Source organism: Lepidochelys olivacea (genome assembly GCF_965140295.1).
Source record: "Lepidochelys olivacea isolate rLepOli2 genome assembly, chromosome: 3".
NCBI lineage: Eukaryota > Metazoa > Chordata > Testudines > Cheloniidae > Lepidochelys > Lepidochelys olivacea.
The window spans coordinates 23,873,179-23,945,267 of NC_140413.1; the positions used below are offsets into that span (position 1 = coordinate 23,873,179).

Sequence of the window (72,089 nt, forward strand, 5' to 3'; positions counted from 1 at the left end):
GGTTCTAGGTGCAATGGTAATGGGACTCCACAGGTTGGTCCAGGTGAAGGTGGTTGGAGCTCAGTGGGAGAGGGGGCTCTGGGTGTGGCGGGTATAGAGCTCAGCAGGGAGGCTTGGTGGGGGGATACAGCTTGTCAGGGGGGTCTGGGTGTGGGGGCGTTACTGGGGCATCCAGATACTGAGGGAGTGGGGCTCAGTGGAGTGGGGATCCAGGTGCAGGATCCAGGAGACTCATCAGGGTGGTCCAGGTGCAGGGGCAGTGGGGCTCAGCAGGGGAGGTTCTGGATGGTGGTGAGGCTCGGCTGGAGGGTCTGGGTCTGAGGGGTCTGAATGCACGGGGGTTGAGCAGATGGTGCAGCAGCTCCCCATACAGTGATTCCTCCACCTGCAGTTGAGGAGCAATAGGTGCAGGAAGTGGGGGGAGTTTGCAGGGCTTCCTACAGCTGGGGGAGAAATCTGGGAGTGGGTCTGACACAGCCCTGGATGCTGTGCAGGGGAAGAAGAAGTACTATCCTCCCCAGCCCAGGCAGGACTAGCAGCTGAGCCCGGCGCAGAATAGGAGCCACCAGCCGGGTCTTCCCCAGTCCCGCCCCCTGCTCCACCATGATTTACCTCTCTGGTGGCTGCCTTAGGCACCCAGAACATACTGCTGGGGAGGGTCACATGACCGCTCTTGCGGCTTCCCTTTGCTTCCCCATCAGAAAGTTATTTTTCTGCAGGGAAACAAAGAAATCTGCGTGGGAAATAAATTCTGCCCAAGAGCAGTGGCACAGAATTCCCCCAGGAGTAATAGGCTCAGAAGTGGCTGCTGAGTCTAGTTTAGCAAAGACCAATCATTCTGTAGAAGCAACATAGGATGCTGGCAGGTGCTTGTTCAATCCTACTCTAATAGTTAAACTAAGGACCAATATCAATGGCAGTTGTTCATATTGCTATCTTTGCCAGACGAGTGGATGTTTAGTGTGGAGGAAAGTGCTATATGACTGAATGAAATATGGGGATTAAAAAATGAGAATAAAAAAGATGGGGAAAATTGGTAACTCCCATTCAGGAAAAAACTCTTTTCCTCAGCTTCAAGCTCTCCAGTACAATCTGTACAGTACAGTCCATTAATTAAATAGCTAATAAGCACAGGAAAACGAGTACCTGCTCTTCCCTCATCTCTAACTGTTCAAGCACAATGCAAAATGGTCCAGACCCTCTGTATAAATTAAAAGATTGATACAAATTATTCCTTTGAGGTTAGTCCCTTTTAAAAGACATGCTCAAAGTCATACCGGAAGTCTGTGGCACTAAAACACAGCAAGGGGGAACCTCAGAGTACCTCAGGTTTTGCATACCTTGCGAACTACTTTTTGAGTTCATAGTTTTACAGGGTTCATGATCCATCACCGCAGTGTGGATCTGGGCAAAGATTCAGACCTGTTCTAAGTATATCGGGGTGGGGGGACATTTTGCCTCTTCCTATGTTGCTAAACTTTTGACAAATGCTTATGATCTGTTGCAATAATGATTTTTTTCTTAGTGAGGAGTCAGTGCATCATTCCACCCATCACTTATAGTGTGCGACTAGAACAGCCAAACTGATTTTCATCAAACCTTTATGGCTGTAAATCTCAGGGGCCAGTTCCTCAGCTGATGTTTGATTTCAATGGAGTGGCACTGATTTATGCCAGCTTCACATCTGGTCCAAGGTCTTTTAACAGGAATGATAATTTCTGAATAAGAGAGATGCAGGAGTTGAAAAATTTGCTTCACACATGGGGCCAAGTTATAGCCCGGTAAAACTCTCAAGTACTAAGAGAAGGAGAGTTACAGTGTGGGAAAGGAGATGTTATGGTAGAATAAGTCACAGGGCCTCCTGGATGCTGGGGGGGGATGTGTTGCCAATGCTGGCATACTGTAAAATGTAACATCACCATTGCCCTCAAGCGCTGCCCAGTATGCAAGGGGGTGCTGTGCCATGACCGCCCCCCTTTCCTTTTCCTACACTTCCCTTCTAGGATGGTTAGCACAGCTAGTAGCTCTAGCCGACCCCGTGCACTCCTGACTGGTTCTTGTGCAACTGTACAAGAAGCCAGTGATAATTTAGCCATTTACCTGTGGGTTATAACTCACATGTGATTTCTGAGAGGGGATGGCTGGGAGGGAGAAGTGCAAAGTACACGACATTATAAATATTCTTAAAGGTTCAGGCTAACCAGTGCTAAGGAGGAATGGGGGAGTGGAGTTGAAGAGCAGCAATCTATGCTTGTCTCAGCTCGGAGGCATTTGGTATATCTTACTCTCAGATGTATATGTAAGAGGTGTTACTGTTGTACCAAGAAAATAAAAACCAGCAGGATCTTATTAAAGGGAAAAAGGCAAAATACCACATTTATTGTGAATACAGAAAGAATCATAGTAAGCAGTTAATTATAGCTATAACATTCCATTCAATCTCATATTTATTCACACATTCATTCATACAAACACACACACACACACACACACAGGTTCTGCAAGGTTGTTATCATAGTTACCAGCCTTAGAGTTGCTCATGCCAAGCCACTGGCCAGGTGGCCTGGACATGAGGAGGGAGCAGGGCCTTGTCAGATGCTCATCTGATGCTCCTGGAAGTTGGTTTGCAGAATCAGACCCCCAAAGTTCTCACTTTTTAGAGTCTATTTTTATAGGAATTTCTTCCTATGCCAGTCTATGGGAATTGCTTCATCATGCTGTTGCTGAATCAATCAGCAGATAGCACATTCCTGACGGCTCCAAGATGTTATCTTGTTCTTTGGTTCTCCCATCCTTGAGGCTGTTGGGTGGATTCCAGTCTGCCCTCCGGGGGGGTCGTCTGGTTATTTCCACTTGACGCCTTCTTCAGCCGATGGACACTGGATTCTTAGGCTGGCACCTCCCTGATCATTCAGTTATTATCCACACCAAGCATCCATCCACATACATCCTCTATCTCTATTTTAATCACAATTGTTAATACAACAAAAGGGTGGGGAGTCTCTGGGTGCTGTTTCTGTTGTTAGAGTATTGCTTTGAGTCTCTCTCTCTTGTGAATTGCTTTGAGAATAGACTCTGTCTTAGAATGTACTAACATAATTAGCAGCTTGCAAGTTTCACACATAGAGGGAGAGAAACAGTACCAAAAACCAAGAGACCTCTTAATTAGTAATACCCTGGAATTTAAACTCTGGGGAATCAAACTCATTTGTGATTTTAATACAGAACTTCTTTAATATGATCCAACACAATAATCACAGACAAAGACTTCGGGGCTATCAGCTTTGATCATTTGAGGCTGATCAAATGATCTGCAGTATGTCTTTGCTAGTGGATTTGATTTTTGTAAACTACTAATTATTAAAAAGTGTTTTGATTTGAACACCACTAATAGCATTTACGTTAACGATTGCACCATGGTCATGGCAGATCTGGTAAGTTACTAGATAGTATTTCAAAAAGCAAAGGAAGATTTTCAATTTTATTTTCACTTGAATTATATTGTGGATGTTTTACGGTTCAAATGAATGGATTATTTGACCTCAATTTTCAGTAGTATAATGTTGTTATTTCTGGAATTAATAATTGCCATAGTTGCAGCAAACCAGATAAAACCTTGCTTGCATTATTGACAGAGGTAACTTTAAATTGTCTTTAGAAAGTTTTTTTTCATAACCTAGGTTACAATGACGATTATTATTTATCATTTAACTTTTGGTAGCACCAGTAATGTATTAGGGTCCATCTCTATACACAGAAAGAGGCACTTCCTGCCCCAAACAATTTACTATTTGAGAAGGCCAGCACAACAGAAAATGTGGATCAGAAGGATACACTTAAAATATGCACATTTTTATACACATTGTAGCTCAGATTAATTTAACTCGGATCGACAGGCTGTCCATGGTGCATTGATTTCTTGTGACATGACTGGTTATTTAGTTTAAATGGTGTTTAAAAGACAGATGTAACTTCAAAGAGCAACTGCTCCTTGAGGGACTTTTCCAGTTTCCATTGGGAGTCTTTCTGCTGATGTTTGGCATTGTGTCAGGCCCTACATAATCCTTTTCCTTTTGTACCAACTTTCACCCAATATCCCACAGTGTTTTGCAAACATTAATTAATTACACCTCACAATACCACTGTAAGGAAGGCATTATTGTACCCATTGTACAAATGGGTAAACAGAGGGAACAATTTGCTCATAGTCAGGTAACAAGCGAGCAGCAGAGCCAGGAATAAAACCAAGGACACCTGCTTCCTTGTCTTGAACTCTGACTCTCTTTCCGACTGTTTACAGTTTGTGTGCCTCATCAGTCTGTCTTTTACTTATTTGTTTCTTTGGATTTATGCAAATTAGATTCTCACGCTGACTTCCTTACCATGTGCAGTACAATGACCCCCTTCTGCACACGCAGCCTCTCTGAGACTGCTGCAATTCAGAATACTGTGCATGACAAAGATGACATTAATGTCAGACATTTCAGGCACTCCACAAGATGTGCACGTGCCTAAACAGAGCCACCATGTCATCCTATGAGTGTAACCCTTCTCTCCCCTTTTCCTTCTATTATTTGACCCCTCTCTTTGTGTATGTCTACAAATAAGCTCGTTGGTCAGTAACCTCCTCACTGTGTACGTTTCTGTGAAGCATCAAACACATTTTTGTGATACAGTAAAAATAATTAGAATTAATAATTGCCCACTCTGTGTCAACTCAGAAATGTACAAATACTGCTGTGAGTGAACACTGGACCTTAGCAGTTAATGATCTCCCTGTTTCCATCCCAGTGACTTCAGTGGGGTTGCACTTGAGAGCAGCATTTTGCCCTTTGATGTCAGACTCAAACACCAAACATCATTAATTCTTAATACTACATTAAATTCTGTGCTGCCTTGTTACCCGGGGTTCTTTCAACCCAAAGCTCTTGGTAACTTGTACTCTGTGCGAGGTGGTGTCAGGAAATAAATCAGGGGAGACACGGCCGGCCGATAGATGGCTGGTACAAATAGGACAACCCCAAAGTGCTTTCACTTAAAGCTAAACTTTACTTAGTGTCAAGCACTTACACACATTCGCAAAAGGTTAGTAAAACACCCCTAACCCTTGATAATCACCAAAGCTGAGTGTGGCTCTCGAGTGGCACAGCAGCAGGCTTCCAGTGGCCAAATCTTCTGTCTGACGGTGAGGACTGCAAGATGTATCCAGAGGGAGAGTCCAAAAAGAGTCCAACTACCTCAAACTTTTTCCTTATTTATACGTTAGTAATACAATGACATGTCCCTTAAAGAAAACTTGTTAAGTAAGCAGTTTCAATAGTCAAGCAAGAGATTCCTTCTGACTATCGATTAACCAGGTGTGGGTTTTTCCAGAGTTTGTAGCCTTGAGGCCCCAATAGACATTCTGGGGCACATCCTGCTCTTCTAAGCTGCATGTATCAGCAACTTCAACACAATTCTTATCAGGAAGGACACGGGGTCAAGCTGCCCTCTCTGTGGCACCCAACCCCCCCCCCCCCTCCTGCCTTGGTTAAGCTAAGCCTGCTGACTTGGCTGCTTTTAGCAATAAACCATAGTGGTTTCAGGCACTTTACTGGTTTGCCAAAGTCTCCCAGTACAGGCTTATACACAGTCCTGCTACAAGTCAATGACTTAGAGCTCCATGCATGGGATAGACACAGTTTGCAGGGTCCCTTTTTTTACAAGACAATATGCAGGAGATGCTAAAATTCTAGGATATTTCTGGGATTAGCTGTTTCCAATTGTATAGTGTTATGTATGTATTTCATTGCTACAGACATGGTTTATCACTTAGTCCTGAGTTATATGTGGTTTTCAAGCATACATTATAGCTGCGACATTGCACCCCATCATGCAATATGCTTGTGAAAGTAAATACGACATAACTGGAATATGTATTATGCTAGATAGGCCATGTAACATATCTCTGCAAAGGTTATGATCTACTGAATATATTCATCCTATTTGTATGCATGTATCATTTTTGTACTCGAAGTTATGAATATTGGCTGTGTAGTTGTTTATATTTTAAGTAGCCTTAGTAAGGTATTTGGACAGCTTCTTTAGAAAGGAATTTGCAAGTTAAGTGCCCAATCAAGAAACACTTAACAGACAATGGATCTTGGAAGACTCCAATCCACATAAGAAGTCTACCTGAGGATGTTCAAGGTAGCATGAGAACAATGGCTGCTACCTGCAAGTTCTGAGTCATGCATGGACATGTGACTTGCCCATGTGACTCCAAAACTCCATTTTGTAGCTGGATTCTACACAGGGGGAGGGAGGGGTGTCCACCCACAAGAGAAAGTCTATTTAAACCCCTGGGAGATCCCCTCCATTTGGTCTTCAGCTGTCTCTCCACCCTCAAAGGGTACCTGAAAGAAACAGGAACAAAGGACAGTAACCACGGGAGTGTGAGTGATTGCTGGACCCAGAATAGAAGGAGGCTAGTCTGTAAAAAGAAGCTTACTGGAACATCTCTAAGGGTGAGGTTTCATCTGTAATCACTTTCTTACTGTATTAGGCATAGGCTTGCATGGTTTTTTTTTTATTTTGCTTTGTAATTCACTTTGTTCTGTCTGTTATTACTTGGAACCACTTAAATCCTACTTTTTGTATTTAATAAAATCACTTTTTACTTATCAGTTAACCCAGAGTATGTATTAATACTGGGGAGGGGAGCAAACAGCTGTGCATATCTCTCTATCAGTGTTATAGAGGGTGAACAATTTATGAATTTACCCTGTATAAGGTTTATATAGGGTAAAACAGATTTATTTGGAGTTTGGACCCTATTGGGAGTTGGGCATCTGAGTGTTGGAGACAGGAACACTTCTTAAGCTATTTTCAGTTAAACCTGCAGCTTTTGGGGGACGTTGTTCAGACCTCGGTCTGGGTTTGTAGCAGGCAAGCGTGTCTGGCTCAAACAATGCAGGGCACTGACCCCCAAGCTGGCAGGGCAAACGGGTTAGAAGTAGTCTCAGCACATCAGTTGGCAGTTCCCCAGGGGGTTTCTGTGACCTAACCCGTCACAATAGTGTAGCAGCTTCATAGGAGAAATGAATTCTCTGCTAAAAAGGTAAAGGTAAATTTCACTTGCAGTCCATCACTTTGGGTCACTTTGCAGTACTTGATGTAAGGATCTGAACTATCACTTTTGTATAGTATTTTTATTCTCTACAAATCATTAGTACAGAGTGTTACAGTGTGACAGAGAATAATGAACTCCTTGAAAGCAGATAGAAAAATAACTTCTCTCTTCCTTTTTGAGTTGTGTACTCCACAGTCTGTGTATAAATAGTCACCACCAGCAAAAGACCTCACAATACAGTTCACAGGGGACAAAAAGTGGCTTATAGCTAAGCTTGGCAGAATTTGATTTTTATTTTTTATTTATAATTTCAATGGACAATGTCAATGTTTATTTAAGCTTCTTTTTGTTTTTATCAATTTAAATTTTCAAATGTGTGAAATTATGAGTTGTAAGCTTTTTAAATGTTTTTAATCGATTTAAATTTTCACAGTTGCAGGAAATTAGGGGGAGAGGGATTAGACAATAATTATTAATGGCAGTTTAAACTTTTTGAATCTTAGCATCTACTCCCTTAATGGTGTCTGTTGTCCAGCTTCACTAACACAAGCATCACAACACATTTGAAGGGTGGGACTCCAATAAGGTCTCAAGCAGCATTTTTCTTACTTGTCTATCTGTAAATTTTGATTATTATTGATGGAAATATTTTGTCAGTTTGTGTGTGTACAGTGAAATCCAATATTTACTGATGTTCACTGATAAAAAATTGAATCCTTCCAAATCTACTTATAACAGCCCATTGTTTTAATTTACCATTTCTAAAATAGTTTCCAAAGACAACTGGAAAGTGTGTTACACTTTAACCTTCCTAATTAACTTACTGTGCCATCTGCTGAATAATGATGTGATCCTTTAATTAAATTGGAACATTGTGGGAAAGTGGAACTATTTCATGGAGGGCACTGTAGGATCAATGCAGGGGATGTTTGTACATATATCACTGTGTCTGTCCATCTACCTAGGCAATCACCACCTTATGATGGTGGTGATTGATTCCATAGGTTAACTATTCCCTAGCAGATATAGACATAAAAATATAAATATGAACAGAATTACATTCAGTATGAAAGGGATGGGAAAAGTCACTGTAAATAGGTACTTGGTGAAAGAACATAAGAATGGCCATACTAGGTCAGACCAAAGGTCCATCTAGCCCAGTATCCTGTCGTCCAACAGTGGCCAATGGCAGGTGCTTCAGAAGAAATAAACAGAACAGGTAATCATCAAGTGATCCATCCCATGTCGCCCTTTCCCAGCTTCTGGCAAACTAGGGTGACCAGATGTTCCGACTTTATAGGGACAGTCACTATATTTGGAGCTTTGTCTTATATGGGCATCTATTACCCCTCATCCCTTGTCCCGATTTTTCACACTTGCTATCTGGTCACCCTTTGGCAAACAGAGGCTAGGGACACCATCCATGCCTATCCTGGCTAATACCCATTGATGGACCTATCCTCCATGAATTTATGTAATTCTTTTTTGAACTCTGTCATAGTCTTGGCCTTCACAACATCCTCTGGCAAGCTGGCAACTCTGGCTGAGTTCCATGGGTTGACTGTGAGTTGTCTGAAGAAATACTTCCTTTTGTTTGTTTTAAACCTGCTGTCTATTAATTTCATTTGGTGACCCCTAGTTCTTGTGTTATGTGAAGGGGTAAATAACCCTTCCTTATATACTTTCTCCATCCCTGTCATGATTTTATAGGCCTCAGTCCATATCCCCCCTTAGTTGTCTTTTTTCCAAGCTGAAAAGTCCCAGTTTTATTAATCTCTCCTCATAAGGATTTCTTCTTCAAAGTAAAGGAAACATATAGTTAATGATTTAGTACAACAGTGTTTCTGTTAGATAAATGACCAGAGCCTCAGTTGGCATAAATCACCATTCTCTATCAAAATCAATGCATCTACACGGAATTATACCAGCTGCGGGTTTGGCCCATATTTCAACACCACATTACAAACCAGCCATCAGTATCATGAAATAGTCAATGTACAATTTGTCTGTATCTTGTAAAGCCAGGATGGTTCAATGTGTCCTGGTGTTTCTATATCCTGAAAGTAGACAAGGCAATCACAAACTGGGGAGTAAATTTGAAGATTTTCAGCAGCCTGTGTATGGCCATTCTGAACAATCCCCCATGCTTAAAAGCAAGGATATTGGTGCAGTGTTTCTGCTTTGTAGACAAATGAAGAATAGCTGATATAGTTTTCCTTTTATCAGCTGTTGTTTCTCTAAAGAGATATAAATACAGATTGCCCCACACACTAATATAAAATATGATACAAGAGGCTCTCCCTACTAAAACAACAAGGAGTCTTGGCACCTTAAAGACTAACAGATTTATTTGGGCATAAGCTTTCGTGGGTAAAACACCACTTCTTCAGATGCATGGAGTGAAAATTATAGATGCAGGCATTATATAAAGACACATGAAGGGAAGGGAGTTACCTCACAAGTGAAGAACCAATGTTGACAGGGCCAATTTGATCAGGGTGGATGCAGTCCACTCCCAATAATAGATGAGAAGGTGTCAATTCCCTTCTAAGAAGCACAAAGGCATCATATAGCAGTTTAAATGGCCTCCTGAGGGTTTTCCCTGCCTAGGGGAATTCCATCATGGAGGGTACAAAATCACTATAGCACCACTTTGCTGTACTGTCTCCTGGTATTGCATTAGTCCCTAAAACCTCTTGTCAGGGGTCTGGGCCCCATTGTGCTAGACAGTGTATGCACCCTGTATTACAGCATAATAGACATTCCCAGAAGAAAGGGAAAGTGATCAGGCCTTCCTTGTAATCCAGTGATCCCCAGCTACTGGGATGGCCATTCAGGCAATAGACAGCTGGGCACAAATTAGAGCAGTCTTGAGGCTGCCCCAAGTTCTGTGAGTGCCAAAGCAGACTCTGCCTGGCCTCCAGGTAGGGAAATGTAAATCAGGTGTAAATTAGGACTCAGTCCTGGACCAGAGGATAAGGGCCATTCACTAAAATTCAATCTTATTAAAGAACATTTGTACTTTTGACATTTTCAAACTGAACACTAATAAAGCAAATGTACAAAAATGATGGTTTCATAGGAAATGTGTCTGTTTTTCTATAATGTACTTCTATATTTTGATTTCCAGTCTGACTAATATTGTACGGTCATTTCAGTGAAAGCAGTGTAAAAGGCAGACACCAAAGGGCAAATTATGGCTGCACAGATTTACTGCAGGAGGAGAGGGGCCATATTTGGGCTGCAGGTGCAGGGGGGAAGGGATCACAGCACGGGGGGCTAGCACAGCGGGAAGCACTGGAACCTCCCGGGGGGAGCTTTGGGTTGGGCTTTGCTCCTGCTTTCTGCTCAAAGGGCTGTACTTTTCAGCAGCACTAAATTCACTTGAAACCTGTGTGTACGTTAGCCATATATAGGTATAGATATCAATTAGTCTTTTCCATACTGGAACTCTCACTCAGGTTGCTTGAATTAATGGGACACACTGTAGGCTAGCAAAAGACTTCAGCTTTTCAACTCTTTTTTCAGTCAAGTTGTCAGTGTTTACTGATATCTTGCCATTTTACGTCCAGGGCTTCATGGGCAAAGCTTTTGACACAGTCTCACACAGTATTCTTTCAAGCAAGTTAAAGAAATATGGGCTGGATGAATGGACTATAAGGTGGATAGAAAGCAGGCTAGATTGTCAGGCTCAATGGGTTTTGTTCAATATCTTCATTAATGATCTGGAGGATGGTGTGGATTGCACCCTCAGCAAGTTTGCAGATGACACTAAACTGGAAGGAGAGGTAGATACGCTGGAGGGTAGGAATAGGATACAGAGGGACCTAGACAAATTAGAGGATTGGGCCAAAAGAAATCTGATGAGATTCAACAAGGATAAGTGCAGAGTCCTGCACTTAGGACAGAAGAATCCCATGCACCGCTACAGACTAGGGACCGAGTGGCTAGGCAGCAGTTCTGCAGAAAAGGACCTAGGGGTTACAATGGACAAGAAGCTGGATATGAGTCAGCAGTGTGCCCTTGTTGCCAAGAAGGCCAATGGCATTTTGGGATGTATAAGTAGGGGCATTGTCAGCAGATCGGGGGACGTGATCGTTCCCCTCTATTCGACATTGGTGAGGCCTCATCTGGAGTACTGTGTCCAGTTTTTGGCCCCCACACTACAAGAAGGATGTGGAAAAATTGGAAAGAGTCCAGCGGAGGGCAACAAAAATGATTAGGGAACTGGAACACATGACTTATGAGAAGAGGCTGAGGGAACTGGGATTGTTTAGTCTGCAGAAGAGAAGAATGAGGGGGGATTTGATAACTGCTTTCAGCTACCTGAAAGGGGGTTCCAAAGAGGATGGATCTAGACTATTCTCAGTGGTAGCAGATGACAGAATGAGGAGTAATGGACTCAAGTTGCAGTGGGGGAGGTTTAGGTTGGATATTAGGAAAAACTTTTTCACTAGGAGGATGGTGAAGCACTGGAATGCGTTACCTAGGGAGGTGGTGGAATTTCCTTCCTTAGACGTTTTTAAGGACAGGCCTGACAAAGCCATGGCTGGGATGACTTAGTTGGGGATTGGTCCTGCTTTGAGCAGGGGGTTGGACTAGATGACCTCCTGAGGTCCCTTCCAACCCTGATATTCTATGATTCTATGATCTATTAATTGCCATCCATTTTCTCTCCATTACAGTGTTGCCTCCTGTTGTCACTTGACTGATAAATGAAAAGGCATTACCTGGCTAAATAAAGTTATTGTGCTGTTTAGCTATCAGCATTTTGTTACAAAGCATCTAAGAGTCTGGCATGAAAAATTCAGCCAGTTCATAGTACAGTGAGGATAGAAGCATGCCTGCTTCCCTTTCTATAGCATATCTCTGGGGTTTGTTATTCTCACTTCTTGCTATTTGTATTGCAGCAGTGCATAGAAGCACCAGTTGTGAATGAAGACCTCTTTTTAATCATAACTCACAACTAAAAGATGGTCCCTGTCCCAAAGAGTTTGCAATCTAAGTCCTGGTGCCACCCCTTCCACCTAGCTGTGCTCAGCATAGCAGAAAGCCCTACTCCTAGAAATGTCAGTGAAAATTGCCTGTTATGAGAAGGTACTATAGCTCATGTGAACTGAAGCATATTCCATGAAACAGCATCGCACCAGAATTTACCTGGGGAATTATAGACAACTCACACTAACTTAAATACCTGAAAAGACACTGGCGCAAATTATTAAACAATCAATTTATAACCACCTGGAGGATAATAGGGATAGTCAGTATGGATTTGTCTAGTACAAATCATGCCAAACCAACCTAATTTCTTTCTTTGACAGTGTTATTGGCCTAGTGGATAAGGGAGAAGCAATAGATGTGATGTATCTTGATTTTAGTAAGGGTTTTGACACAATCCGGCATGACATTCTCATAAGTAAAACTAGGGAATTGTGGTCTTGATGAAATTACTGTAAGGTAGCTACACAAATGGTTGAAAGTCCATACTCAAACAGTAGTTATTAACAGTTCACTGTCAAATTGGGAGGGTGTAACTAGAGGGGACCCTGGAGGTCAGTCCTGGCTCTGGGAGTATTCAATATGTTCATTAATGACTTGGATAATGGAGAGGAGAGAATGCTTATAAAATTTGCAGATGACACCAAGCAGGGAGGGGTTGCTAGCACTTTGGAGGATGGGATTAGAATTCAAACCAAGCTTGACAAATTGGAGAATTGGTCTGAATTCAACAAGATGAACTTCAAGAAAGACAAGTGCAAAGTACTTCTCTTAGGAAGGAAAAATCAAATGCACAACTACAAAATGGGAAATAACTGTCTAGGTGGTAGTACTGCTGAAAAAGATCTTGGGGTCATAGTGAATCACAAATTGAATGAGTCAATAATGTGACGCAGCTACAAAAAAGGCTAATATCCTTCTGGGGCGTACTGACAGGAGTGTGGTATGTCAGACATGGGAGGTAATTGTCTAGCTCAATTCAGCACTTGTAAGACCTCAGCTAGAGTATTGTGTCCAATTCTGCGTGTAGGGTGACCACATGTCCCAATTTTATCCCAAAATTTGGAGCTTTGTCTTATATACCCCACCCCATCCCGATTTTTCACACTTGCTATCTGGTCACCCTATCTGGGTGCCATACTTTAGGAAAGCTGTGGATAAATTAGAGCGATTCCAGAGGAAAGCAACAAAAATTATAAAAGGTTTAGAAAACCTGACCTATGAGGAAAAGTTAAAAAACTAGGCATGTTTAGTTTTAAGAAGAGAAGACTGAGTGGGGACCTGATAACAACCTTAAAATATGTTAAGGGCTGTTCTAAAGAGAAAGGTGATCAATTGTTCTCCATGTCCACTAAAGGTAGGACAAGGAGCAATGGGTTTATTCTCTAGTAAGGAAGATTGGGTTTGATATTATGAAAATCTTTCTAACTATAAGGGTAGTTCAGCTCAGGAATAGCCTTCCAAAGGAGGTTGTGACAGGTTTCAGAGTGGTAGCCGTGTTAGTCTGTATCAACAAAAAGAACGAGGAGTACTTGTGGCACCTTAGAGACTAACAAATTTATTTGAGCATGAGCTTTCGTGGGCTAAAATGAACTTCATCTGATGCAGGCAGTGGAAAATACAGTAGGAAGATATATATATATACACACACAGAGAACATGAAAAAATGGGTGTTGCCATACACACTATAATGAGAGTGATCGATTAAGGTGGGCTATTATCAGCAGGAGAAAAAAACCTTTTGTAGTGATAATAAGGATGGCCCATTTTCAACAGTTGACAAGAAGGTGAGAGTACTCTGAAGAGAGGTACTGAATCTAAAGAAGATAACACTGCCTCTGACACAACAAGGTTGAGGGAATGGCAGCCACAAGGCATGAAGAAAGCTCTTGGAGTCAGCACTGTTTCTTCACTTCATGTTCATGCTGTTGTCGTACCCTTGGCCATGGAAGTCCTGAAGCTTTATTTTATTCTCATTCAAAATGTTCATAAGCATTTCTGTTAGTCCTTCTCCAGTAGAGTCATCCACAGACCAGAAACAAATAATGTCTTCCTTTACTTGGATACAGCCATCCTCCTCATCAACAAATCTTACTGTAAATGACATCTTTTCACTGTGACTAATGTTGGGAGTGCAGTTCATTATTCACAAAAAGAAAAGGAGGACTTGTGGCACCTTAGAGACTAACCAATTTATTAGAGCATAAGCTTTCGTGAGCTACAGCTCACTTCCTCAGATGCATATCGTGGAAACTGCAGCAGGCTTTATATATACACAGAGAATATGAAACAATACCTATTCCCACCCCACTGTCCTGCTGGTTACCAGCTGGTTACCAGCAGGACAGTGGGGTGGGAATAGGTATTGTTTCATATTCTCTGTGTATATATAAAGCCTGCTGCAGTTTCCACGATATGCATCTGAGGAAGTGAGCTGTAGCTCACGAAAGCTTATGCTCTAATAAATTGGTTAGTCTCTAAGGTGCCACAAGTCCTCCTTTTCTTTTTGCGAATACAGACTAACACGGCTGTTACTCTGAAACAGTTCATTATTATGGCACTTTGCCAAGCTGCAACAATATGTTATCAAACACCCTCCTTGCCATAAGGTCAATCAATTTGTTTTGTATTGTTTTTCTTCAGCAATGGGCCATAGTTTCTTTATGAACTACTTGACATAGGTGCTCACAATGGCATCATCGTATTTCCCAAGGAGCTCTACTAAACCAAGGAAATTACTGTTATGTTCAGTGAACAACTTATCCAACAAGCCCCAGAAAGCCAAATTATTCTTTGAAAGGAAGACTGTAATTGAGATCAGACACTAGAGCACATTCCTCCAATGCTGGGTTTCTACCTTAATAACGTGCAGATTTTCTGCCTCTGTGTATTTATTCAACTTTTGGAATAGGCAGTAAAAAGGCCAGTGACTTTTCATGTTGCTTCAGAATATCAGCTAGTTAGGCCAATAATTGTATCTGGAGAGTGCAAGCAGTGATTTGGCATTTTGTCAAATATTCTGCAACAAAAACAGAACACTTGGTCAGTTGATTTTGAGTAAACTAGCCAACACCAATTCAGTTTCTCATCATTCTCGAGCACTCTTTCATAGTGTGACTTTGAGAAGTGTCACTTCTGCTCATTTACTGGACACATCATATGCTTGATTTTGCCTGGCCCGTTCAAAATTGTATGGTTAATATTGGCAGAGTTTAGGATCACAGCCATAAAGCAGGATCTGATGTATCGATTTGTGGTGTGCAATTTTTCTCACTGATGTTTCTGTCATGATGCAAGGCTGATACTTCTTTATCGTTTCTCTTCTTTTCATGTAAACCAAATTTTTCTTTATCATCACTCTCCTTTTCATGTGAGCCACATTCTTCTTTATCATCACTCTCCTTTACGCTGCCAGGAAAACTGGACGATTCTCCATCACTTTCCTCACATTTCCATTCCTTATCTTTAGGTAAATCTGCTAATTCTTTAGGAATGCTAATTCCATCATTTATGCTTCAATCCTCAATTTCTTCTGCACTGGGATGATCCCTACTGCCTAAATCCCGGTCTATTGTTCTGTTTCAGATATTTTCCCATCAAATTTGCCCCTTGCTGCAAACTAGATTGCAATTGAACTTTTCACTTCCTATACTGAGCCCCTGAAGGTTTTTTTAGGGGCATCTTTTATTTTCTACAGGGGAAAACAGACAGTATTAGGGAGAGCAAAAGTCTATGCTCTGCAGTCTTAGAAAGTCATCAAACATTATGTGTTAAGCATGGCAAAAGAAATAACAGTATTTCTTTTATATTTTTGTGTAGATAGGGATTCAATAGATATCTCTGGTTTCTCACTAAATATGTCCTTTATGAGTAGCTACTTATACTCTTCAGGTTTTAAAACACAAGTACACTTTCACAATTACACAATAAAACAAGGTTCACAATATTGCAGCTGGGTTCTCACTTCACTTCAGTTTGTTCTTGTATCTCACCGACTGACTGGCTCCTTATAAACCCGCGAGGGCATGACTGACAACATTCTAGGAGGTTTGAGGAAAATGTAGTTCTCCGAAAGTCTGGAAGGTTCCACAAGATTCTACAAAGGTCCAGAACATTCTAGGAGGTTAGTGAAAAATGAATCCACATAAGGAATACCTGAAACATTTTACTTCAAGCATTCTATTTTCCCTTTTGTCACTAACAACAAAAACAGCACCCCAAGCTCGGCACCCCCCAAGCCCGGCAGCCCAGGTTGTCGCCTGGGTCGCCTGCTCCTAACTCCAGCCCTGCAAATGATATTGTCTCTCTGTCCTCAGCAGTCATTTACAATAAATTATTTACATACCATTGCTTTGTGAAAAGGTCCATTTTCCTTCAAAATGGCTGTCAAGGCTCCTGGGGATAAAAACATAGCGGTGGTAATTGTCACCACCTGACCTCCTTATATAATTTGTTTGTCTACCAGTTCCACCAGGTATGACTGTACCAAGTTATACTGCTATATCTGGGTTTCATTATTAAACCAAGCTTTTAACACTTTACCATCCTCGTCAACACTTCCACTTTTTAATACTTTCACACACCCCAACTATTTAATTCCCTCCGTGCGCTGCAGTGTGAATTTGTGCAAAAGCTCCTTTTATCTGCACATACCTTTTCCTTAAATCACTTATTTATCTCCCAAAATGACACATTTCTCAGTGGCTCTGAGCTTATCTCTGTGCTCTTTAGCTACAATTACTGTTCTCTCTCTCTGTCTTATTCTTTAAAGCTTCAGTGGTATTCAACAAACCTGTGCTGTGCTCTGTCAGTAATTCTTTTATATAAAAATCCAAAGCACCTCCTTCTATTATGTTAATGATTTTTTCTTTAAGAGAGAACAACATTTTCCCTTTTAATTTAAAACTCCTTAAAGGAGTCCTTTGTCCACCCTGCTCTTGTTGCCCCCTATCACTTTTCTAGGGAGGGTTATAGGGTCCATCTTTACATTTAATCCAACTCAGCACTGACTTCTTCACACTTAAACTCTTTTAATACCATTTTCCTTACTACTAGGTAGCATAAGAACCTGCAGGACTGGAACCTGGGTCTACAGGGGTTAGGAGCTACTGACCTGTCTGCATTGCCACTGAAAGTTTAGAGTGGGCTCCTGCTGGAGGACCAAACGAAGCTAGACTCAGCAAGACGTACTACCCAGCAGGGCCTGAGTGGTGGCCCCTCATAACCCATTGATTGGCTGATGCTAATATTTAAACCAGGAAGCCAGCAGGGGAGCTGTCTGAGCAACAATGTACACTGGCTGCCTACTTCTGCTCCAGAACCTGCTTGCTGTAGACTCTCAAATCTGGCTTCTGACTCCGGTTTGTCCTTGATTTTGCTATTTGCTTGCTGTCTATAACCTGGCACCTGACCTTGATATCCTGACTTGGCCCAACCCTGCTTATGCTATCTGCCTGCTGCCTGCAACTTGGTGCCTGATCCTGATTTCTTGGAGTTCTAAACTGACTTCTCCTGACCCTGCTACTCATCTCCTGACCACAATTTAGCAGCTGACTGGTGCGCACCAACTGCCCATGGCCCATAAATGCTGGAACTAGGGGTGTTGCAGCACCCCCTGATTTGAAGTGGTTTTCTTTATATACCGGGTTTACAGTTTGGGTCAATGGCTGTCAGCAGCCCCACTATACAAATTGTTCCAGCACCCCTGCCACGGCCCAGCCTTGACAGTTTGCTTGGATTGCCTTCAACGCGCTGCCCATCCAACTCCTCCACAGATAATGGAAGGGGTGGACCTTTCTCCAACCAGCAGCTCCCTGCGGGCCCAGAACCTCCAGGACCAAGGCATCCATCTGCAGGCAGAGAACCTTGCACTACAGACCCAAGCTATGCAGTGTGCAATTCAAGTGCAGACATGGCATGAGCAGTTAGCCCAGTCGCAGGCCCAGGAGGGGCAGCTCGCTGCCAAAGCACAAACCTGTACCTGCCTCAACAGACCAACCACCACCTGAACTGGTGCCATTTGACCAGTGCCCAAATGGTTTGACAGGGATTGTCAAAAATTCTGGGGCTTCATGAACCAGTGCAGGCTGCTTTTCCTGCTCCACCCCTGAACATACCCCACACACCGAACTAAGGTGAGGCTAATAGTCAGCCTGCCCTCCAGTGAAGCTCTCAGTTGGGCTTCCCCCCATTGGAGCAGAACACCCCAGTGCTCTCCAACTGGGATCCCTTTCTGAAAGCTTTTGCAACCACCCTTGATGACCCATATTGTGTCCGCTTTGCAGAGGTTGTCCTCTGGAAGTTTTCTCGGGGCAAGGGTCAGCCAGCTCCTACACTGCTCATTTCAGATAGCCTGTGGCTGAGATTGAATGGGATAAGGCAGCCCAACTATATCAGTTCAAGTGGGGGCTCAATGGGGAGGTAAAAGATGTACTAGACTGCATTGAAAACCCCACATGACTAGATGCCCTTATTGATATCTCCTTGTGCATCAACTCTCAGATGTGCAAGTGGAAGGAGGAAAGAAGGGGTGGCCTGATGCTCCTATGCCCACCCTGTAGAACAGAGTCCTGAACCCATGAAGGTCGACCTGGGTTGCTGACACCTGACCCCAGAGCAACAGAACATTGATGGCAGCCAAACTTCCATTTTTACTGTGGGATGCTAGGACATGTCCTTGCCTCCTGCCCAGCTTGAAAGAGTTTAGGAAATGGGCCAGCTCAGGCCCCATAGGGGGATACAGCCTGGACACCACCAGAGCTCTGTTCTCTGGAACCAACTCCCTGCCCTCAAGTAACACCTGGCTTGGGAATCATGGTTCTCCTCACATTTCCAGTTGCTACTGTGGTTGCAGGTCTTGCAACAGGCACAGGAGATTCTCTCCCTTCTCCTCCAGCTAGCAATAAATGACTCTGGGACTGCTGCCAACCTTTATAGATGCTAAGGCAGTTCAAACCCTCTTGATCCCTCTCTGGCCAAAATCCACCCTGAACCTGGCGTAGACAATTGATGCCTCACCCCTAACTTTGAGAAAGTTGACTCAAGGGACCATCCTCTTTGAGATCATAGTGGAAGGGCACCAAGAAATAATATGCTTTGATTTGATCTGCTCTCTATTCTCCCTAATAACTCTTGTCATTCTTTAGTTGGAGTGACATTACCCATGGATCTCCTGGTGGTGGATGGGGCTACAAGATTTGCACGAGGTATCCAAGATGTGGGCGTACCATGGATTTATATAGAGACAACATGATATTTTCTATCTTATTATCTAACCCTTTCCTAATGATGTTAGCTTTTTTGACTGCAACTGCGCATTGCGTGGATGTTTTCAGAGACCTACTCACAGTGACTCCAAGCTCTCTTTCTTGAGTGGTAACAGCTAATTTAGACCCCAACGTTTTATATGTATAGTTGGGGTTATCAAACCTTTTAGTTCATTATGACAGTCAGAAAGAACTCGTATTGTCTGGTGACACGTCACCGTACAGGGTGGGTGCGCTACTAGCCCACCAAATGCCAGATGGATCTCGGCATCCCATCAGTTATGCACCAGGGTCACTGGCTCCAGCAGGACAAAAAAGGTTGCCAGCTAGAGTAAGAAGGGCTAGCTTAGGTTTGTGGGGTAAAGAAGTTCCACTCTTACCTATATGGCAGGCTTTATGTTATACACTCAGACCATTGACCTCTGAATGGTCTATATGGCGAGAGCAAACCTGTACCCTGATGGCATCTGCCAGAATCCAGAGATGGGCTAACTTATCAGCTTATGACTATCGTTTGGTTATAAATTTGGAAAAGCATGAGTAATACGGGTTCTCTAAGCAGACTTCCTTTACCGAAGAGCCCACTCAAAGTACCTCAGCCTACAGAAACCATCCTGCTGATTGCACCACTGTCCACTTCTCTAAGTGACGCTGCACAGATAAGAGAGACAGAAAGAGACCCATGATTGTCTCGAGTCCACAGAATGGTTACAAATGCCTGGACAGAGAGGGTAGGCACAGAGCTCCAACCTTATAATGCCCAAACAGAGTTTTTAAGTGTCCAGGAAGGGTGCTTATTGTTAGGTTCCTTGGTGATCATACCTCCTGTAAATAGCCCAGTGGTGCTAATGTTGTTACGCAAAGCACATCCTGGCCTGGCATGCATGAAGGGGTTTGAATGCACTCACGTATGGTGGCCAGGCATGGATCAGGAGAGCAAGACTGTTGTACAGTGGTGTGGGGTTTGCCAATCCAGCCTCCATGCGCCACCGAAAGTAAATTTGCACCAGTAGGAGTGGCCTCAGCAACCCTGGGCAGTGTTTCCTGGAGACTGTGCTGGTCCATGTATGGGAAAAAAAAATTAATAATAATTGATGCCCATTCCAAATGGATTGAGGCACACAGAATGCCCTTCTATACAGCCAAGGCTACAGCTGATAAACTTTGATTTACTTTTTTCCTATCTTTGGATTGCCTGAGACAGTGGGGACTGACAATGGTATCCAGTTCACTGGTGCTGTATTTCAGTACTTTATTTTAAAAAACCAGCATCAAACATGTTAGATCTGCACAATGCCACCCTTCTTCAAATGCTCTAGCTAAAGCAGGCAGTGCACAATCATAAGAGATGGAATGAAGAAGATGGTATATGGTGGCATAGAAGCCAGACTGGCCAGGCTCCTTTTCCAGGATTGCACAAGCCACAAAAGGAAAGTCACTTGCAGAACTCTTAATGCAAAGGAAACTGAGAACTCATCTGGACACTGTCCTGATGTAGCTGCTAAGGTGAGGGAAAAGCAAGCAGCACAAAAGTTATATTATGATGTACAAGCATTACCAAGAACATTAGGTGTAGGTAATGCACTATATGCTCTTAATTTTCACAATGGCCCTGACCGGTTATCAGGTCGCATCATAGCACAGGCGGGACTACTTTCTTGGGTCATTGAGATACCAGATGGGAGGCACATTCATAGACGTCATAATCAGATTTGTCTGCAGTACCATGTGGCGTTACCAGTGAAGAATTCTCATTCAGATGTTGAGGTAACAAGAGTTACTAAGTCAGTAGACTATCTAATTGCTACATCCAGAGACAGTGAGATTGCTGAGACTTCAGAAGACTTGAAAGTTACATCTGCAGAAATGATTGTATTGTCAGAAAGCTCTTCTACACCTGCTACTCATCAAGGAGCACCGGTGTTTCCACTGCACCATTCCAGAAGATCTCCCCAACCGAGAGACGGACTAGACTTGTAGTACGGCAATTGTGCTAGAGAGGGCAGAATAATCCCTTGTAATTTTGTGACAGTGAGGATAGTCTATTCCAACCTCTTAGTTTGGATATTTTGTTTTGTGGTTATAATCTTAATGTTTTAAGTTGATTCTTACCAATAATTTACAGGGGAAGTGTAATGTTTTAGGTATTTTTGTTATACTTATTGCCACCTGGTGGCCAATGTGAGACTAACTTTTTGGTGTTAGAAGCCCTAAGGCTGTACTGGGCATGCTCCAGTGGCCGGGTGTGAAGAAGTTTTTCAGGATGGAGGCTGCTTGGTTGTTTAGATGAACCTGTAGCAGAATAAATGATCTCCTCTGCCAGTTCTAACCTGGTTTGGGTCTCCATATATTATAGATTTCTATGCTTTAAAGGTTTTGCTTTCAGAGAGTGCATAGATTTTTAAGGCCAGATGGGACCACTGATCATCTAGTCTGACCTCTGTATCACACAAGCCATAGGACTTCCATGAATTAATTGTTTTTTCAAGTCCAAAAGTTGTGATTCATCTGGAGCATTTTTTTTTAACCACAGGTATTAGAGTTGGTACAGTGTGTCTTGAAGCAAAGTGTAAGAGACACTAAACAAAGATTTTTTTGTTTTTAATGCAATTGAGGTGAGAAAATGTGCTGTTTTCACTACTGTCCCAGGCGAGACCAATTGCAGATCAACTGATACCTGCAGCAAAGAGTGGCATGTGTTGGGAGGAAAGTCATCTTTGGGCCTGACAGAAACCTGCTGTGGATTTTAAGAGTTGGCTGTGATAACGTTTAACAGCATAAGCGGAACTGAGTATATGTGAGAAGTTGCAGAGTAATCATGTTTGTGAGAAAAATAAGAGATAAAGTAAAAAAAAAAAAAGCAAGAAAAGACCAGTTTGAAGTAACACTAAAACTGTACTGACAAGGGAGGAGAGTTAACCTGAAGATGGGAGACTAATACATATGTATAATATAATAAAAAATTATAAATGTTCTTGTAATAAAGGGAGGTTGAAGCTGTATTGTCCATTGTTGGAAGTGACTGTGATGAGATCATCCCAGTGAGCATCCTGCTTGTGAGTAATTGATCACTACTTGCTCAGTGTTTTGCTAGAATAAAGATTTGTTAGACCCACCTGCTGAGTGAATCTCAATCCAACAACATGAACTGTTAAATTGAAAATTTCTTAGTGTGACCAGATAAAGTTAAGGATTATGACCTAGAAAAATCTTCCCTCTCTCCGGCCCAATGACTGTTCTACTATTTATAAATAAACCCCCTTCATGTTGAAATTGATGAAGGACCTATGTGTGATGCTCCACATATGGGCCCTGCGAATCTCAGTCTACCAGACATTTTAACAGGACACTGAAGAACATGATACCAAAAGTGGTGAGTCAGGATGGGAAAGACTGGGATAACCCATTACCTTGTCTGATGTTTGCTGTAAGGCAGGTTCCCCAGGCTTCTACTGAGTTTTCCCCTTTTGAGCTGCTATATGGTTGCACTTCTGTGGCATACAGGACATTGCCAAGGAGGACTGTGAGGAATAGCCTAGCCAGGGGAAGAACGTTATTGAGAATGTTTCAGAGTAACAGCCATGTTTGTCTGTATTCGCAAAAAGAAAAGGAGTACTCCTTTTCTTATTGAGAATGTGATGCAGATGCGGGACAGAATAGCTCTAGTTACCCCCATAGTGCGGCAACACATGGAAAGGGCACAGAATACCCAACAGACCTATTACAATCGCCAAGCGAAAGTTCAGAAATTTCAATCGGGGCAATCCAGTAATGGTGCTGGTGCCAACTGCTGATCTACCACATCAAACTACTGAAGCGCTGGCAAGACCAAGAAACACCACCCCAAGAAAGTAAACTGCAAGGACAGGTGAGAATATCTCCCAAATTGACCCTGGAACAACAGGAAGAGGTCATCAAAAAGATTGAAAGAGACCATGATGTGTTCTCAGAGAAGCCAGGCAGAACCACAGAAGTTCACCATCTCTTCCTCACCAATCCTGGAGCAAAGGTGAAGATTAAACCCTACTGGATCCCAGAGACAAAAAGAGAAGAGATCAGTACTGAAGTTAAGAGGATGCTGGAGCTGGGAATCAATGAGGAGTCAAGCTACTGAGAGACAAGCTGCTGCAGGGAGAAAGCCTGTTCCAGGGTGGAGGGCTGCTCTTCTCCCTGCAGGGAAAGCTACAAAACGGACTGCCAGTTTAAGGGTAAGACTGGCACCACAGGGCCAATAACAAGGTCACCCACCCTCAGAGTGAGAGTAGGGAAAGGTATTCTCCTTTGTTTTCAGTTGGAATTGGTTTCTCTTTTTTACCCCCTTTTGTTTGGCAGGCTTGGCTGGAGAATACTGAGAAATAAACCTCCAAGTGGGAGAGTGAACACCATTCAGAGTGGGGACTGACTGACTCTAGATCCCCATCCCCAGAAGGGAAAGCACTGAGCCTGCCACGACAGAGGAGGTGCCTTGCCACGGTATGTTATTAGCTTTCCTTTGATATCGGTGATGACACCTTTTAGATACAGGTTATGACATTAGTGAGTTGGGGTACACTGAACTGGTCAGGCCATCTGAAACTCACTACCAGATACCAGTGAGTCGCTTGCCTTATTGCATAGAGTCACAGTAGTACAGTGACAAAATGAGCACAAGGTAACTTAAACTGAATAAATGATGAAAAATAAATTAGATACTTATCCTTTCAGTGTTAATTATCCAGGAAGTCATCAGTAACACAGGTAAGACATTTTTTAACGTATGATTTTAGCCTTCACAACATCTTTTCAAACATAGAAATGCTGTCAGGTTTCTGGGTATTTCACATTTCTTTTTGAACAATAGTTATGGGAAATGAGTCTTAAGATTGATTGATGCATTGCATTCCTGAGAAATCTCTAATGGAACTAATGGCAGTCCATGTAAGCAAAGGTACAGCAGTTAAATCTTTTTCATTTATATTCTTTTCCTTTTGTAGAATGTGTCAGGGAATTATTGATTAGCTCTATAAGCAAATACTTCTCTTGTGAGTTCACAGATTAGCTCTTTCATACAGCAGATGGAAGAATGAAATGAGAATGTTGTTTCAAGTGCCATAGGGCTTGGAGGTTTTTATTTTTTGCTTACCTGCTTCCCCTTGTTCTTTCTGGAGTATGAGCCTGTGAATAATAATAAAAAAAAACCCACTACTAATCAGTAAAGTTATTTGAGAAATATCATTGTCAAGGTTCCTCCCCCACTCTGAACTCTAGGGTACAGATGTGGGGACCTGCATGAAAAACCTCCTAAGCTTATCTTTACCAGCTTAGGTCAAAACTTCCCCAAGGTACAAAATATTACACCCGTTATCCTTGGACTGGCCGCTACCACCACCAAATTAATACTGGTTACTGGGGAAGAGCTGTTTGGATGCGTCCTTCCCCCCAAAATACTTCCCAAAACCTTGCACCCCACTTCCTGGACAAGGTTTGGTAAAAAGCCTCACCAATTTGCCTAGGTGACTATAGACCCAGACCCTTGGATCTTAAGAACAATGAACAATCCTCCCAACACTTGCACCCCCCCTTTCCAGGGAAATGTTGGATAAAAAGCCTCACCAATTTGCATAGGTGACCACAGACCCAAACCCTTGGATCTGAGAACAATGAAAAAGCATTCCATTTTCTTACAAGAAGACTTTTAATAGAAATAGAAGTAAATAGAAATAAAGAAATCCCCCCTGTAAAATCAGGATGGTAGATACCTTACAGGGTAATTAGATTCAAAACATAGAGAACCCCTCTAGGCAAAACCTTAAGTTACAAAAAAGATACACAGACAGAAATAGTTATTCTATTCAGCACAATTCTTTTCTCAGCCATTTAAAGAAATCATAATCTAACACATACCTAGCTAGATTACTTACTACAAGTTCTAAGACTCCATTCCTGGTCTATCCCTGACAAAGGCAGCATAAAGACAGACACACAGACCCTTTGTTTCTCTCCCTCTTCCCAGCTTTTGAAAGTATCTTGTCTCCTCATTGGTCATTTTGGTCAGGTGCCAGCGAGGTTACCTTTAGCTTCTTAACCCTTTACAGGTGAGAGGAGCTTTCCCCTGGCCAGGAGGGATTTCAAAAGGGTTTACCCTTCCCTTTATATTTATGACAATCATAAAATTCAAGTAATACATTATAAAAATATTACTCCACTATGTCTGGTTTGCACTAAGGCATATAAGAAAAATAAAAATTGCTCTTTTCAGAGTTCAATTCAACTACATGAACAGAGAGGTTAATTCAAATAATGCAATCAAGATCAATGGCCAAGGATCTTGCTCCAGTTAGCATATAGACTCAAACTCTCCTATATGCGTAAGCCACTTCATCAGATGTATCTGATGAACTGGGTTATATCCCATGAAAGCTTATGCCCAAATAAATTTGTTAGTCTCTAAGGCACCATAAGGACTCGTTGTTTTTACTGATACAGACTAACACAGCTACCCCTCTGAAACCTGTCTCCTACATGCATAACAAATAAGCATACCCATCAAGACATTTAGCAATAACTCAAAACACTCAACCAGTAAACTACTAGATGCCCTGAGGACATTAAACTGTTACCTGAGAGCTTGCTTTTGCAAGTTAACCCAGTGATAGATTTCACACATGTGGAATTTATTTTTCTAAGAAAAGACTGGTCCCTTGAGTTTTGCTGCTACATATCAACTGTGCTTTAATTTAATTCACGCAGAAATATCTTATCACTGATAAGGACTCTGTAGTCCCACAGGCAATTCCTGTAGAAAGGGCATTCAAAACACTTTTGTGCACCTATTACTTAATTGCATCCTTTTTTGGGGTGTCTCACATCACCCCAATCTTCGGTTGCTGTCATGCTGATTGACACAGTAAAAAGTAAACTTTCCGCAGTCCTGCAACGCAGTCCACAGAAAACAGCTCCAGGGCTGTGGCCTGTCTGCCCTTCATTCAGCATCAGCAGGCTGGGAAGCACTGCCAGTTAGCCTCACTGTCATTAGCTGGATTGGCCTTTTCAGTTAAGTGACGTCCCAAAATACATCCAAGCACCAGGATCAAGTCCACAGCAACTTTGTTATATTAACTAGTGTAGGAGAAAGAGAGCCTGAGACATGAGGCCTTGTATTAAAGGCCCATCCTGAGACCTGAACTAAAGTAGTGGTCAAGCCGTGCTAATATACAGCAAAGTTGGCTGACAGGCTGTGAGCAGAAGTCCGAATCTGGCAAGAACAGGGCTGGTATTGCAAAAACACACATTCCTGAGAAGTGCTAGGCACAGGACACTCATGCAAGCAGATTCCAGAAGGGTGGAACCAGAACATCCCAATACCAAGTATGGTATGAACACACTCTTCAAAGATGATACAAGGACACATTGATCCCTTCCTAAAGATAAGGTCAGGATGACAGGGTGATGGATAGAGATGTTTTGACTGAACCAACATGTACAAGGTAAAGGATGGCAACCACCATGCCAGAGGAGCAATACATAATTTGTATTGAGGTATAAAGAGGAATATGTTGAATAGGATTGGTCACAGTACAGACCCCTGGGAGACACCACTATTTACGTGTCTCCATTCTGAAAACTGACCATTTATTCCTACCCTTTGTTTCCTATCTTTTAACCAGTTACTAATCCATGAGAGGACCTGCCCTCTTATCCCATGACAGCTTACTTTGCTTAAGAGTCTTTGGTGAGGGACCTTGTCAAAGGCTTTCTGAAAATCTCAGTACACTATATCCACTGCATCACCCTTGTCCACATGCTTGTTGACCCCCTCACAGAATTCTAATAGATTGGGAGGCAGGATTTGCCTTTACAAAAACCACATTGGCTCTTCCCCAACAAATTGTGTTCATCTATGTGTCTGATCATTCTGTTCTCTGCTATCATTTCAACCAGTTTGCCCGATACTGAAGTGAGGCTTACCGGCCTGTAATTGTCAGGATCGCCTCTAGAGCCTTTTAAAAAAAATTGGCGTTACATTAGCAATCCTCCAGTCATCTGGTACAGAAGCTGATTTAAATGATAGGTTACGTACCACAGTTAGTAGTTCTGCAATTTCACATTTGAGTTCCTTCAAAACTCTTGGGTGAATACCATCTGGTCATGGTGACTTATTACTATTTAATTTATCAATTTGTTCCAAACCCTCCTCTAATGACACCTCAATCTGGGACAGTTCCTCAGATTTGTCACCTAAAAAGAATGGCTTAGGTTTGGGAATGTCCCTCACATCCTCAACCGTGAAGACTGATTCAAAGAATTCATTTAATTTCTCTGCAATGGCCTTATCGTCTTTGTGTGCTCCTTTAGCATCTCGGTAATCCAATGGCCCCACTGGTTGTTTAGCAGGCTTCCTGCTTCTGAGCTACTTAAAAAGAAAATTTGCTGTTATTTTTTGAGTCTTTGGCTAGCTGTTCAAGTTCTTTTTTCTCCTCCCTAATTTTATTTTTACTCTTGACTTGCCAGTGTTTATGCTCCTTTCTATTTTCCTCATTAGGATTTAAATTCCACTTTTTAAAGGATGGCTTTTTGCCTCTCACTGCTTCTTTTACTTTGCTGTTTAGCAACAATGCCACGTTTTTGGTCCACTTACTATGTTTTTTAATTTGAGGTAAACATTTAAATTAAGCTTCTGTTATGGTGTCTTTTAAAAGTTTCCATGCAGCGTTCAGGGATTTCACTTTTGGCTCTGTACCCTTTAATTTCTGTTTAACTAACTTCCCCATTTTTGTGTAGTTCTCTTTCCTGAAATTAAATGCTATCGTGGTGGGTTTCTGTGGTGTTTTCCACACACAGGGATGTTATATTTTATTCTGTTATGGTCACTATTACCAAGCGGTTCAGCTATATTCACTTCTTGGACCAGATTCAGTGCTCCATTTAGAGCTAAATCAAGAATTACCTATCCTCTTGTGGGTTCCAGGAGTAGCTGTTCCAAGAAGCAGTCATTTATGATGTCAAGAAACTTTATCTCTGCATCCCATCCTGAGGTGACATGTACCCAGTCAATATGGGGATAGTTGAAATCTCCCATTATTATTATTATTGAGTTTTTTTATTTTTATAGCCTCTCTAATCTCCCTGACCATTTCACAGTCACTATTACCATCCTGATCAGATACTGAATAGTCAAAGTGGACAATTTGTGAATATCTAATCAGCTAAAATTTGTTTGGAAAACTAGTTTAATCACAGAAAGGAGGGTCAGTTCATGAACAGAAAAAAGCTAAATTTAAATTATTTGATATTTAATGATTAATTTGCCCAGCTATGATATCAATTTATGATTTCTTGTATATTACACCACCCAAGAGTTCTGATAAGGATGTAAATCCCCAGGCTTAGGGCATAAACAAACCACTAACTAATGGAGGTTAGGAAGAAGCTTTCCTTGTGAACATGCTATTCTATAACTGCCTACGACAGAGTTCCTTGCATCTTCTCTGAAGCAGCTTGTACTAGCCACTGTTGGAGACAGGATGCTGGACTAGATGAACCACTGATCCAATCCAGTGTGGCAATTGTTACTGTACATATACCATTACTGTGCTGGTGTTCATTGAGTTTATTTTACACCTTGGCAAAATGGTATCAAGTTGAGTACATAAATCCTTCGAATGTTCCCTGAAACATTTACTAAGACTATGATGATGTCCACGCATGCATCAATATGTTGCATAAGAACAGGAGTAAACCTGTTCAAAGGATAAATTTACTCCATCTCAGTCTCCACAAATTCTGTTTTCTGTTATAAAATCCAGCTGTGCCTTGGTGATGTATTATAATAGCATATCATTAGAGCTGTAGCAATCTGGCTGTGTTGTTGCAATGTCAGAGAAATGGCCAGAGTTCTAGAAATTGACCTATATTGTCAGATTTATTTTGGAATGGAAAATAAAATTGTTTTCAGTGTATTTCAGTCTTGCAATACTACCCCAGGCATGACTGGAAAGGTGAACTTTAAAGAGGTTGTTCTTTCAATGCATCATTAAAATGTACAACATGTAGCCATGAAGGCATGTGATTTCTTTATTTCACAAGGGTTATGAACTCCCAAGTAAGGGGATAAGAGCTTTGCCAGTCTCTCAAGGAAGTCCCAAAACTGGAAACATTGTCCTGCGGAGAATTAGCTCATCTAGGAGCCAAAGTTGTGCAGCTTACGTTGTTGATCACTTCCCCATCCTACCTATTATCCTTCATTTGGTAATTAAAAGTCCCTCCCTCCTCTGATCAGCCCATGAGACCATAGACTACTCATGCCTCCCAATACTGGGGAAGCACAATCTAAATGGGAGGACACATGACTGCCCCACGTGTCTCTTCTGCCCAGTGACCCCCCCAGCCCAGGGCCACTGTGCTCTCCCTGCCCCATGGTACATGAGGGGGTGGGCTCTGTCCTTCTCCCACTGCACTTCCCCCCCCTCCCCCGGCACATTCAGCCACTCTCCCTGGGAGCCGAGCCCAGACAGGGAGAGGAAGGGAGCCACTTCTCATGCCGGCTGAAGCTGGCCGTTCCTGACAGAGAGCCCAGTTGGGGAGGTGGCAGGCCTGGCTGCTGGGGACAAGGGACAAGCGAGCTGGAAACGTGCTGAGGGGAAAGGAAGGGTAAGGGGGGAGACTCCCCAGCCAGGCTCTCATAGGCAGCCACCATGCTGCACAAAGCAGTGACCTGAAGCAGCCAGCATAAGAAGCGTCTGGTCCTGCCCCCTCTGCTCCCTACGAGGCCTCGGCTGCCAGGGACAGGGGCTGAGCGTGCCCTGGGGCAGGTGCAGCAGGAGTGGGACAGAGCTCCTCTTTCTCCCTGCCCCCCAGCAGGCCAAGCAGAAATCTGCGGGGGGGGACGGGGGACTTGACCCCCACATGCCCCCCTGTGCACAGCCTATGCATGATACCAACCTCCATTGCCCACTTGTTGCATTTTCAAAAAAGCACCTTCATATTTTCTCCCATGCTGAACCTTACACTTGGGAGGTGTTTCCCATAAACATCTACAAAACTAATGCATTATTCTTCAGATCCCTCTTGTAGTGCACGGAACAAGCTAGTTTTAGAGTAGTCAAGTGGTTAGTTTTACAGTGTGGCTGCACATCTGTATTTTAACAGGTTGCCTAGTTAACTATTAATTATTATTTGAATGCCTCTTTGTTTAAACTAAAGTGGGAAGCCAGATTGCTATTAAAGCATAGTCAGTCTGGCTAGCGTTTAAGCCAATATTTTCCATATCTTTAACCTTGTATGCCCTCTTGCAAACATATCCACATAGCATGTTTGATTAATGAGTTTATACCAGGAAGATATATGTCCTATACATTTCATAAACATATTCCTGGAGGAGACTGCTGAAGAGTGATAGTCTCAGCAGCCTATCCTAATGCATGAAATTCTTTCCAGCGGTCACAGACAGCTGATTCACAATTTAGCCAGGAATACTTACAGTGTCAGGGTGAGCATGCAAGAGGAGGCAGAAAAATCCCCACAAGTCTTGAGTCCTGGCCCTTATTTTCATTGCCCAAGCCCATATTTCAGGCTCAATTCATTCTGAGGAGAAAGAATATCTGGCAATATAAATATTTCAAATTAATCTAGTTTTTCTTCCTATTGTAATTTAAATGGAAAATCTCCAAACTGTCTTTTAATATTTTAGAGAGACAAGCTAGATGAAGTAATATATTTTATTGAACCAACTTATATTGGTGAGGGAGCCAAGCTTTCAAGTTTCCACAGAGCTCTTCCTCAGGCATTCAGTTTGTTAGTGTTCTGTAAAAAAATGAGGAGGACTTGTGGCACCTTAGAGACTAACAAATTTATTTGGCCATAAGCTTTTGTGGGCTAAAACCCACTTCATCGGATGCATGCAGCGGAAAATACAGTAGAAATATATATATACACAGAGAACATGAAAAAATGGGTGTTGCCATACCAACTGTAAATGAGACCAATTAATTAAGGTGGGCTATTATCAGCAGGAGAAAAAAACCTTTTGTAGTGATAATCAGGGTGGCCCATTTCAAACAGTTGACAAGAAGGTGTGAGTAACAGTAGGGGGGGAAATTAGCATGGGGAAATAGTTTTTTGTTTGGGTAATGACCCATCCATTCCCAGTCTTTATTCAAGCCTAATTTAATGGTGTCCAGTTCGCAAATTAATTCCAATTCTGCAGTTTCTCATTGGAGTCTGGTTTTGAAGTTTTTTTGTTGGAGAATTGCAACTTTTAGGTCTGAAATTGAGTGGCCACGGAGGTTGAAGTGTTCTCCGACTGGTTTTTGAATGTTATAATTCTTGACGTCTGATTTGTGTCCATTTATTCTTTTGCACAGAGATTGTCTGGTTTGGCCAATGTACATAGCAGAGGGGCATTGCTGGCACATGATGGCATATATCACATTGGTAGATGTGCAGGTGAACGAGCCTCTGATAGTGTGGCTGATGTTATTAGGCCCTGTGATGGTGTCCCCTGAATAGATATGTGGACAGAATTGGCAACGGGCTTTGTTGCAAGGATAGGTTCCTGTTCGTGTTTTTGTTGTGTGGTTGCTGGAGAGTATTTGCTTCAGGTTGGGGGGCTGTCTGTAAGCGAGAACTGGCCTGTCTCCCAAGATCTGTGACTCTCTTTCCCCTTTCTTCCTGCCTGCTTTCCACCATGCCCCGAGGCCTACTCCTTTCTATTTGTTTTCTACTTGCTCTGTATCGGGGTTCTTGGGCTGGAAGTTGCAGATAGGTGAAAGAAGGTCATGATGATCACCATGCCCTTCCCACAGTACTCAATGGGAAGGGTGTCACAGCTAGTTGGAAAGATTCCCCATTGCCCAGGGTCCTTAAATCAGGCCCAAAATGATGTCAGTTAGATTTTTCGTCATCCTCTCAGTGTGTATGTTATGAGCTTTAAACTGCCTTAACACATCAGTCCCTGACCTATATGTTGTGCAGATTAGCCACGCCTTAGAATCTGACCCATGGTATATAGGAAACTTTAGCATTTTAAAAATCTCTTAGGAAATGTAGTGCTCACTAAAAGTACAGCAGAGGGCACTGGAAACACTTTCCCAATAACACGAGGCCAGGGCTAAACATGCTGTAATTTAGAAAGTGATATTGCCATTTCATAATTTTCCTTTTATTGATGCCAATCAACCAGTAAGTACTCCCCATCTATTGCATATAAAACTAATCATTCTTGGTTTTACAGCTTGGAGTCTCAGTAATGCTGGGGCATTTCCTGAGGCAAACAAAGCCATTTAATATAATAAATATTTAAGGCCATTTTGGGCCAGTTTCATGTCCATTGATTTTGAGGTAAAATTTGGCTCTTCTAAAAACAAACAAAAAAAAGATGTGTATAAGTAAAAATATTTGTGGATGTCAGCACATGAGGCCCGTTGACCTTAATCTGGTTCTTGCTTCTTGAAAAATACTGGGAGAAGATTTTGTCAAAGGAAAGGTTCCTGTATCCATTTATCCCCACAAAATGGTCAACCTGCCCACCATGCCCATAGCCGCACCTAGTGCTTTAAATTATTATTACTTGCTATGACCCCCAAGACCAGAATGGACTTAAAAGTAAATTCTACATTTTGAAGCCTGATAACTGTATCTGGCATCTAGGTTGTTCCAGATAAATCACAACTGGTAAATCAAAACAGTATCACACAGTAGAATAACTCAGAGAACAGTACAATGCATATGCTAGAATAGGTCACATCTCTCTATCTCTCTACCTGTTGATTTATTCTGATGCCCAGCACTGTAGTATCTAAGCCCATCTAAGATAGTAATCTACAGACATCTGTCCAAGAAGAACCCTATTCTTCACAAAGCACATCCAATCTTTCCTAACAGAGAAATCTTAATAGAAGTCACTTGTCTACAACCTGGATAAAAGTAATAACACTGGGCTAGCATAAGTTTGGCAGGGGGTCTGCTGAGACTGACCAGGGTTATTTCATTGTTTATTTGAGCTTCTCATCTATCTGTATCCACTTGTTGTCTCTTTTCTTGTACTAGAATTGTAAGCTCTTCAAGGCAGGAACTGTCTTGTTCTTATGTGTTTGTGCAGCACCGAGTAAAATGGGGCTTTGGTACAGGACACGCTCCTGCAATACCAATAAAAAGAACAATAATTCTAAGTTAAATTTAAAAAAAAATCATAGAATCATAGAATATCAGGGTTGAAAGAGACCTCGGGAGGTCATCTAGTCCAACCCCCTGCTCAAAGCAGGACCAACCCCATCTAAATCATCCCAGCCAGGACTTTGTCAAGCTGGGCCTTCAAAACCTCTAAGGATGGAGATTCCACCACTTCCCTAGGTAACCCATTCCAGTGCTTCACCACGCTCCTAGTGAAACAGTTTTTCCTAATATCCAACCTAGACCTCCCCCACTGCAACTTGAGACTATTGCTCTTTGTTCTATCATTTGCCACCACTGAGAAGAGCTGAGCTCCATCCTCTTTGGAAGCCCCCTTCAGATAGTTGAAGGCTTCTATCAAATCCCCCCTAACTCTTCTCTTCTGCAAACTAAATAACCCCAGTTCCCTCAGCCTCTCCTCATAAATCATGTGCCCCAGCCCCCTAATCATTTTCGTTTCCCTCCGATGGACTCTCACCAATTTGTCCACAACCTTTATGTAGTGGGGGGCCCAAAACTGGATGCAGTACTCTAGATGTGGTCTCACCAGTGCTGAATAGAGGAATATAATCACTTCCCTCGATCTGCTGGCAATGCTCCTACTAATGCAGCCCAATACACCATTAGCTTTCTTGGCCACAAGGGCACACTGTTGACTCATATCCGGCTTCTCGTCCACTGTAATCCCCAGGTCCTTTTCTGCAGAACTGTCGCTTAGCCAGTCAGTCCCCAGCTGTGGCAGTGCCTGAGATTCATCCATCCTAAGTGCAAGACTCTGCACCTGTCCTTGTTGAACTCATCAGATTTCTTCTGGCCCAATCCTATAATTTGTCTAGGTCCCTCTGTATCCTATCCCTACCCTCCAGGGTATCTACCTCTCCCCCAGAGCTTACTGTCATCCGTGAACTTGCTGAGGGTGCAGTCCATCCCATCATCCAGATCATTAATGAAGATGTTGAACAAAACTGGCCCCAGGACAGACCTCTGGGGAACTCCACTTGATACTGGCTGCCAACTAGACAGATGTTGATCACCTAGATGTTGTTCACTACCCTTTGAGCCCGATGATCTAGCCAGCTTTCTATCCACCTTATAGTCCATTAATCCAGTCCATACTTTTTTAACTTGCTGGCAAGAAAACTGTGGGAGACTATATCAAAAGCTTTCCTAAAGTCAAGATATATCACATCCAGAGCCAGTTATCTCATCATAGAAGGCAATCAGGTTGGTCAGGCATGACTTGCCCTTGGTGAATCCATGTTGACTGTTCCTGATTACCTTCCTCTCCTCCAAGTACTTCAAAATGGATTTCTTGAGGACCTGCTCCATGATTTTTCCAGGGCCTGAGGTAAGGCTGACCGGTCTGTAGTTTCTCAGATTCTCCTTCTTCCCTTTTTTGAAGATGGGCACTATATTTGCCTTTTTCCAATCATCTGGGACCTCCCCTGAGGTTTCAATGATAGTGACCAATGGCTCTGCAATCACATCAGCCAGCTCCCTCAGCACCCTTGGATGCATTAGATCCAGCCCCATGGACTTCTGCATGTCTAGCTTTTCTAAATAATCCTTAATCTGTTCTTTTACCACTGAGGGCTGCTCACCTCCTCCCCATACTGTGTTGCCCAGTGCAGCGCAGTCTGGGAGCTGACCTTGTCTGTGTAGACCAAGGCAAAAAAAGGATTGAGTACTTTAACTTTTTACACATCATGTGTCACATCATCTGTCACCTCCCCCAATTCAGTAAGGGTCCCACACTTTCCCTGACCTTCCTCTTGTTGCTAACATATCTGTAGAAACCCTTCTTGTTACCCTTCACATCCCTTGCTAGCTGCAACTCCAAATATGCTTTGGCCTTCCTGATTACAGCCTTGCATGCTCAAACAATATTTTTAAACTCCTCCCTAGTCATCTGTCCAAGTTTTCATTTCTTGTAAGCTTCCTTTTTGTGTTTAAGATCACTGAAGATTTCTCTGTTAAGTCAAGCTGGTCACCTGCCATATTTGCTATTCTTTCTGCACATCGGGATGGTTTGTTCCTGCACCCTCAATAAGACTTCTTTAAAATACAGCCAGCTTTCCTGGACTCCTTTCCCCCTCATATTAGCCTCCCAGGGGATCCTGTGCATCAGTTCCCTGAGGGAGTCAAAGTCTGCTTTTCTGGGGGTCCTTATTCTGCTGCTTTCCTTTGTTCCTTTTGTCAGGATCCTGAACTGGACCATCTCATGGTCACTGCTGCCCAGGTAGCCACCCACTTCTACTTCCCCAAACCAATTTTTCCCTGTTCATGAGCAGCAGGTCAAGAGGAGCATGGCCCCTAGTTGGTTCCTCCAGCACTTATACCAGGATGTTGTCCCCAACACTCTCCAAAAACTTCCTGGATTGTCTGTGCACTGCCGTATTGCTCTCCCAACAGATGTCAGGGTGATTGAAGTCCCCCATGAGAACCAGTGGAAACTTCTGTTAGTTATCTGAAGAAAGCCTCGTCTACCTCATCCTCCTGGTCTGGTGGTCTATAGCAGATGCCCACCACAACATCACTGTTGTTGCTCTCGCCTCTAAACTTAACCCAAAGACTCTCAACAGGCTTTTCTCCAGTTTCATGTTGGAGCTCTGAGCAATCATACCGCTCCCTTACATACAGTGCAGCTCCTCCACCTTTTCTCCCCACCCTGTCTTTCCTGAACAGTTTATACCCATCCATGACAGTGCTCCAGTCATGTGAGTCACCCCACCAAGTCTGTTATTCCAATCACATCATAGTTCCTTGACTGTGCCAGGACTTCCAATCCTTCCTGCTTGTTTCCCAGGCTTCTTGTGTTCGTGTACAGGCTTCTAAGTAATAAAAAGACTAACCATTAGGAATCCTGCAGTGTTATAAACTGACACAAAAAGCACTGAGTCATAAAGGGGTCAGAAGTAACTTGAAAAGGAGGTGTGGATGGCCAAAAAGAAGTCAGGCTAAGGCATGTCAAATGCTATCTAGTAGTAAGGCTAGCAGTAAGACAATGTGGATGAGCAGGTGCAAAGTCAAGTGAATCTATACTTCCCCAAAGGTGGTGGTTTGGGCCCTGGGTTTCAGTGTAGGCCCATCTCTAATAACTATAATTAAAACCATTAATTTATGGGACATGATTCTCTTTTCTGCTTGCCTTGTACCATTTACATCTGTGCCCGGTAAGTGCAAACTGGCTGAATACTACCTACCTGATTTGGTAGTGTCTTACAATTGCTTTGGACAGATGTACATGAATACACAAAGTGCTAGGTGTGGGTAAATCAGGCCCACTTTGCTTAAGAGGCACAAGGCCAGCTTGTAAGGATGCATAATACTGTGCTTTTTTTACACCAGCTGAGCCTCTGGCCTGGAACACTGTAAAGAGACGGTGGTGTTTAATTATGAATTTTCAGTGTTTACATTATATTAGGGCTGTCAATTAATCACAGTTAACACCTGCAATTAACTAAAAACAAAATTAACGTGTTAATTTTTTTAATCGCATCAATCGCATACCACTGGCCGGGGAGGGAGGCATTGGTGGTGGAGGGGCTGAAGGCGCAGCCCAGAACTCTGGAGGCTGTGGGGGACTGAAGTCCCAAGGTGGAGCCGGAGCCCTGACAGGGCTAAAGCCCAGGGCCCCCAGCCCAGAGTCTATATTTGAAAATATAGAAAACATCCAAAATATTTAGATAAATGGTATTCTATTATTGTTTAAGAATGCGATTCAAACTGTGATTAATCACGATTAATTTTTTTAATCACTCGAGAGCCCTACATTATATTATGTTCAATAAAAGGAATAAACATCCCTTGTTAAGAATAAACATCCCTTATAAGAGAGACGTGGGAGATAACTTAATGAGAGAGTAGCATAGTAGGGAGTCACCATGGTGGGGGGAATATAGAGCAAGCAAATAAAGAAGCCTTCCCATCTACCTGTATCCATCACTTTAACTTGAATTAACAAGAGATACATTAAAAAAATATTATCTATGTGCAGTAAACTGTCTCCGTAGAATTCCTTGTTTGAAAGCTACACATACACTAATGAGATTCAACAGGTATGGGTCTGACTTCCCACTGCCTTGCATCTTGTGTAGTCAATTGCGCCTGCCCCTGAGTCTGGATAGAATAGAGGGGGAAAGACACATAGTTTCAGTTAGGGCAGTCAGGAGAGGAAAACAAATGACACATCAAAATAGTAACTGTCATTGACTTTGATTTTCCTAATGTTTTTGAGATTCTTTTAATATCTTTTGTGAAATAAATAAATGACTGGGGAAATAAATAAAAGCATATTTTCCTTTTTAGCCTTATAAGCATATTTTCCTTTATAGCCTTTTTAACCTACTTCTGAACTTGGGGGTTATAGTCATTCAAATTTAAGATTAATAATTTACAGTTTACCTCAGAAGATTGAAGGATAGCAATGCTTTTTTGCTAAACCACAAAAAAGTTATTGTCATTCTGTGTTTCTAACAGATTTGGTCATCAGAACAGCATTGATATATAACACCATAAACTAGACAGCTTCATTACATAAGAGATTTGGATTCTGCAGCTGTTTTTAGAGGCCACTCTATTTAAAACCTGTCTGTTACTCCCAAACCCCAGATGAACTGGCTGATTAAAAAATAAATATGTTGTTTACTTTCTTGAAATATGCTCAGCCTGGCCAGCCAAGGGCCTCCTAAAAGCCAAATCTGCACCTAGAGTTGGTCCCAAAATCTGTCAGAAAACTAGTGCTGACATTTCTGCCTGCCATATACAATGGTAAATTAACTTTAAGGACTTGATTCATGAAATAACAACTTCCCAGAATGTTTCTCATAGTTTTGTGATTAATCTACTTGCAATTCTTTTTAGGACAGCCTCTTCACACAAAGTGATGTTTATATCTGAGCTTGCCTAAAAGTTAGGGGCCTGATTCTTTGCTGCCATGCGCCTTGTCTAGTCACTTGCAAACTATATAAAATGAGCATAAAATGGGTGCAAAAAGCTCTAATTAGAGCAATGGAATGAAGAGTTCTAATTAGGTAGAATTCTATACATAAAGAAATGACTATGCAAGGTGCAAGGCAGTGGAGAATCAGGCTAGTGGTGGAATTCAAAGAACTCAACAAAATTAAAAGATGTCTACGTCTCACCTGTTTTGCTAAAATCATAAGCTCATAAACCTGTAGCTACATTGTCAGGATTCATGGCATGAAATGAAGCAGGAGGAGAAAAATCTCTGGATTAGAGCCTCAAATCAGCAGAGTTACTTTGAAATCAGTGGATCCGCACCAATTTACACTTGCTGACCCACTGACATTTGGCCCCTTCTGTGCTTTTATAAAGGGATATCATTCCGATATGGCCAGAATAATTCATTTTTTCCATACATTGTTCAGAGCCTGTGTTATGTATGTCAGAATAGATGATCATAATGGATCCCTCTAGCTTTAGAAATCTCTAATCCATAAACACTGAAAGAGGTGTTTGATGCTGCCCATACAAGAGCTCTTGTAGTGATCTTGGTGACAATGATATGTCAACTCACCTGCGTAGAGAAAATGTTACCCAATGTTAAATAGCAATAACACTTACTGTGTTAGGTAGAATGCACATCCTCAGCCAGATGCCATCCATCTTCTCTGTCATTGAAAAGTGAGTAAATGAAACAGGGAACTTGATGATCTGGAGACTGTGAGTACCTTGCAACACCAGGTCAGCAACTTGAATCAGCCCAGTTCATAAATTACCTTCAAATCTCTGCTAGCTGATGATTGTCCAAGTTGAAATTAATTGTTGATGATTTCAGGCCTGTTTCCAATGGGCAGACACTGACACCATAAAAAATAACCTTTACACTTCCTACTTATCACAACTCTTGTTGGAAAGCTCATCCCACCAGCCTAAGTTTGAATGAGCATGGAAAAATGTTACTGCCAAACTTCCAGCGAACCCTCAAAACAGAGGATAGTTCCAACCACTAATATATAGCCTAGTGCTGCAAAAGGGCTAATTTCACAAAGCTGAGGAAAATTATCAGTAAATCTGATTGGAAAGAAAACTATAGACAGAAAAGTTTGAATGAAAATTGGTCATTATTTAAGAAGACTTTATTAGATGGCTAAAAAGCCACAGATTCACAATTAAGAAAGAAGATAACTTTGGGTAAAACCCCACGTAGTTAAGAGGGGAAATGAAAGCTGTTATTAGAAATTTTAAAAAATATGTAACAAAAGAAAAAAAAGGGACGCTGACAGCAGCCAATATAAATTAGATGTTACAAAGTGTAGAAAATTGATAAGGAAAGCTAAGGATAGCAGAGGAAAAATCATCCCTGGCAAGGCAAAAAATAGTATAGAGTTTTTAAAGTATGTCAGGAACAAAAAAAAGAAAAAGAAAATACTAACAATAATATAGGCCCATGATTAAATGGAGAGAGAAGAAAAGACAGAAGTATTGAATAAATATTTCTTTTCACTATTTGGAAAGAAGCAGGATGATGTACTCATATCACAGGAGGCACTACTTTGCAATCCTTCAGTAACTAAGCAGGATGTTAAACAGCATCTACGAGAGATAAACACTTTTAAATCAACAGGCCTGGATAACTTGAATCCCAGAGAGTTGGCTGAGGAGATCTCTGGCCCACCTATGTTAGTTTTTAAATAACTCTTGGAATACTAAGGAAAGTCCAAAAGATGGTAACGGAGCTAATGTTATGTCAATATTCAAAAAGGGTGAGCAGTATGACTGAGGTAGTTATGACCTGGTTAGGCTAACATCAGTTCTGGAGAAAATATTTGAAAAGCTGATACTGGATTAAATCAATAAAGAATGAAAGGATGGGAATATAATTGATGCCAATCGATATGTTTTTACAAACATCAAACATAGAATTTTGCCCAGTTACTCCTGTATTGAGCTCAATAACTTGTGTTTAACGGAAGCATGTCTTCCAGAAAGGCATCCACACTTTATTTCAAGACATCAACATACGGAGAGTCCACCGCTCCCCATGATAGTTTGTTCCAAGGTTGATCACCCTCACTATTAAAAATTGTCTTATTTCTGATTTGAATTTATCTGCTTTAACTTCCAGATATGGGTTCTGGTTAGGCCTTTCTCTGCTAGACTAAAAATGCCCTTTGGTAACTGATACTTTCTCCCTGTGAATGTACTTACACATGATAATCAAGTCACCTCCTGATCTTACTTTTTATAAACTAAACAGATTGAGCTCTTTAAATATCTTCCTGGCATTTCTTGATCCGTAGACTGTGAGAGTTCTGCTGCAAGTATTTAAAATTAGAGTTCTGTTGCTTTGTTTAGGTTGTTTTCTGCGGTTGGTTTGTTTCTGGTCCCCGGCTGCTTAAGTGTAACCCTTGGAGTCAGGTTTCTGGTGCAAATACCTCTATTAAGCCAATTACTAAAACTAACATCCTGGATGTTATTCTGACATTCAGCATTTGAAATTTTACATTTGTTTCCTTATTCCCATGTATGATATTGAATTCTGCTGTGCTGTACTCATTGCTATATTAGTGTATACTCAGTGTCCAGCTTCAATACTCTCATGCCCCTTATTTTGTCCTAGCTCATAAAAGTCAGTATACTCCTAACTGGGTTTCTTATCTCATCTAATTATCTACCTATATATTTATACTCTGCTCATACTGTAGTAACCTGTTAATCTGTAAGAATTTATATTCTAATTTAACTGTTATCCAAAATGTTTTACATATTATACATAAATAAATACATTAAAATGAAGATTTACTTTCAGAAATTTTGTATTTTGCTCACAAATTTATAACGAGATATAATAGCTTGAAATATTGCAGTGAATGTGTAACAGGACGGTCTGTCCCTTAAGGGCCAGGTGGGCCAGGAAACTTCTATCCCAGTTCTGAAGAGAAACTCAGCAGGCAGGTGCTGGGAATAAGCACCTCGTGATTGAGTCTGATTCCCAGCTGGAAGATATAAATGAGGTCCTCAGCTCCATAAGTGAGCCTGGGACTAGAAGAGGGCTCAGAGTATGCTTTCCTGTAGCAGCAACACAAGGCTGTGAAATGGCAAGAAGGCTTTGCTGACCCCCGAGGCTAGATGGGGACCAGACCCTTTAGCTACCAAAGGATCACAACATCTCAGGATATGTCTACACTACAATAGCAATAAGGTTTTTTCCACCAATGTAGGTAATCCATCTCTCTGGATTGGTGGAAGAATTCTTCCATTGATCTAGTTACAGCTACAAATAGGGGTTACACCAACTTAACTACATTGCACAAATAGGACACAAAACTTTTTACAGGCCTGCGCAATGTAGCTAGGTCAGCCTGGGTTTTTTTTTAGGTGTCAAACAGACCTCAGTCAAGATAATGAGGACTGTAAGATAAAGAGGATATTTCAAAGAGGACTAGTTCAAAGCAAACTATCAAACTGTTAATGATTGGCAGTAGATCAAAGTGAACTAATAAGCTGTGTGGATGCTGTTGCTGAGCATTAACAGTTTGCTAGTTTGTTTTGGTCTAGTACAGTTTTCAAGAGGACTAGATCAAAGCAAACTAATGAACTGTTAGTGTGCAGCAGCAGGGTCCACAAGGTTGCTATGACCATAGTGTGAAATTATCTATTTTTTACCGTGATGGTGCTGTGAATTATGCATAACTTTACTATAACAAAATTATACACATAGTTATTGTTCCACATTTCCTTTTGCAGGAATGAACTGAGCCCTGAGGAAAGGGCTACAAACTGAACTGGGTATGGCTGTCTCTTTATCCAAGGTGGGTGATTGGGTCCACCAGCCTAGAAAACGGTATGCACTAAAATTGTAGTAGTGGAAATACATGGGAGAATATTATCCTGTTTGTGAGCAGACCAGCAGGAAACTTGTGCTAGAAGTTATGTGTCTCTTGTTTCTACTAAAAGATAATTAAGCATCTTCCCTTTTATCATTGTATGTCATTAATTGTTATGAACTGTTTACTATTAATTACAGGAATTACATATTTTCATAGGCATCTCTCCATATAATTACTGTCAGGAATAAACACTTTAGTACTGCAGTGAAATTGAATTCTGTCAGATAAATTAGAACACTAGGTTGCTGTACAATTACTGTAGCAAATCTGTAGTTTTTCCCCCTACTCAGGGGTCTAATAGGCTCATCCACCCCTCTTGACCACCGACCAGAGGTGGATGGTGTTACGGTAGAGCCCCTTCTCTGTTGACATGACTGAGGGGGGCTGGGCCAAATCTGAGTGATGTTACAACCAAGCGTGCAGTTTGCAATGTGACTTTTGCAGTCCTTATGGCACTCATGGACACCAGGCACCCCCATCGCTGGGGAGAAGTGAAGGAGAGAAACTCCCAGTCCCCAGGATGTGGGAGGACTGGATCTGAGCTTTTGGTGCTTCCTGGGGAAGCAAGGATGCAGAAGGCGGATGCAGAACTGCCTGGGCCCTGGTGCAGATGGTGCTCTTCAGCCTGACCACCACTCTGGGTAAGTGTTCGGGGCTGGGTGTGAGGCAGTGAGACTGGGGGACTGGTGCAGGGTGGAGAGTTCGGAGCTGGGTGCAGGCCAATGTGGGGAAAAGAGCACAGGTCTGGATCTGAGGCAACAGGAGGGGAGTGAATGTGGAGCTGGGTGAAGGAGGGAGTGTGAGGGTCCTGGTACAAAAGCAGTGTGAGAGCTCAGGACTCGGTCTGGGGAGCAGCAGTAGGGTTGCTTAGAGTTGGGTGTTGGGGCAGCTGGTGGGGAGTATGTAGGACTGGGTGCAGGGCCACAGAGAGAGAGAGAGAGAGAGAGCTCTGGGCACCTTCCTAAGGAAAACTGTGGTTGCACCCCAGCCTCCCACTCATGTAATTTCCTGCGTTCGGTTCTTAGTATCTTAAAATGCACGATCATTGTGTGATTATTTTTTCATGAAAGTATCTGATGTGCTCAGCTATCATAATCTCTATGCACGCGACAAAGTAACAAAGAGCAATCCAATTGTATTTGAAGATATGGCAGGGACAGAGTCAGAGCACCTGAAGAAACAGAGTTCTTAGAGACAAGTTGAGGGTATATTTTAACTCAAGTTACCTACTTTACCTCAGCTCAGGAGAGCGGCCACACTGTGAAATAACACTCAAGCTGCTGTGTCCACACTGTTGCTGCACTCAGCCATGTGTAGTGCTAAGACTTCTGGGGGCACCCACGTCCCCAGCACTTTTCTGTCCCAAGAGAGTACCCAGCCCATTTTTAAGGAGCAGAGTTTAACTAGGCAATACCTAATTAGCTCTCTGCTAGGAGTGCTTCCCTGAGCTCACTCAAAACTCTCTGGGAATTAACCCAAAATACTCCACATCATTGTCTGTGGCCTGGATCACATCTAAGGGGCACCAAAAGGACTGTATGTTCCATCACATGACACCCCTTCACACACAGGGCCCATGGACTGATCTTTGTTGATACTGATATCCCCATCTCTTGGGAGAAAGCCTGCATACAGGTGCTGCTTCCCTAGGCAGTGTTGACCTTGGAAAGTGTAAAGTAGCAGTTTAAGATCCCACCACGTCAACTGAAGATTTAAATCCTTTATGAGGTGTAGCCAGTGAAGAGTCATGGGCGAAAGGAACCCCCAATAGGCAATTACTTCAATGGGTAACCATCACCCACCTGATTGCAAGGCATTCCTTTTCTACCATTGATCTTATAGAACCATACAAGTATAGGATCATCTCTCAGGATAGATGCTTTCAACTCCGGTATAGTGTCAAGTGCTGAAGAACCTAGATGTTTTGGGACAACACTATTCTTAGAATGACCTCTTGAGGTCATCTGGGGTATCAGAGTTTGCATAAAGCCAGAGCACTGGAGTAGCAATTACTGTTGGAGAATGTTATTTAGCATCATAATGACTAGGCTTCTGTATCTTGGACTCTTGCATCCATTGGCTCAACAGTAATGCAAAAAACTACCATTTACTTTTCTTTCTCTGAGAGCAATCAAATAAAGGTAGAGAAAATAAATCTGCTTGTAAGCAATGTGTATGTATAAAGGTGGAAAAAAGGGAAAGCAGAACTCAGAGTGTTTTATAACTTGATGGTTTGGGATGCACAACAAAGACTTGATACAAAAATGTGAAAAAAATCAATAAATAACTGCACTACATTGAGAGTATTGGATGGAGGGTTCCATCCCTGATAACTGCAAAGTGCTTTGTAAAGATCAATTAATTTAATTAGCTTCACAACACCTGGGGAGATAAGTATGTGGAGGTTTATTATCTCACATTTATAGACAGGGAAATAGAAACACAAAAAGATTAAATGACTTGCTCAAGATTACAGCTCATACAAGAGAGAATGAAAGAAAACTGTTTCACAACACATTTCAAAATGTCAAAATCATGTTTGTTCAGAAACTGGACAACTTTTTGTTTTGTTTTTTTCAAAATGTTTCAAGAAATATTTTTTGAAACAATTCAAAATATCTTATTTTGTTGTTCTCCTATTTCTCCCCTTTTTTCCCACTGACTATAATAGTATAAATGATGTCTTTTTGTTTGTTTTTTCTCCCCATTGTAACATTTCAAAACTTCCTCAATTTTTGGAAAAGTTAGAGTGGCACAGTTAGAGTTTTATCTTTCCTTTTTCCTCTGATTTCAGTGGGAGCAGGTTTGGGCCTTTAGCATGCAAACTATTTCAGTCACTTTTTCATTTGTGTTGCACTATTCATGAGCTCTTTGTTTTGTAGTTTATATTGTAATGAGCTCCTTTAATTCCACCAAATCAAGTGAGAGAGCCTAAAAATAAGGACAAAGAGGAGAGTACATACATGGTATAAATCAAAACAATACTTGAGGCAACATGGAGTGAAATATATGTATCCTAGAGTTGCTAAATCTTCAGACTGGTGCTGAATTTGATAAGCAAAAATCCATTGATGCCAATGGCAGTTTCCCTGAGTAAGGACTACCCCTAAAAGGTACAGTAACACTGTGTGTCTTCCCTTATGAGAATGTAGTCATCATCCAACAGTAATGGTTCCAAACACCTCAGAAGCATTACAGAGAGCTGTGGTGTGGGTGTGGGGACAGGTACCAGCAAAAAGAAGGTGGACGTCTCTCTCTTCAAACCCAGACTTGGGCAGGGCAGGTACCAGCAAAAAGAAGGTGGACTTCAACAGCTGCTGGGCTCCCAAACAGTGCAGTAGGCTGGGGTTTAGCTGTTCATTCGAGGCTAAGGTACTACATTTATGAAGATTTAAAAAAAAACCCACAAAAGTTGGAAGAGGCTTAGGTGTGGGATGTTGGAAGCTTTAATAGAGATAAACTAATGGACAGAGAGCAGATGAGCTGGTCAAAGATGCATGTGAAATTCATTTCACAGGCCCCTGTAGTTTTTCAAATGGCTCTACAATATACCACATGGATAGTATGTCAAAGTGTGTGTGTGTGTAGATATAGGGATGTGTGTGTAGACAGATTGATCTATGTGGGGGGGGGGAAGAAGCACGTGTATCAGATTGGATTTATCACTAGCTTCAACTCTACCAATGGAACTATATCACTCCATAAAATGTAAATACAAGTTTTCCCAATTATGAAACATTTTTAAATGTACTCTTTACACAGAACAGGATACATTCTGTCTTCAGATGTACTCAAATATATTGTTCAAGACATCCACTGAAATCAATGAGAGCTAAGAGTGTGCATCTGGAGACAAAATTTGCCATTTTATGGTAGCTGTTTAGTGGTGTGAAGGAATTAAGAACATAAGAGGCAAAATAAAACAGCCTTCTGCCTGTGACAAAACAAGAAATAGAAACTCAAGGTCCATCTTCCAAAATGGGGAACATTTAGTAAAAATCCAGAAAATGATTATCATCTTTTGTGCACATCATTGGGTAGAAATATAAATCCCATCTGATTCTTCCATTATGGATGTCTCAGAATACAGCAAATAACCTCAGCTTCCTAAAAGGTGTGAGTCCTTGCATGATATCAGTGTCATTCCTAAATGCATAGGGTGGAATTAAAGGTACCTGACTTGGCAAAAGAAAAAAACATCTGTCATTACCACAGTAATTAGCACCCACCCTAGATAGAGGAATAGGGAGGTGGGTCTTACCTTTCAAAAATTACTTCATGTCTGAATTAACCTAATAGGAAATCCACCTTGGAATGTATTATATGCAAATTGTATCCTCCTTCATAGACTTTAGAATCATTGACTTTAAGGTCAGACTTCAGTTCAGTAAGCCAAGTAATGTATTGCTTAGAAAGTTGATTTTTGATTCTGAGTGCACATTGATTACAGACTTTGGTAGTCATGCTTTTGACTTGTATCTCCAAATCAGATATCCAGTCCCTGTTATCGCCTTTACTTCCCTTTTTTACTTTTTTCATGAATTCCTTCTGTTTTGTGTTATGGAATAAATTCATTCATTTATAACTTTTAATTGAATTCTCCACTTTATGGTGCTGTTCCTTGGAGCTACTGTGTTAAGGGGAGAGGGAAGTGAAAGCAGCAATGACTGGTGCAAAGCCTGTAGTGTCTCACAAGCAATCTTTTTATTTTATTTGTAATTTAATTTTTTAGATTTACACAATTTCTAATCCACAGGGTCAAACAAGGGAGGCCATTATATAAAGATAAATTACAAACTAATGTTAGAAGTTAAAATATTGGAGCTGATTAAATGCTAGTCACAAAAAGTACAGGCTCACCATGTGCCCCAGTCCCTAGAAGTACCATGAAAAAATGCAGAGGAGTTGGAAGGAACACCACGTTTCCTAGCAAGCCACTTGATCAGTGGGATCTTATAAATGAAGAAAATCAACATACTGCAATCTCTCATCTCTCTTCTAATTTACTAATGTCCAGGGGGGAACGTAATTTAAAGGATTTACCGGTATGCCAGAGTCCTGAGCAGGGGGTGGGGCCTCAACCGGAAGAGGCGTGGCCTCAACTGGAAGGGGTGGGGCCTTTAAATCCCCTGGCCCTCTAAATCGCCACCAGAGCCCTGCTGCCACTACCCCAGGGCTCCTGCAGTGGGGCTCGGACGGTGATTTAAAGGGCCCAGGGCTCCGGCCACTGGGGGGAGCCCTGGGCCCTTTAAATCACCACTGGAGCCCTGCTGCTGGAGCCCCCAGGGTAGTGGCGGCAGCTGGGGGCTCCAGTGGTGATTTAAAGGGCCCGGGGCAGTAGTGGCGGTTGGAGCCCCAGACCCTTTAAATCGCCACCCGAGCCCCACTGCAGGAGCTCTGGGGTAGTGGCAGCTGCAGGCTCCTGTGGTGATTTAAAGGGCCCTTTAAATCACTGCCTGAGCCACCTCTGCTACCCACTGCTTTAGTTCAGGCCTCAGACCAAGCCTCTGATACAAGGACTTATGCCTTAGGCTCGGCTCTCTTCCTACTGCAGTCATTTCATGACAAAAATGAAATCTGGTTTATTTGACAAGAACTATTTTCCATAAAACCATGTTGATTTCTATTAATTATATTTCCATCTTTTAAACTTTTTTATCAGTTTGAATCCCATATTAGCTTTTCCAGCATTTTGCCTGGGGCTGATGTCAGGCTAACTGATCAAAAGATACATGGTTAGTCCCACTTGCCCTTTCTGAATATTAGCACAACATTAACACTCTTCTTGTCTTCTGGAATTTCCCCAGAATTCCAGAGATCTCCCCAGTCAATTTGTTTAGGACTCTTCGGTATAAATTATTTCAGCCTGTTGAGTTAAAAATGTTTATCCATAGTAGATGTTATTTAGCATGATCTTTAGTAACTAATGGACTGGAGGGTAGTTCATCATCCTTATGTAACAAAACCCATGGAAGAGAAACTTGAACAGTGTGGCCCAACCGATAGAGCATCTAACTAGGAGTCAGAAGACTGTGTTTCCATTTGCAGGTGCCTTTTGGCAAGTCACTTCACCTCTTTTTCCACCTTGTCTGTTTGGACTGTATGCTCTTTGGGGCAGGGACTGTCTTTTTTTATGTGTGTACAGGGCTTAACACAATGGGGCCCTAATCTCAGTTGCGGACTTAGGCATTATAGTAATGTCAACAATATTAGTTTATAACAGCAAACTCTATTTGGTATGATACGAACTCTGTGAGAACAAAGCATGTCAGTATAATTCCATGATTTCAAAATAATTTCCCTGTGTTTTTTTTTAAACAAAACTCCGCTTTAAAATCAGTGGAGAAGTAAGTATAATAATCAGTGATATAAAGTTACACAGGAGGAACTAGGAATTCCAGACTCTACACACTAGCTTCGTATGGATAAAAATAAGGCTTGATCCTGAAGCCATTCTACATGTAGAGGTTGGAATTCATACTCTAACCTCTTCCCATAGGACCAGTACACAGAGATTGGATAAAGTGATAGACTCCACCCCGTGGCCTCTGAGGAAAGGAATTAAATCATTTTGCAGCTCTTCATCAGCCACTATTACAGATTTATATCTGTAATAGGAACTATGACTCTTCAGAACCTCCTACAGAGTAGGACTGGATCCTTGGATCCAGTGGTCATGCCTTCAGTGTTTGCTGAGCTATGTGAATCCCAGATCTGCCATATCCTAGGAGTGTAGACTCCACACAGCAAAGAGACCATAGTGTCATTGTATCAAGTGCATTCAGAAAATCCTCCTGGACTGATGGGAAATTTCACCCTAGACTCCTATTGAAATTTTAATGGAAGGTTTGCTTATTTCAGACCTGGACTGTGGCTACTATGTACAGTCAAATTGCCAAGTTTTTGTCTGTAAATGCACCACAGAGAATATACATGATAAAAACCTTTTGCATTATTAGCAATGAAAAAAAGATCATTTATTATTCCTCAATTATTCCATGTTTGATAATGTTAAGCTCATTTAAATCCTGAGAGATAGTGAAGAAACAAAGTTATTACAGTGATAAAATGCATAAACCTATTGGCAAGCACAATCCATGCATTTAACAAATTTTCATTGAATAAATTACTAGAATAGGTCAAGCCCCTTTTATTTTAGCAGACCTAAAGCAAAATGCATTTGTTAACATAATTTATTACACATTAAGCTAACCACTTAATTCACTGATGCTATTTTGCTTTACTAATGTATGTATTATGTCCCATATACACCCTTTTCTATTCAAGTATTCTACATCCTTGGTTCTAGTCAAGTAAATTACAGCAAAGCAATTCAGTGCTTTTAATACAGTAACCATGCTGACCTCCTAAAATATGAGCCTTAAGTATGAAAGAATATTAAATGAAAGCCATCTTTACTGCAATTTTCAGATCTAAAATGGTACATGTACAATCCTTTCTAATTTAAAGGATAATTCCAGCCTGGAAAGTGACTGCAAAAATGGCACCTGCTTACATAACAGATCTGTTGACTTTACTGATAGATATGAGGTTTTACTGCTTTTTCCTCCTGTTAGAACTAAAGAGCCAACATAGGGAAGAGAGAGACAAAATGGAATCTATTCCTTCTTGTGCATCACCAATCAATCATTTACTAAATTCCAGTCACACATTCTTGTTCAAACCCATTGAAGACAGTATTTTTACAGGTGTAACTGAAAGTATAATTAAGCTTGAGAACCTGAAGATGTATGAGAAGGAAAGAACCAATTTGACTTTCAGAGCCCTGGTTGAGTTTTCAGGGCTGGCAATTAGGAAAGCTACATATCAGATGTGCTCCCATTAGCAGTAAATAGCAAAGTCACGGAGCAGAAATAAATTTGGCATTTGTGTAGTCATTTTTGAGAGAACGGCACTTTAAATGTTATTTAGTATCCTAAATTCATTTATCTATGTGTGCATATCACTGCCCCCTACTGAATGTATTCTAATATATGACTGTTTATCATTTCCCTCTACTAGTTAAGCTAATATCTCTGTACTTTTCTTATTAGCTAGAGACCATGGCCCAGATTCTCAAGGTAGTTAGGCATTGCTCTGCTCAGCTTTGCAATGCCTAACCACTAGACAAACAGCAGCCTACTAGTATCTTCAGCCCCAGTCTAGGTTCCCCATACAATGCATGAGAAGAGTTAATCACCTAAGAAAATGATATTCAGAAGCCAGCAAACTGAATGTGGAGCTACCTAACTAGCTAGGAATGAAATTCTAAGGACTGTGTTGGGGAGGATCAGAGATATAAGAGGGGCATAGGCACATGTTGAACTTGCTGGCAGAGCAGATATAGGCACCTCCAGCTGCTCATGTTCCTTTGTCATGAACTATCTCCTGGTATAGGCCCCCAGACCAGGTCAACCATAGGCAGCTTTATGAATGTTGGCTGGTGGACACTTAAGCACCTAGGGGAGTTAGGCACCTAAGGGGTTAAGTGGCTGCTGAGCGGTGGTTTTGAAAATGTCAATGATATCCAAATGGTGTAGTTAAGCTAGTAAAGAGGCAGATAAGCCCCTAAATACCTTTGAGGATCTGGACCCATGTGTTTTGGAACTGAAAGCTATTAATATTAACAATTTGTGTGTGTATATATATGTATGTATATGTGTGTATATATAGATATAGATATATGGCTGTGACTTTAGGGCCCTCGTTCTTATTTACACTGAGGCCACTTTAAGCCACTCTTGCAACATATACGATCCTTAAAGTGGGAGTAAATGATATTTACAGTCTCTTTCGGGTCCCTTTACATGACTTGAAAGATGTAAAGTGGCCTTTCAGAGAATATAAGAGAATTAGAACCTGTGGTGTTTAGTAGAGGCCTTGTTGTTCCTGCCTCAGCCCTAACAGTCACCACATTAGCACTGAAGGAGAACCTACAAAGCTCTAATGCATGCAGAGGTTGTTCACCTCTGCTTGGTCTCCAGGGACCAGATCATGAGGTGGTGTAAATCGCTGTAGCTCCATTGATTTCATTGGAGTTATACTCATGTACATCAGCTGGGGATCTGAATCTTGAATTGTTGAACGTTGCAATTAACAAGTGCGGTGAAACGGTCAGTACCTAGGATGATGATCATCAGCGCTTGAGACTGGATGGTTCTAGAGAAGGGCACCTGCCTGCGGAATTCTCTACCACAGTAATTCAGATTCAGCTCATGCCTTGCCTTCCTCAGAGCACAGTGCACTCATCTCCTTTTAGGAACATAGGATGGGAGGAGATCTCCTAGGTCATCAAGTCCAGGTCTCTGCTTTCACAAGCAATTCCATCACATACTCCCCTTCATTAATGTATCAGGCTCCATTTTAAAACTAATTAGGTTGTTTGCCACTACTTCTATGTGGAGGCTGTTCCAGATCCTCACTCCTCTGATGGTTAGAAACCTTCTTCTAGTTTTCAGATTTATTCATGGCTGGTTTATACCTATTTCTTTTTGTGCAAATTGTCCTTTAGTTTAAATAGCTCTTCTGTCTCCCTGATGTTTACCACCCCCCTGATATATTTATAGAGTGCAATCATATCTCCTCTCAGCCGTTGCTATTCTAGGCTACAGTCTTTTCTTGATAAATTCAGAGACTTGCTGCCTGGGAAATTAGATCACCATATTCCCATATCTAAAAGAATGGACAACCTTAGGTACATAATCACAACAGCAGAGAAGATACGGACATATCCAGGACAAGACTGATATTTAAGTTCTTGTATTCAGTGCCTAGATACCATGTTGACTGGCACTCTATAGACACAGAGATGATGGTATATAGATATAATACTGTCACAGAATAAGACTAGTAAAGCAGTCATTCATTTTAGCCCTGGAAGACACTGCTGATTTCACCACCGCATTAAATAAAACTTTGGCCAAAGAAGCAACACACCCATCCCTGTGTAAGATCAGCAGCGCTCACCATTATAATTCAGTTCTTCAATATCAAAATTATTTTCTCAGATGTCTCTTTCTCAGACAAAAGAATGTGAGATGGTTGCCTGAATACAACAAAAGCATACAGCAAAAACAGGCAAGAAATAAAATACATCTTCTACCCATGTATCATCCAACCTTACTTTCCACCCCGTGATTTTCATACTCAAGGTATCCCAAATCATTTTACAGAGCAGCGAGTAAGATGTTGATAGTGCAGTAACTCTGTATGTCAACATGCTCAGCCGTAATATATGCAACAATAGCTCACACCAATTTTTGTCTACTGGAAAACATATTTTTATTGGATAGAGGGAACAGTGGCCAGGATGGTTTGGTTAAGCTCTACGCTCATCAAAAAAAATTGAAGAGGTTTTAATTGCCTCTAAAACCAATAGCGTAAAGCTTTATTTATTGTCTCATTTGAAGTCTCCATTAACAGAGACGTGTCTATTAGGACTATATGTCAGTATGGCCGTTCTTATGTTCTTACGTACATATGTATGAATGAGAGAACAGACAACTTTCATTCTTAGAGTAATTGTTTTGAAACAATTATTGCTTGACTTGGCTAGTAGCATTTTTCAGCCCCACCATTCTGTTGGAAATCAGGAACGTTGAAAAGAATGTCCAGATGCAAAGGCAAAGTGCTGACGATACATTTTGCTACATCTGCCTAGTATATTAAGCAGTACTAAACAGGTTAGTTAGCAAAAATATAACGTATTGGAATAAAATTACCATTTTTACAGAATCTGTCCAATCTTACGGTTCACTATCTAAGTACAGCCCATTACCCTAAAGCAGCTGTTAACAGTTAATGCTCGTCTCCATAACCAGCAATAGACACAAATACTGGGCCAAAGGGTAAATTTTAGTTCTTTAGATATTGCTGAACTATAGAGGATGCATTAAGCAATTTAACCAGTTAAGTAATAGTTTAAGTGAATCACAGGTAGAGGTAATGGAGAGTTGCTGGAATTGAATTAATCTTCAATGCTGTCATTATATGGTTCCTTCTCCTGATGAGGTTTTACACAGTTGCTGTACATCTTGGGATTTTTGTTCTGGAATATGTCTTTAGAGTTTTTATTAAAGTTTTTCTTTCTGCTTTCTTGTGGTGTGGTTTGATTGATTTAGTGACAATTAGCTTCCCAGCCTGATGTATAGTTACTGTTCCTGATATAGGGATAGTTATTCAGCTAATGTATACCTCAAAGGATATCACTAGAAAGATTTGAAGGACATTGGCTGAGTAAAATATGTATAGGACAAGTTAAATATGGATGCATCCATAATGTTACAACTTTTAAAGGAATCATTAATATTTAAAAGGAACTCATCATGAGTTTTCCCACCCCCCATTATAAACTGTTGATTAATCACTGATAATTACAAGCCGGTTGTTATCATCATGAGACTACACATAGAATCACTCAGCGTTTGTGACAATACTGTTGTTTTAAAGACACAGATTCTGGCACCTGAATATACTTCATAAATCATTTTGCCTCCTTGGTATCACTTTAACCCATCCAATCAGTCAACATTGTTAATAAAATCTCAGGAAATATTACGAGTTCATGTAACCCATGTTTTTCAGATCAGTCTCTGTCCTTCAAAGTGAGTATGTGCATATTAATTTGCCTAATTCACATATATAGTGATTAGGTTATTATAGTAATTGAGATTCAAGACATTTATTTGAACTGGTTAGAATGCTCTAAGTACACTTTAAAATAAAAAGAGAAACAAATGTTAAATTTTAGGGGATCCTTTCACCTCTGGGGAAGGTCAGTGGTCCAACTTCAGCCCAAGTTGATAAAGACTGGAAATTGTTACCACCAGGTGAATTTTGTTTTGTTTTGTTTTTTGTGTACGAGTATGATTTTTCAAACACGCTTAAGTGATTTAGAAGCACCAGTCTTATTGAAAGTTAATGGGGCATCTGTACCTAAGCCACATAGGTGGTTTCTAAAATCTCATGCCTAGAAGTCTGTGTTAAATGTGTTTGGTGTCTGGTTCACCTCCCACAGAATACTTTTGTGTCCATATCACAAAAGCCACTGCAATAAGCTATACTTGGCACCTGGGTTAGCATTCTCAGCAGAGTTTAAGTTCTATGTGGGTATGGGGACAAGCTGCTCTTTCACCATTAGAGGTGGTTCATGGTTCAGGCTCACTGGCAAAGCAGTATAGGGAAGTTTGTACTGTATCTGTACTAATAAAAAAAATATCTTGTCCTCTTGCCTTGTCAATCCTTTAGAAAGCTGTGTTTGTTCTGGGAAGCCACAAACACTAACCCGTGGCAGTCAAAATACCGTCACCTAACAACTGTTTTTAAAATTTCTCTGTGATATAACAGTCCCATGAGAGTCTCAGTAAATTTATGTTGTCTGTTCCTAGTTTAGACTCCTTGGCACAGGGAACACTTCTACTAGTGCCAAGCGTACTGTCAGCAGTTTTGTAATAAAAATAACTCAGCGTGACACTTTGGGGAATCTATGTAAACTTATGAATTCCATTTGGTTGTATTAACTTTATTTCTAACGATCACCTTCATTGTGACTTAGATCTTCCACTTTATCGCTGAAAATAGACAATGTCTGAGAGATTGAAACAGGGCCATCAACAATTCAACAGCTCTTCCCTGGTGGAATAATGGGGACTACCAGCCAAAGACTATTGACTTGCTAACGATTCTTATCTGTTCTAACAACCCTCTATTCCCAGCACCGTGGGAATGCTGGAAAATTGAAAAATCCCAATGGGCAGAGAAAGAGAAAAAGATGTAGCAAGCTGCTTTTAAAAAAAGATGCTCTCTCACAAAGGTAGGAGACCATCATCTGGGAAAGAATACTGAGTAGCAGGGTTGGAGGAGCAAGTCGGACCCAGACCCCTTGTAGGACCCTATACAAGACCCAAAGGGATCTTAAGAATAGGGTCAGATTAGCCTTTGGTGGGCCCAGTGCCCAGACCATGGCCCCACCCCCCAGGTCCACCTGCACTCCACCCCAAGGCCTCTCCTCCACTCAGCCTCTTCCTCCTGAGGCCCTGCCCGGCACTTCCATGGGGAGACGGGGCAGAGAGGAGTGCGCAGCAGGTGCGGGGAAGGGGCAGAGAGGAGTGAGTGGTGGGCGATTCAGGGAGGGGCAGAGAGGAACGGCGGGTGGGGCCATGGTCAAGGTGCTGGGGCCCCTTCTGTGTGTGGGCCTGGTGTCCCAGTGCCATTGTAAACCCAGAATGAAATGGCTGTATGAAAACCCTTGGTCAGATTCCTCTGGAGATAGGAACTCAGGGCAGCCAGCTGAGGTTCTGACATTGCATGGATATGGCCAAACAGCACCTTGGCCCCTGGTTGCAGTTTGATCAGGCAGTCATAGTTCCAATTTGGTGGTAGAATGTCAGCGTTCTTTTTCCCAAAGAAAAAGTGGCTCTACTTGGGGAGCCGTCCACCTAACCCATGGCCTGGAACAGACTAAACCTTTCAGGTCTTCGTCTCAGTTGTTCATTACATTTGCAGACAGAATGAATGGCAGTCCTTTTTCCATGCAAAGGATTTCATCATGAATATCTGTTTGAATTCACCTGTGTTACCAGCTGACTAATGCAAAGCCACCAGACAGAGTATTGGGACATTCAACTAGATCCCAAGTGACCTCTGTGGCATTTCTGGCTAAGATGCCCATATTAGACACTTGCAAGGCAGCAACCTGGTCATCATGATACACATTTGCCTCTCACTAGGCTATTTCTCAAGGATCTAGAGATTATGCTAATTTTGGAGGAGTGGTCATACAGTCCCTGTTTACATAGACTGCAAACACAGACAGTAGAATGGACATGTGCAACACATCTCAAAGAACAACAGTTATGAAAAGGTTAGTAACCATTTTTATCTGCAATGTGCTATGGCAGTTGGGCCTACAGTACCATGTTTTCATCATGGGGCTGGCTGGATTGACTACGATTGACAGAGCTTGGTTCTCGTTGTGAGCTGTGATACTTGGGATTGAAGCATGGGGAGCTCCTTCTGGGAGTGCTCAACCCATTCAGGCATCTCCAGTACTCTCTGGGGCATGCCAGGCATGGAGTGCCCTGCTGACTCTATGCTCCTCCAAGGTAGGCCTTCACTACAGGCTTGGATCGTACAGGCAAACTGTCAGGATCCTGACAAGGGCAGTCGGGACCAAGGGTCAGAGCATGGTCAAACCTAAGACTGAAGGCAGTGGGGGAGTTTCTAGTCAAGTTCCAGGCCAGGGTCAATACCAAGGGTCAGCGTCTGAATCAGGAGGCTCAGGGTCTGGGTCAGGAGGCAAGGTATAAATCAAGGTGGGGTCAAAACCGGGAGTTCAAGAGCAGGAATGATCATGGCAGCTACAGAAGATCTGCAATGTTACTTGGACACTTCCTGGAATGTCCCTTGGGTTTATATAGGGCAGAGAGCCAATCAGGAGCCATGAGGCTACTATATGTCAGACCCCATAAGGTGGACTTCCCATGGCCTGTGTCCACATTAGGTCATGGGTAGTGGAGTACAACTGGTTACAGCTGCTGCTTTCTGGCAGCATGGAGGTGGATGCTGCCTGGCAGTTCTACAGGCCCAAATTTGAGACACCCCTTCCCCCCCCCCCCCGGCCGTGCCTTACATATTGAGTGTGAGATGAAGTTCAGGTATGACACTTGAACCTACAGAACATCTAACCCATATGCAAACATAGGGCATACTGATCCACAATGATACATGTGTCCAAATGAAAAACATGTGGAAGTATTTCCTATTTATTTTCATTAAGTTCATCCACAGATGATTTTTAAAGAGAGAGATTATATGCCAGACAGAGTTTTGGCAATGGAAAATTCTGATATGAGTGCATCAAGATTAAAACACAGAAATTATCTTAATCCCCCATCTCCCACCAAAAGCTCTGCTCCCATCGTCCCATCCATCAACCTTGATTGTCTGCAAATGAACTACTATTAAGATCAATAAAAGTTTGGCATATATGTGTATATATAACCACAAAAATGTGTATGTCCAAAAACAAACAAACAATAGAGATGCTAATGTAAATCCTGTGGGCTGACGCTCTAGAGGGAAGGAGCTCTCTACTTCAACTGTTGGTAATCAGAAGAAAGAACAGCCACAGAGCTGCTTCATTTGCAGAAGCTATTTATCTATAACTACAGATGGACAGACACTCCAGTGGGGAAGGATATTGCTTTCAAGCTATTGGTGAACAGGGAAAATATGGCTATGAAGAGAGCTTCATTTGCCTAAACTTTCTACACAGAGTTCCTCTATTGACACTTTGGGAGCCACCATAAATACAAGCTCAGAACTGGCTGAGTAGTGGAACTGAACTGAGAGAGGAGAGGTAATAAAGGGCTTCAATTTTATGAGGAGTGGTCCCCAGTAGCAAGCACTCTGCTGAAGGCTTCTATGTGCTACTGGTTCCCTGCTACTGTAGCTCCTGTGCTGTTGAAAACACTGATTGTGAGAAAGGATGCAGACTGAGAACTTCACCGTGAGAGCTGTTGTAGAGGCTTGCAATGGAAGCACAGAAGTGTCTCCTTGATTGGATGCAATGCAGAGAGGGCTCTTCCCTGAGACTGCAGAGGGGGGCAGCAAAGCGGAGTGAACTCCAGTGAAGCTCCTCCTATCCAGCCATTAAATAAAGCAGAAATCCAGCTGGGTTAGGTTGGGGAGCCTCAGTATAGTACCAGGCTGCACTTTCCAAAGAAGTAACCTAGTGAAAGGACATTAGCTTATTGAACATGCCCACTGGCAGGTGAGGAACTGTGTTAATGAACTGCTGCCAAAGGGGGAGTGTTTTACTGATCATTCATTAAGGTGTATTGTTGCTGTCTTTTCTCAAGTTGATGCGGTGTTCCAAGTCCCACTAATAATTTTCAATTGTTCCATATACAGAGTGCTTGTAAGTGGGGAAGTATTATCTACTAAGGGTGCCCAGAAAAAATATTTAGTGATCCCAATAATTCTGAGTGAGGGCTTGAGCCAGTGTTTAGTTTGAAGAGGGGCCCATAGTTATTTGAATCTAACCCTTTCAGCTGCTGACAACACCTGGCAGAAGGTTTATACCATCCTGAGTGAAGTAATTTTTTCTCTGTGTTTTTAATAACAGTAATTTTCTGTAATAAAAGACTATTTTTCCTTTTCCTGAATATAATAGTAAAATAGTAATGTCTTGGCATGATTGAGCTCTCAAAGGAATTGTTTTATATATCTTTAAAATGTCTTCTTGATGTGTCTTCTGTGTTTTGCTTTTGACTTTCACCAGAAGTAATGGGAAATAAATGACAGTTTGAGGCTCAAGGTGAAAACTGAGGTCATACCATTAATCATGTTTATGACCTACTCAGTCTCTTGTCGAAGTCTCTGTAGCAAAGCAAACAATATTCTACTGGTTTTGATCTTGTTTCTTGTGTCAACTGTACTTCAGGAAAAAGTCACACACAAAAATGAGATGAATAAATCCTACCCACTTGTAACCACTTTTGCTGACAGAATTTTATTGGACTTTTTTTTAAAAAAACAAGTTAAATTGCATTGACAGAACAAGTAACAACCATATAAAGTACAAATATATCTTCACATAAAAATCAGCAAGATAATACTTTGAGGACCCTTGACATTTAACTGACTTAATTTGGCATAAAAGGATCAGATAGAAGCTGTCTTTTAGTATGTATCACTACAGCACCAATACTCATTAGGGCCTCTGGACAGTACTGTAATTCAAATAAATTAATATTAAAAGGTGGAATATTCAAGCTAACAGTTCTAGCCTCTCTCCTATAACTATCCCCATTTTACAGATACAAAACTGAGGTACAAAGAGACCAATGGAAATATACAGTCACACAGAAAGTATATAACAGGGCCAGGAATAGATCTCCCAGGTCTCCTGGCTTTCTGGGTGACATCTTAGCCTTACTGAAGTCAATGACCCAGCTCCCATGGATTTCAATGGAATCAGGATTTCACCCTCTGACTCACAGTTCTCTGACTGAATCCAAAAAAAACATCCTTCCTTAGCCCTGACAGAGTTATAAATATCAAGGCAAGGAAATTCTATCACTCCAAGAAATAAATTATTCCAGCAATGATAACATAACTGGTGGTCCCCAGGTTATGCTTTTTGGCCTTATTCAGCGGTCCCAATTAAAATATCAACATTCATGCATGCTAGTCTGGGAATCTGCACATTTTGAAGGCACTCAGAAGCCATGTTAAAGGTTGAGTGTTGCAATATCAACCTATGTTGAAAGTGGTCTTTCGGGTTTCAACATGCCTTCCTCTTCTTTCATCTTTTTCTCTCTCAGTTCATTTGCTGTTCTAGGACAAGCATAATTTAAATGAATTATTTGGCCTCACTGGTGCCACCTGCTTTGGGTACTTTCAAACACTGATTCTAGGGACCATTGGGGTGGGGGGGGGGTGGGGGGAAGTGACCTCCATCCATGGTCTCATGTCTAAGTTTTGCCATAGCTGTCCATGTCCAGTGTCCATTTCTGACATGGCTAATAAGAGAAGCTTCCTTATGTGTAAGAAACCCTCAAGTAGAAAATCGTGAATGAACCCGTACATTTGGAAAGTTTTTTCTTTGCCCACCCAAAGATAGAAGTCAAACTACACCTATGGTGATGGTTGGTTATTTTTGAAATCTATGTGTGTCTGTAGTGTAGCCCGTGGAATCACAGTTGAAGTTGCCCCCCACCCACCAAAATCTGAAATGGTGCCCCTGGTCAAAGGGTTGTAATTTTCCCAGCCTTCTGCGACAACACACATGTTTTGTTTTAACAGCACTGGAGTTCTTTGGAGCTCTGCAGCTCCTTTCCTACAGGCCTACCCCCAGCATCCAGCAGGTTCAGCTCCTCCCCTACACTGGCTAGCATACATACCATATACCAGCAGCCCAGTCCTTATACTGAAAGAACTGCTGCCTGGCTAGCTTCCCTTGCTGCTGCTGCTATTGCCGCCAAGAACAAGGCAAGTAGGATGCTGACCTAGGCCCTGGCTTTGTAGGTCTGGCCAGCATTCCTATTTCATTCAATGCAGTTGCCCCTCAAGTTGTTTTCCTGAAAGTTACTTGTTCTAAGAGAGATCTCAGCGTAGCTCCAGTAATGTCAATTATTTTCATGACGATTTGGCTCAGTATATAACAAGCTAGAGCAATGTAACTAGAGCTGGCTAGGAAAGGAAAACCTTTGTGTTCTTTTTTATCAGTACTTTACGGTTTTGTCTATATTTTCAGACTCGCTATGGATGTAACTCGGTACCCTGTAATGATGTACTATGACCAAGAAATTAAAAAGACACTGTTTAGTAACGTTTCCCCTTTTCACATACCTACTTCTCCATTCATAGCTGCTCTGTAACATACTACTTAAAAAAATTTATGATGCTTGAGCAGACAGCATGGGTCATCTTAATGCAAACACCAGAAAGGGTGGGTGGGTAGGAAAATGTAAATCAAAGTGAGATCTTGGGTAGGATGATAATCCAAAGAGATAAACCAGTTTCAGAGAAGCAAGCACTGAGAAAACTCAATTATCATCATAAAAGTCAGGCATTGTCTTCCTCCTCCCCCATTTTTATGAGTAAAGCTAATTATTCTCAAACGGCCCACGTATAAAGATCTCTCCTCATGGTGTTAGTTGCTTTTACAACATTGAGGTTGCATACAAATATTTGGGGATTTTGGAACACATTTTCCTCTCCTCTTCCCCCATTTGGAAAACAATATTAATTTCAGCAGCTTAGATTAATAGTTTTAAAACCACTGCAATGGATCAATTCCATAGCATCTGATAAGTCAAAAGGTGCTTTGTTATTAGCACTAATTCATTTGTATATTTGTTATTAGCACTAATTCATTCGTGATACACAACGAAACTCCATTGTCCTGTCTTTTTCCAGGTGTGACAGTTAATAATGTAAACACAAATTGACTCTTTAGTTTTTAAAAAGACTATTGAGTTTCATTTAGTTTATTACATTGCATCAGGCTGAAAGCAGTGCTTAAAATCAGGATTCATAGGCTTTCTTCATAACAGTAATATCTCTGCTTACACTGCAGGGTCTATTTCTGACTTGCTTCCTGCAGATCTGTTGTGTCATGTAAAATAATTATTTTTAATCTCTTAATGCCATTTTCAGCCCCCCCACACGCCGATGGATTTTTTCAGAAGACACTCTCCAAAAGCTAGACATGTAGTGACATTTTGGAAATGTTAAAATTCTGTAAAGATCCATACAGAAAGCATGGTAAATAATGCAGTGTAGCACTCTACCTTTCTTAATAGTAATCTGGGGTTTCCATCACCCTTTGTTCCCCAGCTCCTTTGTACACACACTCTTCCAGTTCCAAAAGCCGTAACCATCATTCACAGAAGCAGCAGATGAGAAAGACCAGTTAAGTGTGCAGTATTTTTTCTGCATCTTTTCATCACAACCATGACAGTTCTATGCATTTTTAAAAGAAGCATTAAATCCCATTGAAAATCATGTCACGAGGCGTTCAACTCAGTCAAATGTCCTATGTTTCATGCTAAATATGTTCTGCACAATCATTATTATTATTGATGATAATAATAATCATATTTATTATGATAGTGCCTAACAGCCAACCAGAAAAGGGGCCCTATTGTGCTAGGCACTGTACAAAAACAGAGTATAGACAGTCCCTGCTCTGAAGAGCTTACAATGTAATTAGACAAGACAGAAACAGGATGGAGGAAGGGGTATAACACACAAGCAGAGTGAACAGTGTGATGGTGGCAAACATCATGTTCGTTCCACAAATTTTGATTCTGTTGTTGTTGGATTTAGTTAGGAGGGAATCAGGTAAATGGTAAAAATGAAGGGAGAGGGGATATTGATGGAAAAGAAGCGGAAGAGAGGGACAGGTGTGGAATGAAGCTGAGGTGAAGATACTGGGAGACAGGCAGAGGGAGAGGGTTGAAGCAAACAGCCGATCAGCACAGAGCAGAGAAAGACCAGGCAAAGCTGTAGAACGTTCTCTAATGCCCAGATATCTCTGCTTTGGCTCCTTCTGCTCCGATGGATAACAGGCTGAAATCTCTGACTGGTTCATCTTTTTCCCCAAGGCCATGTGGCAGGGAGGCTATTCCACACGGCATTGCTTCACATGCCCTCATCATAGTGACAAATTGCCTGTCATATAATATATGCTTTGTCGGGTCATATTTACTCCTTTCCTGACAAAATGTTACTGAGAAAAGAGACTATGAACAACATTTTGTTTTAAATTAAAAAATAATCTTGAGAATAAGTGTTTTTCTAAAGCTAAATATGCAGGTAAGTGAAACTACCATCAAATTTGCAACCAACAAACTATTTAGATTAGTATGCATCCGATGAAGTGAGCTGTAGCTCACGAAAACTCATGCTCAAATAAATTGGTTAGTCTCTAAGGTGCCACAAGTACTCCTTTTCTTTTTGCGAATACAGACTAACACGGCTGTTACTCTGAAACCTATTTAGATTAGAGAAGCTGTGTCAAATCAGGTGTATTAAGATACTCTGGTTGCCACCTTAACTATGGAAAGATAGTTATGGTATGCAGCCAGTACCACCACCTTTGTTTGGCATGCCTCACAATGAAAAATCCGAACTAACCAGTCATAAAATTTCTTATCCGCTGTTTAAAAAATTAACATCTGGCAGAAACCTAAGATTATTCAGACCCAGCACATGCATTACAATATATAGGCACTCTGAGACCTGCTTCAATTCTAACCCATCTGCTTTATCGTAACTAAGAATTTAATAATTCAAAGAGTCTATTTATTTGACTAGCAAAATAGGGACATTGAATGCAAATGCAAAAAGAAGGTTAATAATACAAAGCATTAAACAAAGTATAAAATACTAATTGGGGTTTGGACTAGATGACCTCCTGAGGTCCCTTCCAACCCTGATATTCTATGATTCTATGATTCTAACTGTTTGTTGAAGAAAAATGGATTCGGCATGACTTTGAGTATTCCACTTTCTAGGATGCAGAAAAGGCAGTATTAATAGACTGTATAATTATTCTCCAGAAAGAAGTCAATGAGTCATACTGCTTGGTACACTGCCAACTAGATAAATACCTCCACCTAAGCAAACATGCCATTTTGATGATAGCTACAAGAATTTAGGTGGGAAAGTTTGAAGAAATAGAGCAAGCTATGAACATTATGTGGCAGGGAAACTGTTAAAAACGAAGATGGGGCAAAAAACCCAATCTAGACAAAATTTGATAATTTATAAACATCATTATGCAAGGATAGAAATTAATAATATAACAACAATACCTGTACATTTCTTAAAACCTCAAAATATGTATTGAGCCAGACTTCAGTGGTACATTAGGCTTTAAATTGGCCCTCTACATGAGGTGAATTTCATTCAGGAGATAAAACACCTATGGTCACACAGGTGTCTTCAGTGCAGCCAGTAAAAGAACCCAGGGGTCTGATTCTGGTCTCATTTACACTGGTGTAAATCCAAAATAACACACACCAACTAAATGAATGGAATCACAGTAGTATAAATTGGTGTGGTAGCATTATCAGGCGCTGGGGTCCTGTCTCCCATCCTTTTGCCTTAAGCAACAACAACAAAAAATCTCAAAAATAAAACATACTCAACGATGATGCATCAGTTCCTGCCATGCAAACACAGCTCAATGCTTTACTACCCTGAGTTCATAGGAGGGCCGGTGGATGGGGTAATTATAGGTGGATTACATATAGTTTTAATTACAGGGCTGCTCTTGATTTCAGTTGGATCCTAACTTGTATAAATTGTGAGTCCTTGAATATACACAAAAAGAAGTTAGTCTCTAAGGTGCCACAAGTACTCTTTTTCTTTTTGCGGATACAGACTAACACGGCTGCTACTCTGCAACTTGAATATAAAAAAAGAAAAGGAGTACTTGTGGCACCTTAGAGACTAACCAATTTATTTGAGCATAAGCTTTCGTGAGCTACAGCTCACTTCATCGGATACATACTGTGGAAAGTGTAGAAGATCTTTTTATATACTCAAAGCATGAAAAAATACCTTCCCCCACCCCACTCTCCTGCTGGTAATAGCTTATCTAAAGTGACCACTCTCCTTACAATGTGTATGATAATCTAGGTGAGCCATTTCCAACACAAATCCAGGGTTTAACAAGAACGTCTGGGAGGAGGGGGGGGTAGGAAAAAACAAGGGGAAATAGGTTACCTTGCATAATGACTTAGCCACTCCCAGTCTCTATTCAAGCCTAAGTTAATTGTATCCAATTTGCAAATGAATTCCAATTCAACAGTTTCTCGCTGGAGTTTGGATTTGAAGTTTTTTTGTTGTAATAGCGCAACTTTCATGTCTGTAATCGCGTGACCAGAGAGATTGAAGTGTTCTCCGACTGGTTTATGAATGTTATCATTCTTGACATCTGATTTGTGTCCATTTATTCTTTTATGTTCAGTTTGACCAATGTACATTGCAGAGGGGCATTGCTGGCACATGATGGCATATATCACATTGGTGGATGTGCAGGTGAATGAGCTTCTGATAGTGTGGCTGATGTTATTAGGCCCTGTGATGGTGTCCCCTGAATAGATATGTGGGCACAGTTGGCAACGAGCTTTGTTGCAAGGATAGGTTCCTGGGTTAGTGGTTCTGTTGTGTGGTATGTGGTTGCTGGTGAGTATTTGCTTCAGGTTGGGGGGCTGTCTGTAGGCAAGGACTGGCCTGTCTCCCAAGATTTGTGAGAGTGTTGGGTCATCCTTCAGGATAGGTTGTAGATCCTTAATAATGCGTTGGAGGGGTTTTCGTTGGGGGCTGAAGGTGACGGCTAGTGGCGTTCTGTTATTTTCTTTGTTAGGCCTGTCCTGTAGAGGTGACTTCTGGGAACTCTTCTGGCTCTATCAATCTGTTTATTCACTTCCGCAGGTGGGTATTGTAGTTGTAAGAATGCTTGATAGAGATCTTGTAGGTATTTATCTCTGTCTGAGGGGTTGGAGCAAATGCGGTTGTATCGCAGAGCTTGACTGTAGACGATGGATCGTGTGGTGTGGTCAGGGTGAAACCTGGAGGCATGTAGGTAGGAATAGTGGTCAGTAGGTTTCCGGTATAGGGTGGTGTTTATGTGACCATCATTTATTAGCACTGTAGTGTCCAGGAAGTGGATCTCCTGTGTGGACTGTACCAGGCTGAGGTTGATGGTGGGATGGAAATTGTTGAACTCCAGCGAGAAACTTTTGAATTGGAATTCATTTGCAAATTGGATACAATTAACTTAGGCTTGAATAGAGACTGGGAGTGGCTAAGTCATTATGCAAGGTAACCTATTTCCCCTTGTTTTTTCCTACCCCTCCCCCTCCTCCCAGACGTTCTTGTTAAACCCTGGATTTGTGCTGGAAATGGCCCACTTTGATTATCATACACATTGTAAGGAGAGTGGTCACTTTAGATAAGCTATTACCAGCAGGAGAGTGGGTGTATAAAAAGATCTTCTACACTTTCCACAGTATGCATCCGATGAAGTGAGCTGTAGCTCACGAAAGCTTATGCTCAAATAAATTGGTTAGTCTCTAAGGTGCCACAAGTACTCCTTTTCTTTTTGCGAATACAGATTAACACGGCTGTTACTCTGAAACCTTGAATATACAGTTGATGAACGCTCTTAAAAATGTGAAATCAGTAACCACAAAGTGACCTTAGAAGAAAAACAATAGGTTGGCAAGTTTCAGCATAATTTATGAACCTGTGATTATTATACTGTGGCTTTTGGAGCTTTGCTGAACTTAATATAAGTCTAACAATTACTCCTAGAGACTGGAAAGAACATAGCACTAGCTTTATGAAGGTTTCCATCAAGATATTATAATGAGGTAGAATTAATAGCCGGTTGAGTTATATGTTTTGATGGTGAAAGTCCATACACTTTCTCATCTGCATTGAGCCCCCTATTAATGTGACATCAGGCAAATTAAAAGCATTTCAAATTATGAAAACTTTAGAATAGAAAAGATTCTCTTTTTGCTGCCAAAGGCCCCTCTCTCTGCTGGTTAACTTTACTGTTTATCTTTTCTCTGCCAAATTGCAACCACGGTATCTGTATTCTTTGACTAGGTCCAAAACAAGAGGCTTCAATCTTTATGCTGTTAAGTGACAAGACAGCTTACTTAGTCAGACATTCTTTCCCTTCCCCTGTACCTACATGTTGATTTGTCTTTTAATTAATGATTTGGATCCCTTGTAAAACGTTCCACATATTGCAATTGTATTCTGTCTTTCACAGCTAATGTGTCATATGGGAGTGAAGTTGCTGGCAATATAAACGTGACCTGCTGAACATTAATTATGCAAGGGTTTTTTGGCTTTGTTGATTGAATAAGCCTGATTAGTTTACCTTTACATTGCACATGGAATATTGCAAAAATATGAAAAATATTGAAGAGACAGGTTGTGACTGTGTGCATGCATATGTGTGTGTCTGCATAAAGGAAAAAGTAGTCTGTAGAGCTGGTAAAAAATGGAAAAACAATTTAGCAAACAATGTTCGATATTTTGAAGTTGTTCAAAATGGATTTTTTTTCATTTTTTTTAAATCATTACATATTTTTCACACAAATATTAATTTTTTTCTTCCTTCCCCCATTACCCTTTTTGCACTGAATACAAATAGAATTAATCATGTCCTTTTTTGTTATTTTTTGAGGGGTTTTTTTGTTTATTCATTTTTTCCTACTTCCATTCTGTAAAACTTCCCAAGGTGCATACATTTTTAAAAGTTAAAGAATGGAAAAAGGGGGAAAAAATTAAAAAATCCTTCATTTGCAAAGGAAAGGGGGTGGTCGAGAAAGGAGAGAAAATGGAAATCCGCTTTTTAAAAGATATTTTGATTTTCAAAAATGGACCTGAAAATGTAAATGCATAACAAATCAAAAATTTTGTTTTGTTTCAGTTTCCCAAAGAGATCTTTCATTGTAAATAACATTTGTCAGGCACAAATATTGTTTTCAACACAACTCCATTTTCCAGCATTAAAATTGTTCACTCACAAAGTTTCAACAGCTCTGTTGTCAGTGGTCCTGCTTTGAGCAGGGGGTTGGACTAGATGACCTCCTGAGGTCCCTTCCAACCCTGATATTCTATGATTCTATGGTGGCTGAGGTCATCAGACAAATCTGATTGACATAATAAGGTAACATATATTATAAACAATGGTAACATTAACTTACATTTACATAGTTCCTCCTGCATCATCCAATGAACCAAGATCCCAGTGTGCTTGATACATAATATCAGACCAAGTTCTATTCTTGGACATGCACAGCTCCCTTTGGCTTCTCTGGGAATTATACCATGCACAACAGATTGTCACAGAATCTTTGAATTGTAGGACTGGAAGAGACCTTGAGAGGTCATTTAATCCTGCACTCAAGGCAGGACATATTATCCTATTATCTATCTGTGTCTAACCTGCTCTTACAAATTTCCAACAACAGAGATTCCACAACCTTCATAGGCATTTTATTCCAGTGCTTCACCACCCTGTGGTGGTTAAGCAAATTAAAAAATTAGGAAAAATTTTTTAATGTCCAGCCTAAACTGCCCTTGCCGCAATTTAAGCCCATTACCTCTTGTCATATCCTCAGAGGTTAAGGAGAACAATTTTTCTCCTTAGTCCTTGTAATAACCTTTTATGTACCTGAAAACTGTTACCGTGTCCCCTCTCAGTTTTCTCTTCTCCAGACTAAACAAATCCAATTTTTTTAATTTTCCCTCATAGGTCATGTTTTCTAGACTTTTAATAATTTTTGTTGCTTTTTTCGGGATTTTCTCAAGTTTGTCCACATCTTTCCTGAAATGTGGCACCCAGAATTGGACATAATAGTCCAGCTGAGGCCTAATCAATGCAGAGTAGAGCAGAAGAATTACTTCTCATGTCTTGCTTACAATATTCCTGCTAATACATCCCAGAATTATGTTTGGATTTTTTGCAACAGTGTTACACTGTTGACTCATATTTAGCTTGTGATCCACTATGACCCTGAGATCCCTTTCAGCAAGATTCCTTTCTAGGCAGTCATTTCCCATTTTGTATGTGTGCAACTGATTGTTCCCTCCTAAGCTGAGTTCTTTGCATTTGCCCTTACTGAATTTCATCCTATTTACTTCAAACCATTTCTTCAGTTTGTCCAGATCATTTTGAATTTTAATCCTACCCTCCAAACCACTTGCAACCCCTCCCAGCTTGGTATCATCCACCAGCTTTATAGTATACTCTCTATGCCATTATTGAAATCCCTGATGAAGATATTGAACAGAACCCGACCCAGAACAGATCCCTATGGGACTCCACTTGATATGCCTTCCAGCTTGACTGTGAATCACTGATAACTACTCTCTGGGAACGGTTTTCCAATCAGTAGCTCCATCTAGTTTGTATTTCCCTACTTTGTTTATGAGAAGATCATGCAAGACAGTATCAAAAGCCTTATTAAAGTCCGCTTCTCGCCACACACAATGCTTGTTACCCTGTCAAAGAAAGCTATTAGGGTGGTTTGACACTATTTGTTCTTGATAAATCAGTGATGACTGTTACTTACACCTTATTATCTTCTAGGTGTTTGCAAATTGATTGCTTTATTGTTTGCTCCATTATCTTTCTGCAGTTAAGCTGACTGGTCTATAATTCCCCCAGTTGTCCTTATTTCTCTTTTTATAGATTGTAACTATATTTGCTCTTTTCCAGTCCCCTGGAATCTCTCCTGTTTTCCATGACTTTTTGAAGATAATTGCTAATGGCTCAGATATCTCCTCAGTCAGCTCCTTGAGTATTATAGGGTGTATTTCATCAGGCCCTGGTGACTTGAAGACATCTAACTTGTCTAAGTAATTTTTAACTTGTTCTTTCCCTATTTTAGCCTCTGATGCTACCTTTCACTGGCATTCACTATGTTAGATGCCCAATCGCTACAAACCTTTTTGGTGAAAACTGAAACAAAAAAGTCACTTAGCATTTCTGCCATTTCCACATTTTCTGTTATTGTTTTTCCCCCTCATTGAGTAATGGGCCTACCCTGTCCTTGGACTTCCTGTTGCTTTTAATGTATTTGTAGAATGTTTTCTTGTTACCCTTTATGTCTCTAGCTAGTTTAATCTCATTTTGTGCCTTGGCCTTTCTAATTTTGTCCCTACATACATATGTTATTTATTTATATTTATCCTTTGTGATTTGACCTAGTTTCCACTTTTTGTAGGACTCTTTTTTGAGTTTCGGATCACTGAAGATCTCCTGGTTAAGCCAGAGTGGTCTCTTGCTATACTTCCTATCTTTCTTATATAGTGGGATAGTTTGCTCTTGTGACCTTAATAATGTCTCTTTGAAAAACTTTCAACTCTTTTTAACTGTTTTTCCCCTTAGACTTACTTCTCAGAGGATCTTACCTACCAACTCCCTGAGTTTGCTGAAGTCTGTCTTCTTGAAATCCATTGTCCTCATTTTGCTGTTCTCCCTCCTACCATTCCTTAGAATCATGAACTTTACCATTTCATGATCACTTTCACCTAAGCTGCCTTCCATTTTTAAATTCTCAGCCAGTTCCTACCTATTTATCAAAATCAAATCTAGAACAGCCTCTCCCCTAGTAGCGTTCTCCACCTTCTGAAATAAAAAAATTGTCTCCAATAGATTCCAAGAACTTGTTGGATGAATATTTACCTATAAAGGTTGTGTGTTCCCCGTTTCCTAATGTGGATTCTGGCAGATACATTTTTTACCAGGCAGTAAACTAGTAAAATGCTAAAGGAGCCAGTGAAAGTTGCTGAAAAAGTATTCAGCCCACTAATTTGATTTCATGAATTTGGTCTCACTTTATACTCTCACTAATCCACTTGCCTTTTGGGGATGACAGCCCCACTAGAGTTCACTGGAATTACTGATATACATTTTCTCCAATGATGGAAGGATAAATCCTGATGTTTGGAAAATACAAATGAATATAACAAAAGATTCTCATGGTATGAATGGGGTTAGACTTGTAATCATAATAATTCTCATTCATTTGTACAACATTAGACAGATCACTTGATGTGGAAACTGAGAATTTTTTTCCCCAGAGTATATTGGCAGGGACTTTGATTTATTTTCCAATCTCTAGTTGACTGGCCAGGTGTTGCAAAGAGTAATGGTGGACTTAGATCTCTTTCTGGCACTTTTTTCCTTGTAGCTATTTTCTCTTAATGTACAATATAATTGCAAGAAAATAACGTGAGATGCAAAATCTCTCTAAAACAGGTGTCTGCTGGAAACTACTAACATAATACCTTTTAGTCAATAAAGAAATGGAATGATCCCCTCTCAAAGGGAGAAAGCTTGAACATGGTACATTATGTATATTATTGGTTTGCTAAGCCTGTGTGGGTAAAAAAAAATTAAAAAGCTGAACTCATTTTTGTTCCAGATGAGCCAGCTCAGCAGTTGAGGAAGCAGAATGTGTGTTTAGAATAGTTGATAGGAAACCAATAGTTGAGATGAAAATTCATGAGTACGTTTTTTCATTTCAAACCCTCTAATAGAACAGTGGGAAAATGGTATCAACAGAGGAAACTGTGTAAGATACATTTGGCACTTTGCATTATTTAGAACGTACAGAGATGCATTTCCACTGCAGCTAATTGATTTTTATAGCTGGATTGTTCAGGCTCAGGCAGATGTGAAAAGTATATTTGACAGAACCTCAAAGTTTATGATGCCTGCAGGAATGAATATAGGATTTCTGCAAAATATCTACATCTTATGGATGCAGTTATGCAGTCTCAATTTCAATGCAAAAGTACGTCCCAAGTCAGATGACCCAACTCACTTTAACTATATTATAAAAATTTAAATGAAAGATGTAGTTTTTCTGATAAAACTTGCTGGTAACTTGAATAAAGCTAAATGTAAATGTAGATGACATATTGGCAAACATAAGTAAATCAAAGATAATCAAAGTGGGAAAAACTTCCTCCTTTCATAATTTCCAAAGACTGGGATTTTCTTTTCAATTTCGGGCTGTTCCCATTTGCTATGATGGTTCCTCATTGTTCCTTTTTTCCTGGGCTGGACAATGGTTATGTGCTTGGAGTCAGTCTCATCTGGTTTGGTATCTCCTACCTGCCTGATTGCTTCACTGCCCTTTTGTGAGGTGATGCTCAAGTTTCATTGTAGTTACAATTACAAATTTATTTTATATGATTTGTATAATATCAAAATAGATATATTGGAATTGAAAAAGGTTCAGAAAAGGGCAACAAAATTATTAGGGGTATGGAATGGTTTCCATATGAGGAGAGATTAATACATACATATATATATATATATATACACACACACACTCATAACCTATATACATACCTGACAATGACCATTAAATTCAGTGCATTACAAGCCTTCATAAAAGATCTTATTCAATACACTTTTATAGTACAACAACACAGTATGCAATCAGCTAGTTCGACTGCTTATGCTTGGGGTCTAAACCCTCTCTTCTCCCCTTGGGGTGTCTGGACCCTGAGTGGCAAAGGTGGAGATTAAGTTGTTTTGATCAGTTGGTGATCAGACAAGGTGCACTAGATTTGGGGGGGAAGAGAAATGCTGCTGCTTTGGACAATGTACACTGTGTTACTTCTATGGTGTTGTGTTTTAAAATGTACATC

General features: G+C 41.1%; 1 long non-coding RNA gene across 1 annotated transcript; it reads right to left on the reverse strand.

The window, feature by feature from the left end:
* Positions 1 to 15,988: 15,988 nt before the first annotated feature.
* LOC311517799 lies at positions 15,989 to 39,204 on the reverse strand. The gene is made up of 5 exons (XR_014710795.1): positions 39,109 to 39,204; positions 30,833 to 30,936; positions 24,497 to 24,528; positions 16,455 to 16,504; positions 15,989 to 16,225 (listed from the first exon to the last, which is right to left on the reverse strand). It is a non-coding gene; the product is annotated as an uncharacterized lncRNA (long non-coding RNA).
* Positions 39,205 to 72,089: the final 32,885 nt, after the last annotated feature.